At 42.6% G+C, this 72,089-nt stretch overlaps 3 protein-coding genes across 3 annotated transcripts in view; 1 reads left to right on the top strand and 2 right to left on the bottom strand.

The window, feature by feature from the left end:
• Positions 1 to 22,674, bottom strand: part of LOC135216777 (uncharacterized) — a 323,230-nt gene extending 300,556 nt beyond the window's left edge. The window contains exon 1 of the mRNA XM_064252261.1: positions 22,500 to 22,674. Coding sequence (XP_064108331.1) covers positions 22,500 to 22,529 — 30 coding nt within the window. The 5' untranslated portion in view covers positions 22,530 to 22,674. The remainder of the gene's footprint in view (positions 1 to 22,499) is intronic.
• Positions 22,675 to 32,214: 9,540 nt separating this feature from the next.
• Positions 32,215 to 37,293, top strand: LOC135216518 (WAS/WASL-interacting protein family member 1-like). Its single transcript, XM_064251891.1, has 4 exons — positions 32,215 to 32,317; positions 32,483 to 32,995; positions 34,475 to 34,540; positions 37,187 to 37,293. The coding sequence occupies exons 1-4, from the start codon at positions 32,215 to 32,217 to the stop codon at positions 37,291 to 37,293; spliced, it is 789 nt and encodes a 262-aa protein (XP_064107961.1).
• Positions 37,294 to 47,274: 9,981 nt separating this feature from the next.
• On the bottom strand, positions 47,275 to 63,307 carry LOC135216885 (dorsal-ventral patterning tolloid-like protein 1). The gene is made up of 10 exons (XM_064252408.1): positions 63,141 to 63,307; positions 62,238 to 62,298; positions 59,976 to 60,010; positions 55,653 to 55,751; positions 54,282 to 54,375; positions 53,954 to 54,166; positions 52,932 to 53,031; positions 50,944 to 51,074; positions 50,405 to 50,494; positions 47,275 to 48,370 (listed from the first exon to the last, which is right to left on the bottom strand). Exons 1-10 carry the CDS (start codon positions 63,192 to 63,194, stop codon positions 48,219 to 48,221), a joined length of 1,029 nt encoding a protein of 342 aa, XP_064108478.1. The 5' UTR covers positions 63,195 to 63,307; the 3' UTR covers positions 47,275 to 48,218.
• Between the last annotated feature and the right edge of the window lie 8,782 nt (positions 63,308 to 72,089).

Here is a 72,089-nt window from a genome sequence, read left to right as displayed (position 1 = left end):
ACGTAGTCTTGGCGGACAGAGGGCGGAACGACGAGCAGCATCCACTAATGAAGAGAAGTCCGAGTCCGCAGACGAAGGAGAGCGAGGCCTAAAGGTTCTCCCTCCCGATTCGTACCAGAATCCCAATCTTGCCGGGGTCAGTTTAGACGGGAGGGAAAGAAAAACCAAGTCTTCCCTTTCTCTTCCTTAGAAAGGAGCCATTCCCCAAAACCTCTCAGCGCCTTCTTCATGGAAACAGTGGGAGGTTTCATCCTTACACAAGACGAAACCTTCGACGGTCTTCGAAGTGGAGAATCAACGAAAAAAAAAAAAAAGAGGAGAAGGGGAGCCACAGGAGAAAGGATATCTCCAAACTCTTGCAGGAGTAACTCTGTTAGTTTCTTATAGGAGGAAACTGAGGCGTCTTTTGGTCCTTCTTCTTCTGAGGGGTCCTGTTCCTCCTGAGCTGAAGAGCCCTCCTGATCTTAGAGGCGCGACTATTCTTAAAGGAGTCTCTAGAGAAGTTAGACGTACACGTCTTGGAGACAATGCTTCAGGCAAGTGTCTACTTGCAACATCCTTCTTGTCTGGAGTAGTGCGTTCCCCAGATCCTTGAAGCCTAATAGGAGTCAGGCGGCAGTCAGGTGCAGAGCGCCTGTTTGAAGAAGAACTTCTATCAGGCTCTTGGCGCCTATCCAAAGGAGAGCGGCTACCAGGCGAACGGCGCCTGCCATACGAAAAGCGCCTACCAGGCCCTTGGCGCCTGAACCGAGGCGAGAGAATCTCTGGCGACGAGCGCCTACTAGGTGAGCGCCTACCAGGGGAGAAGCGCCTGCTAGGCTCTCGGCGCCTGACTCGAGGCGAGTAAAAGTCAGGAGAAGAGCGCCTGCCAGGCGAACGCGCCTAACAAGCTCTTGACGCCTGTCCCAGCGAAGGACGCCGCCTGTCCCGATTTTAGGGGCGCTTGTCAACCGGAGAGTGGAGGCGAGACGAGGAGCGGTCTACGAGGTGAGTAGTGCCTACTAGGATCTTGGCGCCTGTCAAGGGGAGCGATCCTGTCTCGAGAAGAGCGTCTGTAGGGTGAGATCTCCTACGCGCAGTTTGCTCCTTGTCCGAAGGAGAAACTTGTCTGTCAGGCGAATGTCGCTTAGACGCAGATGTGATCTTGTCCGAAGCAGAAAGCCTCCTGCGAGAATCCGAACGCACAGTGTGAGCGCGCCTCTTCCGTCGAATAGCGAGAGTCAGGAGAGGGGAGCCTGGACTTCTTTACAGGAAGCGAGAACGTCCTTCCTGCGACGAGAAGACACGCAAAGAGCCAGCCAGCCAGCCGAAATCTGCGCCTGAAGGTTAGCCAACACCCTTGCAGGAGAATTCACAAACTCGTGAACAGGAGACGAGGCTCGATCTCCGCTCGGTGGGAACGATACTCCTGAGATCTCTTACGCTTCTTCGCTTCCACCTCAGTCTCTTCCGAAAAAAACTTCAGGGCTGAAGGGCGGGCGCAGGGAGCGTTCCAGGCTCTCTTCGAAGGGCGCGAGCTTCCGAAGAGCTCCATCCTCTTTTAGGAGAAGCGAAGGCGACGACGAGAAGCACTGGCGCAAAATTTCTCTCTTGGAGCGATCCAGGTAGCCTGGGAACGATCAACAGGATCTACCGAGGGGACGCCTGACCGTTGGGGATGCTCCCTAACCTTCCTGCGGCTTTCGACTTTCCTCCTCCACTGGGACTGGGAGTCTGGAAGAGGTCTAGGCCTGGAAGCATTAGGGAGCCGATCAGACGCACCCCTCCATGCACTGGGTTTCACTGCACAAATCACTATTGGAATCACTCTTACCTTCTAGTTGCTTGATTTTTCCTCTCCATACTGCGAATGGTGGCTTTCATTGAGGCCACTTCCGAAGGCGCATCTTCGGCTTCGGTGCAGGGAGCAGGAGCTGAAACTGACAAAGGAGCTACTTCTAAAATAGGATTATCTACATCCAACTCGCTAATACGAGATCTACTACTGCTCCTGGAAGAAGCTTTCCTAACTTTATCCTTTTCAAGCTTCCTCAAGTAGGAAGACAAAGACTTCCATTCATCTCATTCAGCTTTTCACATTCATTAACAAGGGTTATTAAAGGTGCATTCATTCCCTCTACACTTCAAACATACCGTGTGAGGGTCTACCGCAGCTTTCGGTAGCCTCACCTTACACTCAGTCATACAACAAACTCTAAACATAGCAAGTTTTCTTAGTATCAACATCAGACATCATGAATCCAAGAAAAAACCAAAGAAAATCCAAAGAAAAGTCCAATAACTGTCCACAAATCGCGAATGCCAGGCCAAAGATCGGGTACTTCACCAAAAGTCCATAGAAACAATCCAGGGCGAAAACGAGAAAAGAATCCAACTGTCAAGAGGTACCGACACAGGTGTGGTCGACACCGACGACAGAAAAAATCTGGCAAGAAAGGTATGATGGTTCTTACACCCGCCTCCCAGCGGCGGGTAAGGTAGATCACCTGACCTACCTGTCGCGTTAGCCGCGAGTTTTGAATTCTGTCGTGACGTCAGAGGACGTAAGCTAAGTATATGTCTGACAGGAAAAGTTCATGTACAAAAATGAAGTTTTATTGTATACTTACCGAACAATTATGACTATACCCACCCTCCTCCCTTAGGTGGACGACGGGCAGAAAGAATTGGATTCACCTGGGCAGTTGTACCTGGTTCTCCCGCGAGTGGAGGGAGATGACGTCATCACCACCAGTGTTGGCGACGCCTACGCGCTAAATTTGAATTTAGTATCCTGCCGCTCGTGGAAATCACGGCTGTATAATTGTTCGGTAAGTATACATAAAAACTTCATTTTAATAATGAAAATTTCATATCTGCCAGGTAAGTATGTATAAAACTTATTGTATCTTAACAATATCATTTTTATACATGCAACTTACCCGGCAGATATATACTTAGCTGATTGGCACCTTGGTGGAGGGTAAGAGACAGCTAAATACACACAATAATTAAAAAAAATAACAATGGGAAACAACTATTGTTGTAGGGTATCCATCCTTGGTTCTCACCTGTTTGGGCAGAAGACTTCATGATTACTGTCATTGAGCCTGCATGCCTCAAGAGCTTCAGCGAGGTAGAGACCTATAACTGAATAGCCCTTCTGGATCATGTCAATGGGGGCTAGCCCGCTTACGCGACAGAGCCTATATGGATCGTGTCAATGGGGGCTTACCCGCTTACATGACAGAGCCTGACCTGTATCATATCAATGGGGGCTAGCCCTCTTACATGACAGAGCTTTAGGTTTTACACAATACACAACAAGGAGACCACAAGTTAATCCCGACCACCTGACCATCCTAACCATGTTAGATCTCGGAATTGAAAGGGGTTACTTCCTATACCCTCTTCCAAACGACCATAAAAACCAAACACCATAACGCTAAAAAGACATTAACTAAACTAATTAGGATTAACCTCAGCTCCTCCCAGCACTGAATCCGCGGAAACGTACGCTCCGAGTGAGATGCACTTCTAATAAGTAACTCTAACATCTCTTAGGTAGTGAGAAGCGAATACCGAGTTACACTTCCAATACGTGGACTCTATTAGAGCTTGAAGAGACCACGTCTTGTGAAACGCCATTGAGGTTGCTATGGCCCTCACTTCATGCGCCTTCACTCTGAGGAGCTTAAACTGTTCATCACCACAAGCAAGGTGCGCTTCCTTAATAACGTCTTTTATGAAAAATGTCAGAGCGTTTTTTGAAATAGGTCTTGTCGGATCCTTGACCGAGCACCAAAGACTTTCTTCCATACCTCCTAGTAGAGACTTTCTTTGCAAATAAAACTTGAGGGCTCTTACCGGACTTAAAGTCCTCTCCTGTTCTTCCCCCGTAAGAGAAGAAAGCCCTTTCACTTCAAAGCTTCTTGGCCATGGTTTTGATGGATTCTCGCTTTTTGCTAAGAAGAGAGGCTTAAAAGAGCAAATTGCAGCATCCTTCTTAAAACCCACTGCATTCTAACGCTTGAAGTTCACTTACCCTTTTTGCCGTTGCTAGGGCGAAAAGGAACAGAGACTTTCTTGTCAAGTCTCTAAAGGAGGCCTTATTAGCAGGTACGAACCTGTCTGACATAAGAAAATGAAGGACCACATCCAAATTCCAACTAGGATTCCTGCTGGTCTGGCTTTTTGAGGTCTCGAAAGACCTAATAAGATCCTGTAGGTCCTTATTCTCCGACACATCCAGCCCCCTGTGCCTGAAAACAGATCCCAGCATGCTTCTGTACCCCTTGATCGTTGAGACAGCTAGGTTATACTTTCTTCTAAGATAAAGAAGAAAATCCGCAATGTCAGTTACAGAGGTACTGGAAGAGGATACGTCGTGAGACTTGCTCCATCTTCTAAACACCTCCCACTTCGACTGGTACACTCGTAATGTGGAAGGTTTCCTGGCTCTTGCGATTGCTTTCAAAGCTTCGCGAGAAAACCCCCTCGCTCTAATAAGTCCTTCGATAGTCTGAAGGCAGTTAGACTTAGAGCGGGGAGGTTTTTGTGATACCTGTCGAAGTGGGGCTTTTTGAGAAGATCGCTCCTTAGTGGGAGCGATCTGGGAAGATCCACCATCCACTGCAGCACCTCTGTAACCCAATCTAGGGCTGGCCAATAGGGGGCGATCAAAGTCAGCTTCGCTCCTTCTGAGGAAGCAAACTTCTTTATTACTTCCCTACTAGTTTGAAGGGGGGAAAAGCGTACCCGTCTACGCCCTTCATATCCATCAGGAGGCCGTCTATGGCTATTGCTCTTGGATCTGCAATCGGGGAGCAATAATTCTCCAGTCTTTTGTTCCAGTTGGTTGCGAACAAGTCTATGTTCGGCCTTCCCCATAACCCCCATAACTGCTCGCACACTTGCGGATTGAGGGTCCATTCGGTGGGGAGAACTTGGTTTTTTCTGCTTAGCAGATCCGCCCGAACGTTTCTCTCTCCCTGTATAAACCTGGTGAGGAGAGAGATTTCTTTCTCCTGAGCCCAAAGCAGCAACTCCCTCGCTGTCTCGTAAAGGGAGAATGAATGGGTTCCCCCTTGTTTCCTGATATATGCGAGGGCTATCGTGTTGTCTGAATTGACCTGAATAATCGACCCTGAGATCTACTTTTGAAAGTGGATGAGGGCTAAGTGAATGGCTTTCAACTCCTTTTGGTTTATGTGCCAGGACACCTGCGCTCCTTCCCAGGTGCCTGACACTTCTTCCGAGCCCAACATTGCTCCCCATCTTGAATCCGACGCATCTGCAAACAACGCTCGGAGAGGGCTCTGAATGTGCAGATACTCCTTGGCTTAGTTTCTTTGGGTCCAGCCACCATAGTAGATCTTGCTTGATTTTGTCCGTGATTACAAAAGTCTTCTAGGTCCTGGGAACTCTGATCCCAGTTCTCCTTCAGATAATACTGAAGGGGTCTTAGGTGCAGTCTTCCTAAGGAAACAAACTGCTCCAACGAGGAGAGGGTTCCCAGCAAACTCATCCATTCCCTCGCGGAGCAATGTTCTTTCCCTAGAAAGACTGAAACCTTCGACAGGCAGCATTCTATCCTTTCTATTGATGGAGACGCTAGAAAACCCCGAGAATCCATCTGAATCCCCAGATAGACTATGCTCTGCTGGGGATCCAGCTGGGATTTCTCGAGGTTGACTAGGAGTCCCAGCGACTGTGTCATTCTTAGTGTTACAGAAAGGTCCTCCAGACACTGATCCTTTGATTTTGCTCTTATGAGCCAGTCATCCAAGTACATTGAGATCCTGATTCCTTTCAAATGTAGCCAATGTGCCACATTCCTTAGGATGCCCGTGAAGACTTGAGGGGCCGTCGACAGTCCGAAGCACAATGCTCGAAACTGGAAGACTCTTCCCTGTGACATGAATCTGAGATATTTCCTTGATGCTGGGTGAATTGGCACATGGAAATATGCATCTTGAAGGTCCAGGGATACCATTCAGTCCCCTGGACGAAGAGCAGAAAGCACAGAGGAAGAAGTCTCCATCGAGAACTTCTTGATCATGAAGAAGTTCAGTGCACTTACGTCTAAAACCGGCCTCCACCCGCCCGAGGCTTTGGGTACCAGGAACAGTCGGTTGTAGAAACCTGGTAAATGGAGATCTCGAACCAGTTCTATTGCCCTCTTCTGCAGCATAAGGTCCACTGCTTGCAGGAGAGCTTGACTCTTGACAGGATCTTTGTATCTTGCTGTCAACTCCCTTGGAGTTTTCGTTAGGGGGGGATTTTCCCTGAAGGGGATCAGGTATCCTCTCTCGAGGATTGAGAGGGTCCAGCTGTCCGCCCCTCTCTGCGCCCAGACTCTGGCAAAGTTCGAAAGTCTGGCACCTACAGATATCTGGAGGACTTCTTTGTCATTTTGCCTTCCCGACAGGTCTCCTGGAAGGTCTTCCTCTGTGGCCAGGTCTCCTACCTCTGAAAGGGGTTCTCGAAGAAGAAGAGACTCCTCGAAAGGGCTGTTGAAGAGGTGCTCTCTCCTTCTTTGTAAAGGGAACAGCGGGCTTGAACCTCTTCGCTGATTGTGTAAGGAGGTCCTGAGTAGCCTTGCCAGCTAAGGATTTAGCTATATCCCTCAACGTGTCCTGTGGGAAGAGGTGGCTAGAAAGCGGTGAATATAATGAGGCCGACCTCTGAAGAGGAGAGACTGACTTGGTCAGGAATGAGCTATAAACTGACCTCTTCTTTAAGATTCCCGAGCCAAATAGGGAAGCAACTTCCACCAAACCGTCCATCACTGCTCTATCCAAACATGCTAAAACGCTCGAGAGCTCTTCCATGCTCACGAATTCCGGATCTTGGGCTCTTTTCGCAAGGGCTCCCAGAGACCAGTCCATAAAACTGAACACCTCCAGTCTCCTGAAGAGGCCCTTAAGGAGATGATCGAGCTCGCACATCCCCCACGTAGCCTTAGCTGAGAGGAGAGCGCGCCACCTTGCAGAATCAACCAGTGAAGCATAGTCTGTATCTGCGGACGAGGGAAGCCCTAAGCCCATAGGCTCCTTGGTATCATACCATCTTCCAGGTTTTCCCGTCAGCCTGGAAGGAGGGCATGAGAACACTGTCTTGCCCGCTTCTCTTTTAGTATGAAGCCACTCTCCAAATCCTTTGAATGCCTTCTTCATGCTAAGGGTAGGACGCATTTTCACGAATGAGGAGGCTTTCGGAGACTTCGTGCTCGAAAGCAAAGATCCTGGTGAGGGAGGATCAGCTGGTTGAAGCGTGTCACCAAACTCCTTCAGCAAAAGCAAAGAAAGCCTTTTATAGTCGGAGACTACTACGTCGACTGGAAATTCTTCATCCGAGACTTCCTCTAACCCTCCGGCTGCAAGAGAGCCCTTCGAAGGGGAGCGGCTTTTAGAAGGAGCGGGACTTCTGTCATAAGAAGGAGATCGCCTTCCATGCGACCTATGCTTGCTACTGCAAGGTGCGAGGGAGCTCTTAAAAGTAGAAGATCTCTTATCAGGATCCTGTGTCTTGCAAGGCGAAGGGCTCCTACTCTCTGAAGAGCTCATAACGTGTGAAGGGGTCCTATTCAAACCTAGGCGCCTGCTGGGCTCCTGGCGCCTGCTAGGCTCCTGACGCCTGCTGGGCTCCTGGCGCCTGAATATGCTCTTGACGCCTGAAAGGCTCCTGCGCTCCACTCGACTCCTGGTGCCTGGCAGGTTCCTGGCGCCTACTAGGTTTCTTGGCGCCTACTAGTCCCCTCCCTGGCGCCTGATGTGCTCTTGACAAGCCTGAAAGGCTCCTGGCATTCACTCGACTCCTTGCGCCTGACAAGATCCTGGCTCTTGATAGGCTCTTGACGCTGCCATGGTCATCAGTAGAGGGGAGTCCAACTCCTGATCTCTCTGTGAAACAGTAGCTGAGCGTCTCCTCTGAGAGCGGCTACTGCTGGGAACTTTACTGCGAAGAGAAAAGCTCCTAAGGGGTTCAAGCTGTCTGCGCGGAGCATTCTTGTACGGAGGTGAGGAGCGCTTAAAGGGAGATCGAGAGTGTCTCTCAGGAGAAGAGCGCCTGCTAGACTCAGATACGTCTCCTCTACAAGGAGAAGAGCGCTTACTAGTAGAGGAAAACTTCGATCTCTTCTCGGAAGGGAGGCGTCTTTCCTTCGCGAAGAATCCTTATGGAGAGCGCCTACCAGGGAGGACAACTGATCTTGCAGGTTAAGCAGGAAGAGCTTAGTAGGATCTTGAGCAGCTGGAGACGGTCTTCTCGCCTTCTTACTACTAGGAAGGAAAAATCCTCAGGGAAGTGCTCGGGGGGCTCGAATCAAGAGCGTCTCCTTTCGGCGAAACCCACGATCTCTTCAAAGGACGAGACTTAGAGGCAGAGCTCCATCCACGCCTAGACGAGGAGGAGTCCGAAGCAGAAAAGCACTCCTTCAGGATGCCTTTTCTACGGCTATCCAAGGCAGCCTGGGTCGCTACTTCAGGATCTGCCGAAGGGACGCCTGATCGTTGGGGATGCCTCCCACATCCTCCTGCAGCTTTTGACATTCCTCCTCCCCTGGTCCTGGGAGTTTGAAAGAGGTCTAGGCTAGGAGCAATGCGGAGCCAATCAGACGCCCCTCCAATGCACTGGGGTCACTGCACTCACTGACACTCTTACTTTTAGCCTCCATAGCTTTTTAGCTGTTCCTGTAGCTCCCTGATCGAGGATCTCATGATTTCCCTTTCTGAAAACGAATCCTTAGATTCAACACAGGGAGAAGGGGCTGAGGTTATGGGAGAAAAGTTATCATCTACCTTGTTAGTTTCTAACTCCAGTTCAAAAGAACATGATCTACTAGAGCTTCTTGCTGAAGCTTTCCTAGCTCTATCCTTCTCTCTTTTCTTGATATAAGCAGATAAATCCTTCCACTCTTGTTCTGTCAGTCCCTCACATTCAGCACAAGTCTTATCAAAAGAACATTCAGAACCTCTACATCTAACACAAATTGTATGGGGATCTATCTCTGCTTTCAGCAGTCTAGTCCTACATTCGTCCCTTGCACACACCCTAAACTTAGGTGTTATCTTAACGTCAGCCATCGTGAGAGAAAATGCCTAATCCAATTCCTAAAACAGTCCACAACAAGCGTATGCCAAGCCAGAGATAAAAAGAGTACTACTTCACCAAAATCAATCCAACAAATTTTCGGCGAACGAGCAGAATTCCAAGCAGGAGGAACCAACAACAGTTGTTGCCGGCCCCGCCGACAGAGAAAATCTGTCAGAAAATGGGAATGGTTCCGGATACCGCCACCCAGCGGCGGGAATGGTAGATCACCTGACCTACCTGTAGCGTGTGCCGCGAGTTTTGAATTCTGTCGGGACGACGGAGTCTATAGCTAAGTATATATCTGCCGGGTAAGTTGCATGTATAAAAAGAATACTGCACTTGCAATTTCACTTTCACACAAAATAAGGGGCTCGTGCCGAGAGCATTCGCGCCCTCGGCACCGAGCGCACAGGGCAAAAATATAAATGAAAAATGAAAAAGAGTAGTGCACTTACAATTTTCACTTTCACACTTTCACCCAAGAATACACAGCTCGGCGCGAGCGCGCTCTCGCCCTCGGCACCGAGCACAAAGGACTTGGGGATCGATCTCAGGAAAACTCTCAATTTTCCACATTTACGGACCACAACCCCGGAATAGTCATCGGGTAATAGGAGGCGCGGAGATTACATTGATCCTTGATCCATAATCATAAATAAACAAAGTCTATATGAAAAATGAATATGCGTACTTACAGTTCACTTTTACACACACACAAAGGGAAAACGCAAAAAAAAAAAAAAAAAAAAAAAAAATCCTGAAAGCAAACGATAAAGCGGGCAAGAGAGCGATGGCGAACAACGTCCTGACACCACACGGCCGAAAGCAAATGTGATTCTTCACCTCCCAGCCGCGCTGCGCGCGCACTGTTGGACAAGCAGTTAACTACCGAACTCCCTTGTTCGAAGCTTACGACCGTTCCAGCTGCCGCTAGTTACCTTCCTATTGTTAAAGGACCGATGGTTTGTATAACATATCAGAACAACTGAAGTTTCCTGCTGTGTCGGGTGGCAAACAGATCCACTACTGGACGCCCCCACAGGATGCAGAGCCCTTCCGCCACGTCTGGGTGTAGGGACCATTCGGTCCCTATCACCTGATCCTGACGGCTGAGCTTGGTCTGCTACTACATTCCTCTTGCCTGGAATGTAGCGGGCTGACAGCTCCACCGAGTGGGCCATGGCCCACTCGTGCACCTGCAGCGTCAACTGGTGCAACGGGAGGGACACTAGGCCCCCGTTTGTTGATGTATGCCACTACCGTGGTGTTGTCGCACATCAACATCACCGAGTGTCCCACCAATCGGTCCTGGAACTCTTGGAGAGCGAGGAACGCTGCCTTGAGCTCCAGGACGTTGATATGAAGGTGCTTGTCTTGATGATCCCACACTCCTGCAGCCAGCAACTCCTACAGGTGTGCGCCCCATCCCTCGGTAGACGCGTCTGAAAACAGCAACAGCTCCGGGGGGGGGGGGGGGGGGGGTGGGGGGGGGGGGGGAGTGCGGAGAGGCACTCCTCTTAAGAGGTTCCTGTCGTCCAGCCACCAGGCTAGGTCCTGCCTCACCTCCTCCGTGAGGGACACGGGGATGTATGGTGGGTCTCTTGCCTGTGACCAACTCTCCTTTACTCTCCAGTGGAGAGACCGCAGGTGAAGACGCCCGTGAGGGACTAACTTCTAGAGTGATGACAGGTGGCCGATCACGACCTGCCACTGCTGAGCTGACTGTTCCTGCTGAGACAGGAACTGGTCGGCTGCCTCCCTGAATCTGCTGATCCGCGAGTCCGCGGGGAAGACTCGCCCTGCTACCGTGTCGATCAGCATACCCAGGTACTTCATCCTCTGCTTGGGCTCGAGATCAGACTTCTCGAAGTTCACCACGATCCCCAGATTGCGGCACAACTCAAGGAGTCGATCCCTGTCCTGTAGCAACTGCGAGCGGGAGCTCGCCAGGACCAACCAGTCGTCGAGATACCTCAGAAGACGTATCCCTGACGAGTGGGCCCAAGCAGACACCAGAGTGAACACTCGCGTGAACACCTGTGGAGCGGCTGAGAGACCGAAGCAAAGTACCCTGTATTGGTATCTGGAAATACGCTTCCTTCAAGTCCACCGAAAGCATGAAGTCGTTCTCCCTGATAGTCTCTCCAGGAACGTAGATCTGAAGATGGACCGGGTTGGAGGTGAGGGGTGGCCGAGACTCGAAGGGTAGTAGATACCCCTCCCGAAGGACGTCTACTATCCAGGTCTCTGCTCCGTAGCACTGCCATGTTGCCCAATGGTCTTGCTAGGAAACCCCCCCCCAAAACCCCCCCTTCCGGCAGCAGGTGAGGGGGAACGCCGTCCCTATTGCGTTTTCCCGCCTCTCTCGACTTCTTCCCAGCTCCCTGGCAGAAGTCGAAGGCAGAGTCTTTCCCCTGGGCTTCGACGATGCAATCGTCTTAGCCACCGAGGAAGCGCTAACCAAGCTCTTGGGCTTGGCCGCAGTCGATCGAGGCTGCCCAGACGCCTTCGAGACTGCCTGGTGGACCAGACAGTCACTGTCATCAGTGCGCTCGACTGAGAACGTCGACCCCGGTCCCGTGCGTCAGACGAGCTGCTGCTGGTCGCCCTATCCGCCCGGTCCCTGTGGGAGCGGCGGTCAGGTGACCTGCAGAGCTCGCTTTCGCGGTGAGAGGCCGTGAGCGTCCTCATGGCGCATCAAACCGCTGGTACCAGCCGAGGCTGGTACCGTCGGTCGGGGGGACCTCTTCCCAGCCTCAACCCGTGGCCGGTCAGAGACCGTCACGTCAACCCGAGGTACCGGCTGGTCGCTGCGAGAGCGGCCGCTGGCCTGGCGAGAGTCACCTGAGCGGCTCTCGCCAGTCTTCTGCTCCGTGCCTCGGTCTTGACGCCAAGCGAACTCGGGCGTCTCAACTTTGGCTGCACGGTTTCCCGAAGGAGACCGTACACTCGGAACTTCTTGCGGACGAGAAGCCGAGCCGGTACCTGGCTTAGCGGCAGAGCTGCTAAGACCAGGCAAGGAGGTACCAGCCGTAGCCGGTACCCCCCTGTCCCCGTCTTCTTCTTCTTCTCAGAAGAGGAGACGGGCCCCGTTCCCGAGGGAACAGGAGGACCAACAGAAGAACCCCCCGTCACACCGAAGTGAGAAAGGCCCTTCGAAGGTCCCGAAGGAGCCTTCTTAGGGGGGGAGGAGGCAGCCTTCTTCTTCTTCGGCTTGGAAGCCTTAGAAGTCGAAGAGGGAGAGTCGGCAGCAGACGACGAAGAAGACGACAACGACACCTTCCTCTTCTTCGTCAGCTCTCTCAGGACAGACGTCAAATCCTCCATCCAGGCCGGAGCCGGGGCAATTGCCGAAGCAACACGGCCCGACTGCACCTGTCCGGAAGGACCTGAGTCTGGGGCAGCACAACCATGATGAGACACGACGTGGGCAGGGGCAGGCACAGCAGGAGCGTCACGAGCAGCTGGCACAACAGGAGCGGCGAGAGCGGCTGGGCCAGCATCACTAACAGCAACAGGTACAGCAGGTACAGCAGCAAGGTCAGGCGTCCCAGGCGGCTTGCTCTCAGCCACCGTCATCCTGGGAATGGGCAGCAGGTCCAGGGGAGAACTCTTTGGGCAGTGGAAGTCCGGGGTCGGCAGCACAAAGAAGCCAGGTGGAGGTGGCACGCCCCTCCTCGGTACGGCAGCAATCGGCATTTGTATGGCAGCTGTCGGAGTCACCGAGGCAATGTGTGGGGTATACACCAGGTGCGGAGGGGCGGCGTGCCCTGTAGTAGTCAATGTAGTAGTGGTTGTGGTCACCACTCCATGAGTGACCACTGCCGACCCCGCCAATCGCTGAATCAAACCCTGGATACTGGGGGCGCCCTGCAGTCCCAAAGCGATGCCCACACCTGCCATGTTTCGTCACTCACGGAAGGCACACCTGAGGGAGGAACAGTTGGGTCAATTAGAGGGGCACCCTCACGCTTGGGGGAGGACGAACCCCACCCAGAGCGGAGCAGGACTCCGAAACCCCCCGCAGGGGAAGGCGTGAAACGTGGGGGCTGAGCATGGGGGTTGGAAGGATGACAAGGTATCCGTCACCAAAGGAGTCGCTGGAGAGCTTTCTGACGACTCCTTGGCGGGCCTACGCCTCTTCCTACCCTCATACAGCACCCACTGCGCCTCAGACCAATCCACACATACATTACATGGTTCGGTCCGAGAGCACTCTGCCCTCGGCACCGAGAACACAATTCATGAGGATCGATGTCGGGAAATGAGCGGAAGCTGCCGCATTTACGCCCCTCCAGCCCGGGACACACTCTACGGGCGACCGGGGGGCGCGGCGAAAGCTCCATTTCAAGATCTATAATCAATTCACTTCAATAATATGAAAAATGAACAAAGAATACTAACAATTTCACATTCACTACTCAAACAAACCAGTAAAGAGGATATTGTAAACAAATATCAAAGCACACGACGAAGTAAAAGCGGGCAGAGAGCGATGACTAGCACGTCTTCACACACCACGGCCGAAAGCAAAAATGACAATTTGTCCAAAATTGCATTTTTCCTAACTATACAAACCTGAGGTCTTTTCCCTTTTACAATAGGAAGGTACTAGCGGCAGCTGGATAGGTCGTAAGCTTTCGAACAAGGGGTTCGGTAGTTAACTGCTTGTCCGACAGGCGCGCGTTTCGCGCGACTGGGAGGTAAACAAATCACTTTTGCTTTTGGCCCAAGCAAAAACTGCAGAGTGAGGGGTGGCATGAGGTGGGACTATGTGTAAAAGGACCTCAGGTTTGTATAGTTAGGAAAAATGCAATTTTGGACAAATTGTCATTTGTTCCGACACGGCATACAAACCTTCGGTCCTTTTACAATAGGAAGACTCACTTCTTGGTGGGAGGAATCTGAGTCTTTTGTGAACAGAATGGTGTTCGCCCAACCTTGGAATGCCTCCCTGGTCGTAAGAGCGAGGGAGGGATCCAAGCCTCTGTCCGATTGATCGGGGTGTGCACCGCAGGATCAATGGTCAGACCTCTGGACCAAGTACTAAGAGAGAGGCAAGCGTATCTCTTCGTACCAGCAAACAAGAACAAGTTCCTATTTGCAAGAGGCAACATAAAGTTATGGTTTGTCTCTTGTTGGCATCCACTTCCCCCCCCCTGTAGGAGGAAGTGGTGGATTTTCGCTTCTCCCATCCCTAGTGAAAGGGATAGGATGGGCTCTGTCGAGTAGCTCACCCGGCATCTCGTCCTTATCCAGCAAGGTGATGACGTTATCCCTCTACCCACAGGGTAGAGGGGGAGAAAAAGAGATAGGAAGAGAAGCCAGTCACTTTCTCATTCACTTATCTATTCTTACAGTCACACCAGGACTCGATGCTGTTCAGCCTGCTAGGGTCTGGGTTAGCTACACAACGTGTTGAGCAGCCACCACGGGTCCCAAGGAAACGATCCAAGGACCTGTGGGCAATATCCAAAAGGTAGAAGGAGGTGCCAGTGGTCTGGTTGTACCAGACCCCTGCCTTCAGTACCTGCGCCACGGAGAAGTTCTTGTGTAACTCGAGGGAGTGTACTTCTAGGTCATCTTGGTGCTGACGAAGAGTCTTCAACACTCAGCCTGGGATGTCGAGTTTCTTCCGAAGCGCGGTCGCGCTTTCACAGGACAAAGCAGCATCTCCTTCCACATCGAAGGCGGTGAAGTCCATTAGGGAGGGGATTGTGAAGGACTCTAACCGATCATCAGGCAACCGAAGGGTCTGAGTCTTCGCTACGAAGTCGGTACAAAATCGAGCGTCACGAATCCCCATCCCCTGGGATGCTTGACTTCGCAGGAAAGTCATGCAATTACCTCAGAAGAAAAGAAGGGAATGGTCGTATGACCTATCCCTCTTCTCGACTTCGGTGATGTCCTGTACCCATACTGGTCTATCCGTCTGCAGCGAAGTGTCTCAACATTCTCCTATCCCCATGCAGTGAAGTTCTTCTCGGTAGTGGGATAGGACACCGACACTTAATGGTGGGTGTCGATGGTATGGGTACTGTGACAAGCCGTTAGGACGAAGAAAAGACTGTTATGGAACAACCGAACTAAGTCCACAGCGAAGTTCGTAACTGACTTGGGCGCTCTGACAGCTGCCGACTGACTGCGTTCGGTAGGAGGCAAGTTGTCCAAGCACCCGAGCAAGTCACGTGACCTTCGCCTTAAAAGGGTTATGCCAAGAGGGACTAAACAAATAATTTGTTCGTCACGATGCCAGAAGGCGAGGTGATGATTCTCTTAAGGCATGTGCCCAACAGGCGAAAGTCAATGCCTTCTACAGACCGAGGTCCCTGATGGCAAGATATCTCTCATAGTATAGTTGATTCTCAGCTAAGGAGAAACAACACTATGTGTCGTTGAAGACGAAGGTGTACAGAAAATGCAACCTACGTCTTCACAGCTGAACCGAGAGAAGGATTCTCAAGATTCTGAACCTGTGCTACAAACACTGAGAACGCTAACCGCTATTCATTGCTGTCCGGTGAGGATCGTAGTTGCAATGAATGCGGAGCGCTTTTCAGTAATGAGACACAGGGAAATACTGCCTAGAAGAACTGCTTCTCATGGGCTGAACATTTGGAAGTAGAGCTGTCAGGTCGGAGAGTAGGCTTTTATGTCTTCTGACACATCTGTTAATTCGGGGTGACAATGAATAATTGCACTCCTACGAATACGAGATATTTTGAAGACAAAACTCAGATGTCTGCAAAATCATTCGCATTATCGCGGTGCGATGCAGCGGAAGACTAGTACAGACTTCTGGGTTACCGTGCGGTAAACAGAAAGATGAAGAGTACAATGAGATATCTCTGTTGAAAATTCTCGCAATGTCGAAGGCGATGAAATCGAGCGTCACAGCAGTAGATGGTCCTTCATTATTGCGAGAATCCCCGTTAATCAGAGACCTAAGTCCATGATTGTTGGGCAGAGATACGGTTCGGTAGTCAATCAAACCAGGGGAGAGAGAGACGTAACCGACAGTGCATCTCCGAGACCTAGCTGATACTGAGCTGCTATCAGGCAGTTCAATACGCAGTAGCTCTCGGTGACTCGTCATCCTGAGTTGCCAGGTAATCCATATTCCACGAAGGAATGTGTTTCGGCTAGAACCATCGAGCATAAAGAATACGCTCGAGCAATTATATTTAAACGAAAACGGATTTCGGTAAATACAAAAGCTGATTTGGTGTTGTCATGACAATACCAAGTATCTAAAATCAAAACTGATAACTGCTGGTAGGTGCAGGCAACCCGAGTTGCAGTTCAATTAAGATACAATTCGTCTCGGTCACAAACCGTAGAGTTAACTACGGTATGCGCCTACCCCCCGGACAATTCAACTGTTAAAAGAATCATGTCGCGAGGGTAATATACGTAGTATATTTGTAGGTTCTGTACCAAGACCTCCATCCAAATAAATTCTTTTCCTCTCGAGAATGAGAATAAGGATTGGAGATCGACCGCCTTCGTTCTCTAGTCAAGAGAGTGAAGGAGAAGTCTTTCCCAAAGGAAAGCTTCACTGGTGAACAGAATACCAAAGACGATAGTTCAAGTCAAGCCAAACTGGAAGTTCCCGTCCGTTCTTCTCTATTCCAGGTTAATCGCCTACTGTGAGATACTCTTCTTCCAAATGCTAGAAATTACAGGAATTCGAGTACGAGGTTCCCGATTATCGTGTAACAATTATCGGGGATTCTCGCTCACTTTGGACCGTGGTCTCGCCTAAGTGTTTGGAGATCGTAAAAAACTCGAACACTCTGAGTGCGCTAGAAAATTCCGTAGAATTCTAAGCACTCTGCGAACCCCCACCGAATTCGTCAAACGATATCGGCTGGTGGTCTCTCGATTCCCGTAGAAATCGCAGAAAGGGGGCAGGATCCCTCCTCAACGACCGGGGCTTACGTCAGGTAGGACCCGAAGTCCCCCCCGGTAGCGCACCCCTAACGTGGGATCTTACAGAGAAATCTCTGTAGGATCCCTCCCCTTTCCCTCGTAGCGTAAGGAGAGAGGGAATGGGGGAGGAATTGGATACTGGCTCGCCTTCCCAGCGGAACTAGCAGTTGGAGAAGAAAAGGAGCAGCCATCGCCTTACGGCGATGGCCCTCTCCGAGCCTGGGAAAACGTATCGTCAGGAGAAAACGTTTTCCCGAGGAGGGTTACGAACTCATACTGTAGGTAAGGGTCTGCCGCCACTGTGAACGTCGTCTGGGTGGGGCTGATCGACACCTGACAGGAGAGAGCCGATACCGTCCTCCTCCGACTCATTCCAGTCCTCGTCGAGGTCGAAACCTCTCAGGAGGACCGAAGGGGTATTCAAATACGGTGTCCGAAGACACGTAGAAACGCCTCTGTCGCAGTAGAGGAGGTGAAGTAGCTTGTTCGACCGGCCAGAACTGAGAGAGCCTTCTTGTCCGGAGACGAGAGACTACCTGTTCAACACAGTCGGCAAGCTCCGATCGCGGCGCAGACCCACCGTCGATTTGGGTTCCCTCTCGGGCCCCAACAAAACGACTCGAGCCGAGACGTGGCTCTGCTGGTGGGAGCGGCGATCCTTCAACGAGGTCGTTGTGCTGACGAATCAGCGCCATAACCTCGGCAAAGTTCCTCTGGATCTCGGAAGTCACAGCATCTTGCAGAGTAGGACCGTTAAGCCCTTCGAACAAGAGCATATTCCGAGAACCTTCCTCCTAAGAAGGGGGAACAGCGACAGCCCTCTGTCGGTTCTTCTCCTCCACTTGCGCATACGTCCTGGCCGGTCCAAGAACCGTGGCCTGGCACGTAGGGGCGTCGTGGTGGGATCATGAGGGGCGCACCCCTCACGATCACTCCTCAATACCTCGCTCCTCCGGTTGTAACCCCAGGAGGTTTGAAGGTACGGGAGAGGCAGACCTGACGCTCCCTCCTCTCTCGCTGGCAGAACCAGCAGGCTTGGAGGGCTGCAGGCGATCGTCAACCCGCGGTGGCGATCGAGCTGCAGGCCTGGTCGAACCGTCTCGCTGTGGAGAACGGCTGGACTGAGCACAGCGGCCCCCCCCGATCTCGAGTGTCAGAAGAGCTGGTGCTGGTTGCCGTACCCGATCGCTCTCTGTGAGAGCGACGGTCAGGCGACCTGCAGGCTCCACTGTCACAGTGAGACCGGTGCTTGTCCTCACGGCACGTCACGTCGCTGGTTCCAGCCGTGGCTGGCACGGCGAACGGGCGGACCTCTTCCCAGCCTCAGCCCGTGGCCGGTCGTGGACCGTCACGTCCCCGGGTAGCCAGCTGTTCGCCGCGAGAGTGAGAGCTGGTCTGGTGAGAGTCGCGTGAGCGGCTGTCACCAGTCTTCCGCCCCGTGCCGTGAACCTGACGCTGAGCGGACTCAGAGGTCTGGTTCCTGGCTGCACGGTCGCTGGTAGGCGACCGTACACTCGGTACCTCCCGCGAACGAGAGGCCGAGACGGACCCTGATGCAGTGGCAGAACCACTGACACCAGGCGAGGAAGTACGGTGTTAGCGGTACCCCTCTGGTCCCGTAGTCTTCTTCTTTGCGGAAGAAGAGACGGGCCCCGCTCCCGAAGGAGCAGGAGGACCTGCGGAAGGAACCATCCCGTCCCACCGAGGTGAGCGGGTCCCGAGAAGCTCCCGAGGGAGACTTCTTAGGAGGGAGGCGGCAACCTTCTTCTTCCCTCGGCTGTGAAGCCTTAGAAGTCGAAGGGGAAGAGGCGGCAGCCGACGACGATGAAGAAGATGAAGACGATGACGACGACACCTTCCTCCTCTTCTTCGTCAGCTTCCTCAGGACAGACGTAAGATCTGCTATCCAGGGCGGAGCCGGGGCTGCTGTAGCCGAAGCCCAGCCCCGGCCCGGACGCACCTGTACAGACAGACCAAAGTCTGGGGTAGTACCACCACGAACAGGGACGACATCAGCAGGTATGGGCATCTCAGGAACAGCAGGCACAGCCAGCACAGCATCGGTAGGGACAGCCAGCGCAGCAACGGCAGGGACAGCCAGCGCAGCAACGGCAGGGACAGCCAGCGCAGCAACTGCATGGACAGTCAGCCCAGAATCGGCAGGTACGGCAGGCAGCACCGGAAACACAGGAAGTGGAGCAGCAGCCAGCAACATCCTGGTACCGGCGGCAGGTCCAGGGGCGAGCTCTAGGGCCAGCGGAAGTGTGGTCGCTGCAGCGCGGGCAACCACGAGCGGCGGCGGCACACCCCCCCTCTCGGTACGGCGAACGGCACTTCACAGCGCTGTAGGCAAGACTGTTACCACGTGAGGCGAGTACACCAGGTGAGGAGGGACGTTGTCACCTGGAGCGTGGTCACCACTCCATGGGTGACCGCAGTAGGGCCAGACATAGAACCGCAGCCCTGGACACTAGCACGCCCTGCAAATGGAAGACGCCCATACCTCACCAAGGTCCACCCTCGTGGCAGTAGCACCTGCGGAAATACAGTAGTAGCGATTATGTGGGGGGGAAGTCCCCTCGCGCGGGGGGGTGAGCCCCCTCCGAACGAGTGGAAGACCCCGAATACAATTGTACAATCGGGCACCGAGCGCCCTCCCCGCGTCGACGGATGGGCGAGGAGAAAGAACGCCGATAAACCTCCCCCCCCCAAGGGGAAGGGCCATCTGTGGGAGCTGAGCGGGGGGGTGGGGTTCTCGTTCCCCACCCCCGCACAGCACCCATGTACCCAACAACATATAAGAGCCCGAGAGCAATCGTGCCATCGGCCCGAATGCAAGGGCATAAGGATCAAATCCCTGACTGAGCGGAACTTGAACCAAATAAATATTGATGCAATCAATAATAAGGAATAAAATGAAAAAGCATCTTGCATTACGATTCACTTCACAATGAAATAAGGGCTCGGATCGAGCGCATTTGCGCCCTCGGTACCGAGCGCAAGGGTAAAGGATCCATTCCTTACCTTTATGGATCAAGGTTTATGGAACCTTGATCCATAATGAATTGATGCAATCAAAAAAAAAATATGAAAATGAAAAAGAATACTGCGCTTGCGATTTCACTTCATACAAATAAAAGGGGAAGGATCAATTCCCGGAAATAGCGGAAACATTGATCCCAATAAACAATGCAATCTCAATAAAATATGAAAATGAAAAAGAACTGCACTTGCGATTTCACTTCATTCAAATAAAAAGGGGAAAGGATCAATTTCCGGGTAAGCTCGGAAACTGATCCAAAATGAGTATTGCTACAATCAAATAAATATATGAAAATGAAAAAGAAATACTGTACTTGCGATTCCACTTCCATACAGAATAAGTTTCCGTGCAGAGCGCATTCGCTCGGCAACGGGCATACAGGTCAAAAAAATATAAATGAAAAGAGCACTTACTTACGATTTTCATCTACACATTTCCAACCCAAATATACGCTCGGAGCGAGCGCTCCCGCCCTCGGCACCGAGCATACACAATACGAGGATCATTTCTGGGAAAATGAATTCCCGCACTTACGCCCTTCAGTCCCGGCACTCGGGTAATCGGAGGGCGTGGTGAAACCAAGATCCTTTAATTCACACTTGAATTCAATGGAAATAAATATGAAATGATTGTACTTACAATTCAGTTTCACTAGCTAAATAGAAAAAAAGAAAACACCAACCATGCGAAAGCAACGACGATGAGCGGGCAGAGAGCGATGATACACGTCCACACGCCAGCAGGCCGAAAGCAAAAGTGATTTGTTTACCTACCAGTCGCGCGCGCGCGCCTGTCGGACAAGCAGTTAACTACCGAACCCCTTGTTCGAAAGCTTACGACCTATCCAGCTGCCACTAGTACCTTCCTATTGTAAAAGGACCGAAGGTTTGTATGCCGTGTCGGAACAAATGAGTATTGCTACAATCAAAATAAATATATGAAAATGAAAAGAATACTGTACTTGCGATTCCACTTCCATACAGAATAAGTTTTTGTGCCGAGCGCATTCGCTCGGCAAAGAGCATACAGGTCAAAAAAAAATAAATAAATAATGAAAGGGGCACTTACTTACGTTTTAACGATTTTCTCACACATTTCCAACCAAAATATAAGCTCGGAGCGAGCGCAGTCGTCCCGCCCTCCCGTCGGCACCGGAGCATAACACAATACTAAGGATCATTTCTGGGGAAAATGAATTCCCGGCACTTCATGCCCTTCAGACCCGGCACTACGGGTAATCGGTAGGGCGTGGAAAAGAAACCCAAGATCCTTTAAGTTCACAATCGAATTCATGGAAATAAATATGAAATGATTGTTACTTACAATTCCAGTTTCATTCTAGAATAAATAGAAAAAAGGAAAAAACACAACCACATGCGAAAGCAACGACGATGAAGCGGGCAGATAGAGCGATGAATACACGTCTACACGCCAGCAGGCCGAAAGCAAAAGTGATTTTGTTTACCTCCCAGTCCGCGCAGCGAGCGGCAGCCCTGTCCGGACAAGCAGTTAACTACCGAACCCCTTGTTCGAAAGCTTACGACCTATCCAGCTGCCGCTAGTACCTTCCTATTGTAAAATGACCGAAGGTTTGTATGCCGTGTCGGAACAAGTGATTCTTCACCTCTCGGGCGCGCGAGCGGACAAGCAGTTAACTACCGTTCTCCCCTTGTTCGAAGCTTACGACCGTCCCAGCTGCCGCTAGTTACCTTCCTATTGTTAAAGGACCGAGGGTTTGTATTAGCCTACGTATCGGAACAATTTCGAAAGCGTTCTGGGATTGTGGGCACTGCATTGGCCACCCTTTTCATTACCCTCTGTTTAAATCTTAAAATATGGTCTTAATTTCTAACTTTGGAAAAAATAGTACTTACTTCGAAAGGAGAGTAGAGGTCTTGAGCTCCTTCTCTCACCACCAACAACTCGTGACTGATGACCATCTCCGGTGTCAGGACATGTTAAAAGTACTTTTTCGGAGGGTGGCCTAGACGCGGTAGTCAGTGAGTTGGCCAGTCCACGTGGTTGTTTACCCTACATCACATCATGTTGACGAAACTTCAATCTTTAGAATGGTACCTATGCTTAAAGATGTAAATGTATTCTTGTTTCACCAATTAAATATCGAGTGAATAAGGCTGATCCACGCGATGACGACGGATCCACTGCGGTGTTTCCCCCTGGGTAACTCAATTAGACAAGGCTGAATGGCAACCGTATGGCATAGCCTAGTAACACTAATATAGACGGGAATACTTATTGGGTAACTTTTGTCCAACCTAGCTAGGTACTATGGTTGATGTATACGTACCTAGAAATAGCTAGGCTAGGTGAGTAAGCAGGTAGCTAGGTACCTACCAAAAACCTAGTGCTCTTTATAGCCACCTAAGAACAACCCTCATATTTCACAACTCTAAAGGGGGTTTAAATACAATATTTTTCATCCTCTTACCTTTAGGAAATCTATGTGCCTCACAGACATCTTGCAAACTTAAGAAAAATTGTTGATATGCAGGTTTCTTCGAAATTTCGGATACATCCAAATCAAATTTGCGGGTAAAGTCGTATCCTGAAGCAGTAGTAGCAGTGAGAATAATTTTATAGAACGGCTCCTTCCTTCGTCAGTTCTCATGTGTTTTTGGTTCCACTTGTTGAGGGTTATTTTCTCTATTGTACCATATGCTTTTAATAAATTCCTTCCTATTCCCAATGTCCTTTCTAATCAAATCTGTTAAAGGTAATATATTAGGTATAATTTCCTCTTTATCGCCTATATATGAATGAAGAATTAAAGTAAATAAGTTCTTAATTGTGTATACTGAACAATAAAGTAAAAGTACTCAAAATTTTCATTTGCCACTTCACAATATACACACTCAGTTTCTTCCCTCATTTTTTAAAGCTCAGAGCTTCACTGCTATAGGTAGGTACCAGTGGAATAGGAGTTCATCGCTGGACGAGTGGTTTTCGCACTCGGCTGCCAATCCGGTGGTCCAAAGTTCGAATCCCAATTTAAACAGAATTCACCTGCATTTTATCTGCCTCATTTTGTATTGCATCATACACTCAATGAGGTTTCCTGAATCTGCAGAATCGGAACCCTTTTTTAAAAATCAATAGTTATTGTTAACATGGAGTCGTTTTCATTCCCATGCAGTCTAATGAGAGATATAAAGTCTGATTGTCCTTTGTGCGCTTTCCTATTTCGTATTTCATTATTCCCACAAGAACTTTGTCGCGAAAACACTGGATCCGTTTTTTTGCGACAATCCTTCGCGACATTTAGCTCTCTATATCTATGGGGGAAAATCTTGTCAGTCCGTGTCGTCACTTCCACAGTCAAGTAGCAGTAATATTGCAGCCAGGCCCAAGAGCCTGTGCAGTGTTCATATCTAATCCATTTGTATTTTCGCCATCCGCGGGTTTAAGAAGTCAGAGCTCAGTTATTCACTTGTTTGAGCATTCAGATGTAACGTAAATGTAAAATTGTGGTTATTTTTTGCTAGATGTGAGTTTTTCTTCCATGTGTATTGTGTATTTGGTTGTAGACCTTGTGTTACTCAGAAGTTTTCATTTGATTCAGTATGTCTTTTAAATTTATATAGTTTATTTTCATAACAAAACTGTATAAAAACCAACAGGATCTTTGCTTTGAGTTTGTCGATATTGCCATTCAGGCCCATTGATATAGAGAGGAGAGATTGGCAGAGGCGTCGTGAGGGTTGCTGGCGAACCGGGGGCAAAGTCTTTTATGGCACCCCGAGGATGTGTGTCGTGGGCCGGGGGAGGGGGGGGGGAATATTTTCATTTGAGCGTGCTAATCTTGGCAGGAAATGGTTGCCTTCATTATTTTAGATATATTGTGTTGAAAACAAAACATTCTAATTTGCATAATCATATTCTGGAATGATAGAACACAAACCGAATTTGCAAACTGAAATAGCTTATTTTACATATAAACGATATTCTGTAATTGATTAGTCATTAGCCCTCATAAATAAATTCCAAAAAGTTGATAAGATAACTTAAATGTTGATTATAGTAAAGCATCACAGTAACCAGTAACTCTTAATAACCAAAGACAAATGACAAATTAAATTAATTTGACAAAAAAAAAAAAGTTAAACATTAGGGAATACAAGGGCTAAGAAAATCATGAAAATGCACAATTTGTTGCCAGTATAGAGGTTACTACTTAAAAAAAATTGTGGCAGACTGAATACTTATAATGCCTGAAAAGAAAACTGATAAGAACGAAGATGAATTAATTCACTAACTATAAACCTTACTTTTCTTTAAAGAATGTTTAACATGAGTCAAAATAATGAAAACAAACAGATTAAAGTGATGGATGCTTAATATCAACAATATGCAAGGAAATAAAACGGAATAAAGGTATAATAATGTAAAGATGATTAGACCGATATTGATAAGTGGAAACCTAAACAACGAAACGGATTGACAATGAATTGTAGGACATTTACAGCCGCAAATTTGTCTATCACGTCATGAAAGTTTATTTTGTTTGCGATCTCTTGCTCTACACTTTGAAGAGTTAAAGCTGACAATCTCTCTTGTTTCCTTAGATGTTCGCAGATGCGACAAGATAAGTTTCAACTTACTAAATGATCACTCACAACTATAGAGTAATTGATACTGCAATGGTCAGCAGTATCTGAAGTTTCATCCCCATATCGTACAATGAAACAAAGTAATTCTTGTGGGTTAGTGATCAGAACATCATCTCGTGTTTTAAACAGCATTCTGCAATCTACAATTTCACTGAACAGTTCCAAGCCATTTAAGTCAGTGTCATAGAAACTTGCCACATTAATATGCACCTTTCTTTGACGCATTCTTCATCGGCTGTAGATAGCGACTCCTTAAGATGATGAACCGTTCGCCAATTTCATTATGCATTCTGTCAATAGTACCTTTTAGCAGAAGTTGCATCTCATTTTCTGCTGGGAGACCTACATCATCTCCAATTTCACCAGGCATTTTTTTCTTTACTCTACATCGTCTCGCAATTCTCACATTCCAAGCATGACAGCGCTCCTTTGCTTCTTTGATGGATGTCTGGCAGATATCCTCCCGATTAGCAAGGACATAAACTTGCAACGCCTGGATATCACATGCTGCCTCATGGAATTTCATGTTTGGATCCTGCAGCCGCTTCTGGACTCTGTCATTCTTGGTACGTAAAATGTTCCAAAAACTTAGCGCAGCAAAGAAATCAAATGTCAAAATTGTGCTCAAAATCTTTATTGCTTCACTTCTGGTATCTGTTGTCTCATTCAAATCTCTTTCGATGGTCTCTATAAAAGTTAGACCAAATCCCCCTCATTCTCGTGTATGGGTCGAACTGCATCAGCTCTAGCACTCCGGCGTGTTTCAGATTCAGCTTTCACAGATATAGGCAAAGTCTTCTTTAATCTCTCCCATCTATAGGTCGACCTTGGAAAGAAAACACACACTGCCTGGACTGCTCCAAAAAATGTGACCATCACCACCTCATGACTAGCGGAATGAACCCCAGCCAAATTTAGTGAGTGGTTGATACAGTTCACATATACTGCTCTAGGTTTCACTGTAGCAAGTCTTTATTGTACTCCTGATTTGTGTGCAGGCATGGCAGCAGCATTATCGTAAAACTGAAAACGACAGTCCAGCTGCTGCATTTACTACATTTACCGTACTCGTTGTACTGCCGGTTGGGATGAGCAATGAAACAAGCTCATCTTAGGTAAGGTTACAATTCGGGTTTCCAGTTTGAGCCCGATATTGGATCCCGGGATTTCGAGACAATCAGAAAACAATCCATGGATTTCCCGGTAAATACAATTATTTTCTAGATATATTTTCATTGTTAACCATTCAAATTCCCTCCAAAATGTCCCCACAGAATTTTTTTTCGGAAGGTAAGATTAATTGGCCAAGACAAAAAGACCATTGGACTATTAGAGAAATTTAAAGTAATTAATCCCACACATCTCTACTTTTATGGTCTTCCCAAAACTCACAAAGACAATCTTCCATTCAGACCCATCGTCTCATGTGCTGGAGCCTTCAATTACAAAATTTCTAAATGGTTAACTGGCCTCCTTCCCCACCCCTTTTTAGGCACCTTTTCTCCCAGTCACATCAAACATTCGGAAGGTTTTTTTTTCACAAATTCAGAGAAGCACATATACCACTTCACAACATAAATCTTTTAAGCCTTGACATAGACTCCCTATTCACAAAAGTACCAGTATAGGACGTTCTTCAATTTTTGAGGGAAAAATTAGCCCCCTATTCAGATAATTTTCCATTGGCGCTTGACAAAATAATAAAGTTGGTTGAACTGTGTGTATCTAATAACGTATTTTCATTCAGGGAATCATTCTATAAGCAAAAATTTGGGTGTGGTATGGATAGTCCTGTAAGTCCTGTTTTAGTCAATCTATACATGGAATACTTTGAAACTACAGTAATAAATGCAATAAAACTCAAAGCATGCTGTGGATGAGATTATGTAGATGATATTCTAACATTTTGGGATATTAGATGGGGCAATTTGAACGAATTCCTTTCAAAATTAAACGTATTAGTGCCCAGCATCAAATTTAAAGTTGAATGGGAAACAGACAACAAAATTCTTTTTCTTGATGTTTTAATAATCAGAGACACGACAGAATACAAATTTACCCTATACAGAAAACCAACGTTCTCCCTTTCATACATTCACTACTTTAGCTATCAACATTCCTATCAAGATAGGCATAGCCAACAACCTATTCTTAAGAGCCTTACGAATTTGTTCCCCAGATTTCCTGGAAAAAGAATTTGAACTAATTTGTAAGCAGCTTTCGTCTTCAAGGTATCCTGACCATATAATTGAGAAAGCAATTCACAAAGCAAACGTAATTTTTTACCGACCCCCTCAAAACAAGACCAGAGTGACACCCAACAATAAAATAAAAATTCCACACCTGGACAGTGAACCAGACTCTTGGAAAATCTAACCCTTTTGCATTTACTTACCCAAACACCTTAGCCAAATCTCTGATTAACGTCCAACAAAAACCATCCCCTAAGGACACAGGAGTTTACGAAATCCCATGCCTGGACTGTGACAAATCTTACATTGGTTTTACAGGAAAATCACTTCCCCAGAGATTAATACAACATAAATGGTCAGTTAGGTATGGACAACAGAACTCAGTTATTTTCAACCATATAAATGAACATAACCACAAAATAAACTGGAATTTGTCACACATAATTTATAATAGCAACTGTCGGTACAAGAGTCAGATGATAGAATCGGCCTTGATCAAACAGAGACAGGTAATGAGCATCTCAAAGGGTGCATCGGATTCAGATGAAATTGATGAAGATTTCATTCAACCAACGCTGAAGAGGATTAAAGGATTATCAGTGGGAGTGACCTAAACTGGCTTACCTGTGGATGGATCTCTTCGTATAAATACCACCTTTTCTGTAACTTTTCTCATTCATCTACCTGAAAAGAGAGACAGCAGTCTTCAAAATATAGGATTTTCTCTCTATATTTTGGCGTTTTTATGGGCTCCTTTTATTAGATGGAATTCTGGGGTAACAGAACATTTCTACCAGTCATACTATAGTATATATATAATATAATATAATATATATATATATATATATATATATATAATTATATTATATATCTACACATATATATATGCTTAAAAAATCACAGTCGATGCAAGTGACTTCATTAAATAAGCGAATAACATTGGAAAATGATAGTCAGAAATCCAAGCGCTTTCATCTTTACCAAGATATTGTCAAGGAACGAATAATTCGCTCCTTGACAATGTCTTAGTAAAGACGAAAGCGCTTGGATTTCTGACTATCATTTTCCTGATGGTATTTGCTTATATATATATACGTATATATATATATCTATATATATATATATATATATATATATATATATATATTATATATGTTCAAGATTTTAAGCCAGAACCAAGGAAAATAAAGTATTTTGACCAAGTTTCATGCATCTATGTCTATATGCAAGTTGCCCCTTCCAATTGGAAGAATCCATTCTCTCCATTCTCTTGAAAAAGCTATCTCTTCTCCCATTGGTTGTTGGAATTACCCCCTACAGAGCCAACCGTTCAAAAGGATTGGGAATCAGCGGCCAGCCCTCAGAAGAACGCCAGACCTGCGACAGGTCAGATCCCTACTGCACCCAAGACGAGACGCCGCTTCCCCCCCCCCCCCCTTGTCTGCTTTCCCATGCTCTCTGGGAAGCAAGTATATTTTTTAAGTTCATAGTGCAGGGAGACATCAAGGAAAGACTACCAGCCCTCAATATCCAGGTACTGTAAGAGGAGTTCCATTTCAGCAAGGGAATTGTTTTACCCTTTGTCTGTATTTCATTTCCTTTTCCAAGGCAACTTGTGTAGTTTCTCATTCCCCCATCTGGGTTCAATTCCGTAATTGCTCCCCTGTGATACTAGTAACATCCCCCTAGTGAATTCAAGCCAGGAAATAGTTCTCTTTGTGTAAATTTCCCAGTCATTTCATTCCCCCCATGAGTGGCCTTTTTGATTGAAAGAAAGTAGTGTGTAACGTTTGCCCTCGTGTGACCCCCGCCTTATGCCTGTGTCCTCTATTTACGGACAAACCTGGGCCTGATTGTGGTAGGAGTTGGAAATCCTTGAAACGAGCTTGCATTTTTGATCCGTTGCGCAAAATCTCCGAACGCCATGACTGGATTGCTCCAGCCACATGTCCCGGTGGATCGACAAAGCGATCCCCCCTTTTTTCAGTCTCCTGGATCTCTGTAAATTATGTAAATACAGTGCTTTTAAAATTAGAGTCCAGCTTTTATGTAACTTCCTTCCTCCTCAATAATATCGGCCTTATGCCTGAGTAGTTTAGTTTTTTTCTCTTTGTTCTGATCCCTCCTCCTCCAGTCAAGGCCAAATTTTCAAGTGTTAATTACATTTCCTAGGAGTGATCGAGCTGGATTCAGAATAATAGCGACCCAAACCAGAATTTTGTAGTAGTGATTGTTAAGCTAAAATTTCGAAAGAAACGAATCTGAATTTCTTAACATTTTCATGAGCAAGCTAAAGCAAGGTTTCCAAATTCTCCACAACAGGAATAAGGTAAATTTTATTCTATTTTCTAGTATTTGTGTAGAACTAGGTATTCTAGTTAGGGATATAAATTTGTCTGCCTTTATAGCGATAGGAAATAGATCACAGCTCGAGAGAGAAATTTTAATGTTATGTGCCATTGCATAAAGAATAGAGGTTAGGGAGTAAGTTTCAAAACAAAAATAAGTACCATATTTCGTGAATTGCTAGTTAAACACGAACCCCGCGTTGTAAAGATATTTCGTGTTTTATTTTTTTATATGAATCAATGCGTGCTATCTCTCTCTCTCTCTCTCTCCCTCTCCCTCGCTGGCGCTCGTGGCGCTCGCAGGTCTAAAGAGGATAGGATTTTTAAATCCTCTGGCCACGTGGCTCAAACCTATCCCTTGCCCTGTCCATTAACAAAGGAATAGATGAGTCAATAAGTAAGAAAAGAAAAAACAGTGTTAGCGTAAAAAATTCTTAAACTTAGGATAAACAAAATCAAAGGTAAACATTTTCTTTTTGTTATTTTCTGTGCAGAGAGTAATAATATAAGGGCAAATACTTTTGCATTTCGAACAAGGGCATATGTTACCCTTAGCGTAGTTTCCAACACGGCCTTGAAAACATTTGTGATTCATTCATCGCTGTCTAAATGACCCGTGTACAGCTTAATTCTCCAGGGTTTTAAATTTGCGGACGCGACGTTCTTAGTTTTGCGAGAGCTAGGGAAAAGAAAGGGGTTGTGAAGAGGAGGTATATTAATATAGGGTGAGAGATCTTGATCATGGGTTTTCCTCTTCCCTTTTAATGTATACGAGCTAGTGTTACGAATTCTAAGCAAAGCTAGGTTCAAGGGTAAGACAGACCAGGGATTTGCATTGGTAGAAAAGGAAAAAATATATTTTATCAACTTCCCGTCTCCATCCTCGAGACGATATACATAAAAGACAAAACATTTTTTATTATCAACTGTATTTGCCACGATTTTCACATTGAAGTCCCGTGAATTCGTGACCAGATTTTTTTCCCCCTTGTATTTACAAACCTGTACTGGCGTTGAATTTCCTCCTTTACGACATTCATTTGCTATGTTTTCACGTGAGGATTCCGTGAATTTCGTGACTAGATTTTTTTTCTCTCTTTTTACCTTACAAACCCGTACTGGCGTTGAATTTCCGCCTTTACGACATTCATTCGCTACGTTTTCACGTGAAGATTCCATGAATTTCGTGACTAGATTTTTTTTTCCTTTTTCCCTTACAAACTCATACTGGCATTGAATTTCTGCCTTTACGACATTCATTTGCTATATTTTCACGTGAAGATTCTGTGAATTTCGTGACTAGATTTTTTTTCTCTCTTTTTACCTTACAAACCCGTACTGGCGTTGAATTTCTGCCTTTACGACATTCATTTGCTACGTTTTCACGTGAGGATCCCGTGAATTTCGTGACTAGATTTTTTTTTCCTTTTTACCTTACAAACCCGTACTGGCGTTGAATTTCCGCCTTTACGACATTCATTTGCCACGTTTTCACGTTTGAATTTCCGTGAATTTCGTGGCCAGATTCTTTCATTTTATTTTATGAAATTTATTACCAAATCCATTACCGGCGTCGAGTTCTCTGCCAAACTGTAAATTACAGAGATTCTACGGCGTGAGGGTTCCGCCATGCTACGCACCAGTAGTAACTGTATTTGCAGGGATTTACGGTCATCTTGCCAAGCCTGCGTAGAGGATTTCCACATACCTCTGGCGACATTTGCAGTTTTGCAACTGCTTTCCATCCTATTATTCTCAGGCTAGTCTACTAGCGTTTTATGGTTGAGGAGATGGCCAGTAACGCAGCACTGGAGGAGGCTAAGGCCTTTACAGAAGCTGGAAGAGCCCTGGGGCTGGAGGGCGCAAAGCTGATCAATTGGGTGAATGATAAGCTGAAGGAAGCAGCCCAAGAGAGAGCAGCCGAACTGGAGAAGGAGAGGGAAGCACAAGAGAAAAGAGAAGCACAAGAGAAAAGAGAAGCAGTTGAAAGAGAAGCACAAGAGAGAAGAGAAGCAGCTGAAAGAGCATTCCAAGCAGCTGAAAGGGAGAAAGTAAGAGCACATGAACTGGCTATGGCAGTCCAGAGTGCCACTCTGGCACCCCCGAGTCCTATGCCCCCTCTCTCTCTCACCTCCACAGCATGGGCGGCCTCATTAGGGCTTGGGACGATAACGAACCCGACACCTGGCTCGATCATGTCGAGCAGGTGTTTGGGAACTTCAATCCAACCCCTCAGGAAGTGGCCCTCCTCCTTGGCAAGCATCTCGCTGGCAAAGGGCGGACTGCATTCGAGGCCCTTCCCCTGAATGAGCGACAAGATCTCGCCCTCGTCCGAAAGGCAATCCTTGGGGCTTACGAATTGACCCTAGACTGGTGGAGGCAGAAATGGAGGACTATGCCAAAGGAGGCTAACCAGACATGGACAAAGTGGGCTGCCAAGAAGACACCGGCACTCTGTAGGTGGACGAAGTCCTCCAACGCAACATCTGTTGAGGAGGTCTTAGAACTCTTTCAATTAGAGGACTTTATTGCCTATGCCCCCCACTGATCTTGCCACCCACTTGGTGGACAAGGCCCCTAAGACTATTTTGGAGTGCTGTAAATGGGCAGATGCCTATGACACCCACTATCCATTGCAGAGTCCTTTAAAGAAGAAAATATGTCCTGCTCTCCCCCTCACTCCTGCTGCCACCTCTCAGCCTACCCAGTGCCCCAATAACCTTCCTCGGAAACCTGTGTGTGGGCATTGCAACCAACCAGGGCACACCACGGAGCAGTGCCTTTCAAAGTTGGATCCTCCTCAGCAAGCTGCTGCCACTCCCCCGAATGGACTACCCAATCATAAAAACAAAAACAATAGCCACTGAAAAAGAAACAACAGGCCCAGGCCGGATTTTAGCAAGAGTTTCTGTGATACATGCAATGTGCATGGGCACACTGCTACCTGGGTGGAATGCCCCAAGAAAGCTCCTGTTTCTGCCATTGCTATAGCTGTGATGAATCCATCCCCTCTAGGCCCCCCTGCTCAGGGCCTCATATTTGTTGCACCTCCCAGAGGTCGCTATCCTGCCCACCAGGTCCGAGCTTTCGACGACACTGGTGCGCAAGTCTCCATCATGCGAGAGGATAAAATTCCTCACGCAGCTAAGGTTGATAGGCACCAGTTCATAACGATAGAGAGCCTCAACCATGTCAAGATGTTCCTACCTACTGTCCGGTTGAGAGTCACACGACCTCACCATTCTAAGATATGTACCATGGCAGTAGCAACCTATATACCAGGAGGTTATGATGTCCTGCTAGGACAAGATTTTAGGTCTCTTCCAAACTTTATACCGTATCAGGGCCCCCGCCCTCACATTGCTCCAGACCCGTTCCACAGGCCTCCAAGGACTACCTCTGCACAGCCAATGCCACTTGAAGGTGCCAGGCAGTGCCAGACTCCACCTCTCATGAATGTTGAGCCACGTTCGAGTCCTTCCACTAAGTCAGGAATGGCCGTAGTGCCAGTGCCAAGGCCAGACTTGAGTCTTCCTCCTGGAGCCCTAAGTCCCGGTCACTCTCCCTCCGCTGGCTTGGCCCAACTACCCATGCTGGCAGTCAAGGAAGAGCCAATTCCAATAGGAATCCTCCAGGACACCCATGACCATAGTGGACACTCCACCAATGGTGTGGCCTCGCAGACCGCCCCAGAGTTGGTCCTCCCCACGGGTAAGCCCATCCCGAATACCATTACCTCATCCAATCCCCCTCCATCAGCAGCTAACCGGTCCCGGAGTAATGACTCTGCCGAATCCTATTTGGCCGAAGAACTCAGGGAACCGAGCCACGCAGCATTAGGCACGGGGATGAGTGCCAAGGCCCCAGTTGTCGCAGCAGCTGGAGCCGATGCCCCTGCGGAATCTTCAGAGGGCTTGGATCATCCAAGGCCTCCTTGGCATCGTCAAACCGACCTCGGAGAGGTCGAAGGAAGAAGGGAAAAGGGCGTCGAGGTTTTCCAGAGCCTTACGAGAGCCAATAGCCTCTCTGCACTAGTGCCTGGCACAGTGCCACCCTCTTATAGAGAATTCTGACCCTCTCCATCCAGAGAAGAGTGCCAGATTCTGCTACTTCTACTTCCTTCTGACCCTTTGGTAACTCTCTTTTTCCTTTTTGTACTGTCTGTATCTTCTCTTCCTTGGTTCCCTTTCCTCTTATTTACTGCCTTGAGGCATTTATTGTATATTGTATGCTCTGCTTAGGCACAGCCAAAAACCTGCCAGCCATTCTAGCCTTGTATAAATGAGTATTTCTTTAGGAACTACTGTCGTAAAAGTGCCATAATTGGCACCGTGCCCTATTCTAGGCACTTAGAATTCCATTTGACTTGGGAAAATTTCAGCCAGCAAATGTTGCTTTAGCACAGAGATAATTTCGAAGCCTGGCTCGTTTATACATTGGTTGATTAGATTTTGATTTAGTGTTATTCCCTAGTCTTTATATTTTGTGAGATTGCCATTGTCTTTGGTGAACTTTAGATTTTTCTGTGTGTGTGTGTTATCTTATTTAATCTCTACGAAGAATTACTTCATTAATTTCCCCCTTGTTAGTTGCACTAATGTTTGCTAGGATGTAATTAATACTGTTAGGCGTCGTCTTGTTACGAGACAAAGTTACTTAACGAAAACGTAGGGCCATTAACACACCTGAATGCGTCATATCGCCCCATCAGGGTAAACAGATAGTATGTTTTGCCTTGAACAATTGAGATAGTAGTATTTTATATGATGTAATTTATCTGTAGGTTAAGTCCATATATATCCAATGATTGCGGTCCATTGTTATTCTCAGTGTGATGTTATATTGTAAGAGTATTCTTTATTGGAATATGACAAGTGAATCTTTAGTCAAGTCACACTTCATTTTGCTTAATTCTCTACCTGTCGAGTAAGACTTCATGAATATTACCATTGGCCGAGTTCGAATATTGCTTATGTTATAAGTCCACTCAAGGGAGAATGGAAGGCTCTTTAAAATATATTGCTATTGGTCCTTGTTTCTGGCTTGTCTTGTCCATTCCAACCCGTCTAGGGTTGAAATGTCCTCTAGAATGGGGAGGTGTTCAAGATTTTAAGCCAGAACCAAGGAAAATAAAGTATTGTTACCAAGTTTCATGCATCTATGTCTATATGCAAGTTGCCCCTTCCAATTGGAAGAATCCATTATCTTGAAAAAGCTATCTCTTCTCCCATTGGTTGTTGGAATTACCCCCTACAGAGCCAACCCTTCAAAAGGATTGGGAATCAGCAGCCAGCCCTCAGAAGAGCGCCAGACCTGCGACAGGTCAGATCCCTCCTGCACCCAAGACGAGACGCCGCTTACCACCCCCCCCCCCCCTTGTCTGCTTTCCCATGCTCTCTGGGAAGCAAGTATATTTTTCAAGTTCATAGTGCGGGGAGACATCAAGGAAAGACTACCAGCCCTCAATATCCAGGTACTGTAAGAGGAGTTCCATTTCAGCCAGGGAATTGTTTTACTCTTTGTCTGTATTTCATTTCCTTTTCCAAGGCGACTTGTGTAGTTTCTAATTCTCCCCCTTTTATTTTAAGTCTCCTGGACCTCTGTAAATTATGCAAATACAGAGCTTTTAAAACTAGAGTCCAGCTTTTATGTAACTTCCTCAGTAATATCGGCCTTATGCCTGAGTAGTTTAGTTTTTTTTCTCTTTGTTCTGATCCCTCCTCCTCCAGTCAAGGCCAAATTTTCAAGTGTTAATTATATTTCCTAGGAGTGATCGAGGTGGATTCAGAAATATATATATATATATATATATATATATATATATATATATATACGTATATATATAATATAATATATATATATATATATATATATATATATATATATATATATGCAGCACAGTAATTATTAGTAAATGAAAAATTTGCTATGTTATTCCTCTATCAACATTCATGTGCCTTTACATTAGATTCCACGTTAACTTGTGTTTTATTTTCCAATCAATAATCTATTAATGGAGACCCGCTATTCATAATATAGCTTTCAGAATTATTTAATTTTATTTATCTTTGTTGGAACAAATACTTTTACGCACAGTATTGTTTAGTTTTTTGCTTAAGAAATAATTACATATCTCCTTATCAAGAAAATTATATTTGAAATTTTGAAAAAATCTGGGTTTTGAATACTTTATCTTTTTCTATACAATCGTAATTCTTAACTGAAAATTGAAACTTACGTTTCTGTATTGACTGTTGGGTTGCAATTTTGGAAATAAGTTAAAAAAAAAATCACCCACACATTATATATATATATATATATATATATATATATATATATATATATATAATATATATATATATATATATATATATGAACGCCTAAGTTATTCTCACAGGCTACCCTAACTTAGACTGTACATTGTAGATATGTTGAATTACAGGTTAGTATGATTGTGACATGTTACATAGCTTTATATATGGTCACTGTTTATTTTGAAATTCAAAACTTACAAATATATATATATATATATATATATATATATATATATATATATATATATATATATATATAAAACCCACAAAGTGTTTGCGAGTAAGTCGGCTCTCTGGTCTCGTACAGTAAAGTCCTGTCATCAAGACATCGTCTCATTGTAAACCCAACACAAACTTTTCCCCTTGAGTATCCGTGGTGCGCGGAGATTTTTTTCCTTTGAAAATTGACGGACCGCGGATATTCATTCTCTCCTAGACCACTTGTTCCTCAAGGGAATACTGGCCTAATCAACAATTACACAATGCACATTTAATAAGAAAGGCAATGACATAGGTCGGGGAACGCGAAAGAAATACACCTCAGTAGACTTACGGCCTCAACCAATCGCAACTTAATGAATCCTAAATGCTAACATGTTAACTTACAATGTCCGTTGTGTAAGAATCTGGCGGCGAACGAGAACCCAATAAAAAACATGTCGCACCTCTATTGTCTCTGTAATAGGAAGGATGCATTTTTTGGGCCTGGCCTGTGACCCTGCCTAGGCTACTAGTTGGCTTTCTCTCGGTGAAAGTTTTACTTATTATTATTGTTACATTGCAGCATGAAATGAAGAAGAAATTCCCACGACTCTGTCTAATTGCTAACCTCAAAGACATATACAAAATACATTAATCAGAGGACCATCGTTTCTGCTACCTGCCCTCTTCTTCCTGATTTTGGTGCTCGAGACACCACAGAGTAAAGTCGAGAGAAAATGGTGCACTCCTGTTTTCACGGAGGCCATTTCACATCAAATGAGACCACTTGGTCCCTACTGAACACATGAAAGAACTAAAAAATCTGAACAGACTTATAACCTAACATTATAGAGATAAATAACATGAACAGGTTTCCTGAAGTTACGTAACACTGTAAATGAATACCCTGACTGATTCAGACTAATGAAACTCTATACTTGAAATGAGTACACGATACTGTCTATATGAATCTGGCTATGGACCGGAGGTGATGCAGACTTCACCCAACTTCTTGAGTGTCAACAGCAGAAGGGGGAGAAACCCTCTGCTTGGTCTGGCATCACCTTGGATTGGATTCATCTTTTTGGTAATCCATGGACTCTGAAACTCATGGCCATTTCATCAGAACTGTAATAAAAGTAGCCTAAAACAAGGTTATATTACTACTAATGATACAGCCCACGTGACTGCAGTTTCAAGGACATACTTCATACAGAATGATTTATACATAAAGGAGAACCAACACCAGGGCTGTCTGACTTCTCTGGCTAAGTCGAGAAACAGGTGGAGATTTAGGTTGGGAAAAAAGGAGCCATATTTTTTGCGACATAGCTTGCAACAGCCATGTTGCTTCAGGTTACATTACTTCTGGTCAAAACAAGGAAAACGGGCAATAACAATTCAACTAAAGACCTTCTAGGCTCAAATGATATTGCTCGCCTCTTTATTACAGCCATAAATCGATTCCATACTATTTTTGCCGCTTCCTCAGCCAAGTTGCTACCCCCTAAATGCTACACGAAAAATTATCACTTGCTCGATGTTATCAATGCTTGCTAATACAGACCGTCCAGTTTGAAGGACGAAATGTCGGAAATTTCCCTTTCAACTGGGTAGGTTCTAAGCTCCCAGATGGAATACACTACCATGGTTAGGCCTGAACATAGATATAGAGGGGAGAGATTGGACAGACAAGTGAAGATCGCGTCCATGTAAGGCACCATTGTTATGCGATTGTTCTGAGAGATGGCAGGGGCAGCGACTGCAGAGACCAGCATCAACAAAGCCATTTCTGGCACCCAGTGCTGGGCCATCAACTGTGTTCCATACAGAAACAAAATCACACAAGGTCAGGGAATCATATTTTACAAGATAGTGCTATTTTTCATTCATGAAAATATTTATAACAGTGTTGAAACAACCTCAAGTAAACGTGTATGAAATCACAGTCAACTTGCAGTCAACTACACGCCTGCTTTTTGAGCTAATCAAATAATGACTGTTGTAATAAAGTTTTTATTAAAACCTATTTGACATTAAATTCATGTAGCCTTTTAATTAGCATGTAGGGTTACTGTCAGTCTATATAACCATTGTTAAGTCTGACAATTTTTTCCTGCTACTAGTACTACTGCTGCAGTTCTAAGTGATAATGAAGTGTTAGACTGTTATTTATAATGTTAGCAATAAGTTCTCAAACCTTGTATGTAGAGGATTCCACTGAATTTGATCTGCCAAAGCACTTGAAGGGTAGCAGGCTATTCTTCAATTTTACCATTATCATCTATGCTTCAAATTTGTATTACATTATAGCTTTAAAAGTAAAACTTTACTAACTAGCTAGCCAACAAGCAAACTTTACCAACTAGCGGGCACGTGCCCCCATTTGAAACTGATACCCTCCCAAGTGGCCCCCTATTTCGTACATCCCCCCCAACAAGATTATACTTATACATAACAAAAATTAAAGGGGACAATGTCACTATGAACATGGAAATGAGCTACGAAGAGAATTTTTTTTTAACTAACTTTTCAGTACAAAAACATGCAGTTACATACACTGAGTGTGTTGCTTAGTGACATTCAAATGCACGTAATACACATACACAGAAAAATTGCATATCATATGAGCAAACAACAAATAATATCAGCATTATATGAAGTCTTGGAGCCACTTGGGTCTACCGGCAGCCCTTTTGGGCCTACCAACAACGCCGGGGTCCTGCATGGAATACATTACTGGTTCTATGGGTGTAGGGCTTGCGGAGGTGTCACGCTGAGGTGCCTGGGCGCTGGGGGACGGAGCGATGACTCTCAAGTGTCGTCTGTTCCTTTTTGAGAGTCTACCGCTCCTGTTGAGCTTGACTGTGTACTGATGATGGGGCTTAGTTTCCGATACCACACCGGTTCTGTCCCACTGCTTAGTAGCCTGGTTTTGTATGCGTACATGGGTACCTAGTTTGATGGGCGGCAGTCTCCTGGTGGTGTCAAGGGTGCGCATAGCTTCCTGTGATTTTGCCACTTGTAGTTCCCTTTGGCGTATTGTCCGTCTCCAATACCTGTCTACTAACAGGTGTCTTCTAGCCGTCAGTACCCTGTCATGCAGCTGGAGACCCGTTGCAAGCTGAGATGGTGACTTGTTGATCTCCCTCAGAGGCGTGTTGAGATACTGGAGTATCACCAGGGCTGCCTTGTCTGACTCAAGGGCTCCACCTTTTGACGTGTTTTCTTGGAGTAGCCTCTTTGCCGATTTGACAGCTGCTTCTGCCCTGCTGTTGAACTGGGGATACTGGGCTGACGACAGACGGACCTTGACTCCCCATCTCCTGAAGAAGGCAACCATCTCCTCGCTGGCCAAGTTCATACCTCCGTCATTCGATATTTGCTCTGGGGCTCCCCAACATGAAAAATAGGATCGAAGGTGACTGCTTATTTTGTTGGATGTGGCACCACAGGGGAAGTGAGCTACCTCTAACCAACCGGTTAGTCTGTCTGCGTATACCATGTATACATTTCCCTCTATTTGGAACATATCTGCGACGACTTGCTGGAAGGGGTATTCTGCTGGCAGGTTGTGTATCATTTCTTCAGGAGGCAGTGAAGGGGCGTGTTCATCACATGAGGTGCATTGGGCACGGTGATGCTGAAGGTCTCCTTCTATTCCCGGCCAGTAGACTGACTGCCTGGCCCTCCTAAGCATAGAGTCGAGGCCTTGGTGTCCTGCGTGTAGGTTAGCTGCTACCTGACGGCGTAAATCTTCGGGGATAACCAAACGTATGCATCCTTGGTCCACCGAGTATGTCACCAGATCCTGGTTGATGGCTAGCCTATCCCGAACGCCGAAGAAGGGACGAAGGAAGATTTCTTGTGACTTCTGTTGGGGCCAATCGCCCGCTGCGACCCTAGCAAGCAAGAGCTGATACACTGGGTTGTTAGATGTGGCACTCCTGACGCAGTCTTCATCTAACACGATGATGTCCGGTTCCAAGGCGGCAACAGTTGCACATGCCACTGCCACTTGAATGTTGTCCTCCAAATCCACGTCAGAAGCTTCGTGGGGTGCTCGCATGGTCGGGTACCTTGAGAGAAAGTCCGCGGCAGTGTTCCTTTTTCCGGGCAGGTATTTGATATGAAACTTGAACTTCAGGTTGAACAATCTTGGGTTGATGACGTCCTTAAGAGCCCCATCACCCAGCAGCTTGACAAGTGGACGCTGGTCCGTGATGATGATGAGATTTGGGCACCCAAGTAGGAACAACCTGGCCTTCCGCAAGCACCAGGTGACTGCAAGGGCTTCACCTTCTACGGGGGCATACCCTGCTTCAGAAGGGGTGAGATGTCGACTGCCACATGGGGCAAGACGCCAGCCGCCCTTGCAACAAAAGGGGCTGTCAGCTGACTGACAAGCGCAATACTGCTGGAGGACGACGAAACCAATGTCTTCCTTGCTCCAATCCGTCATGATTATCGTAGGGCGTGTCTTGTTGTAATATGCCAAGCCATCCTTGGCTAATTGACAGATGACCTCCCGTGCCTGCTGGAGTTTATTACGTAGCTGGCTATCCATGTAGACGTTTTTCCCCGATGGTTTTCTGAGAAGGTCTCTAAAAGGCTCCATGATGGGCGCTGTTGCAAGGAAGGGGGCTAACTGATTCACGAATCCGAACCATGACCTAATATCAGTGATGGAGGGCTTCTCTGGCATCTGGAAGTTACGAATGGCGTCTAGTCGTTTGTCTGCAGGCTTATATGACTCCCATCCCAAGTGGTACCCGACGAAGGTAACCTCTCTCTTGCAGAATTTGAACTTCTCGGGCTTGAGTGTAATACCTGCAGAGGCACACATTGACAGGAATTCATATACGTGCCAAAACGCCTCTTCGATGCTGTGTTCGTATAGCAAGATGTCGTTGATGCATTTATGCTTTCTGGTGATTTTCTTGCAGGGCGTCATCGAATCTTTTCGTGTAGGTGTCGGAAGCCGAACAGTGACCCATGGGTGTCCTATGATAACGATACCGCCCCCATGGGGTGATGAAGGTCGTGAGTGGGCGGCTATCCTCATCCAGTTCCACTTGGTGGAAACCCCAATTGGCTTCATTGTCTGAGGGGGGTTAGGCTAAGAGACTGCCTCGCTACTAACCTCAGCTGATGCAATGAGAGGGGAAGGGTGAGGGAAACCAGGCGGTACTATTCCCAGCTCCTTACAAGCATTCAGAGATAAATAGAAATTCTTGGCCGTTGGCACAAAGTAGACCTCCTGCTTCGTGTGTCGCCCACCTATTTCAATGGTACATGCCGTTGATCGGAGGCATCTCACTCGGAGATTAACAAAGTCCCTCAGACCTGTTCGAGGTTGCAACTCCAGAGGTTTTATGCGCAGGCTTGAAAGAATCGTGGGCCCGGCAATGCAGATCTGTGCTCCTGCGTCTGCTACGGTGAGTGTGGACACCGACCTTCCGCTTCCATGGGAAACACAAGCCTTGATTTAGGGGTGGGGGGAGAGGTGTGTGTCGACGACAATCACCAAACTCGAGGCGAGCGGCGCTTTCTTCTTACTTCTGCAGCATTTCTGGAAGTGCCCTACCTTTTGGCACCCGTGGCATGTCATACCTTTTGCTGGGCATGATGCTTGACCAGGCAAATGACATCCCCCGCAATTCCTGCAATGCTTTGCACTTGAGATACCGCGCAACACCATGATGTCTGGCTCTACGTCATCGGCGCCAGTGACGTCATCACTCAAGGCACCAGCCGACTCCCTCGCATCAATAGCGACACGTGGGACGCTTTCAACGTCCAGGCGTGCAGCTTCAAAGGTACAACACAAAGCCTGAAGGGCATCTACACTTTTACATGTATCACATGCCTGAAATACATGCCTTTCTAACACAGGGTCACTAAGACCTACCATTATTTTCCGTAACAGCATATATTCGGCCAAGCACTCCTCGCATTTGGGACACTGAAAATCACAGTCGGTGGCCTTTTGAGCACACCTTGAGAAATAATCACTAACAGACTCTTCGCGCCCTTGTGCGAGGGCAAAAAATTCGGACCATTGCACTGCCTGATTCGATGACCGTAACACAATATTCCCGATGGCATCCAGAGCCGCGTCTGCAGTAAGGGCGTTCCATTTGGCGTCAGAGTACCGAGCGTCCAGTGCATGTTGCAGTGGCGGCACACAGTTGAGTCTAATATGCAGGACAACATCCTGCGGTGGGAAATTGTTGAGGTGGATCCAACACGTCATTGAACGTCTCCAGGACCTAAACTCTGGTGAGGACATCACAACATTACATTTCTCAGGGGCAGCAGAGACAGGGACTGCCGGCATGTGATCCAGTACCGGGAAGAGCATCCTGAAGGGCACGGATGGCATGTTGCTGGTATGCAATTAACGTCTGTGCTTGCATCACGGCCCGTGACAAGGCCCTTGGCAATGCAGGAGAGGCACACCTTGGCATGGCCTGGGCTGGTCGACGCATCAGGGGCATGACTTGGTTCGAAAACTCACTGCGCCATGTTTTGACATATGGTTTTGACTAATTGTAAGGGTAGATATGAGATTATTTATTTTTGTAATAAAACTGTAAAAATCTTGCTGCCATATTCATTAGTGCTCTGAGTTGTAGATTGAAGTCTGTGCCATAGGCTAGGCTATCCTGCTAATTCCATCTGGCGAACCAGTAATCCCCATTGCGAGGGTATAATTTGCAACATTTGGTCCTTCTGAACTGGACAGCCTAGGAATTCAGTTCCCAACCACACGACCAGTTGATACAGTTTTTGTAGTCTTGTAGAGTATATTCTGCGTAAATCCAGCAGACCACAGAGCGAGATTAAAGGGTTTTGATGCATGCACCTAAAGCTACTGTTTGAAGCGAACCAGATACAGGGTGCAACATTTGCCCATGAACCCCCTAACCTATAGGTTAGGCCGAATGCCTGATGGGGTGCATTTCAATGCCCATATAAGAGGAGTTCCTGAGTCATATTATGCGGCTGATTTGCTTGTAAGTGTTGTCAATGTCTTTCTTCAGGACATAGCAGTAAACAATGTAGCAGCAAGCGCAGCTGCAAATTCTGTGGTGGAAGTCACCACAACCTTATCCGTGATAATGATCACCACAAATCTCTGGCAAATTCTGCTTCTGCATCAAATTCCAGTTTTCAACCTCTCAGTCATCCATCTACTCACATCGTACCTAAACCAGTGAAACACCAGAATCAGAATCAATAAAAAATGAGTCATAACATAATTCAAAAGAAACAGTCCAAGGGGAATAGGGAAAAAACCTTGCATCAATGTGAAAATTGTCCAGGATAAGCCTTCAACTGAACTCCCGGCAACCCTACTTCCTACTGCGACAGCCATCTGGTAGTACGGGAGTGACCAGCCATTTTAGGCTAGAATGCTCTTAGACACAGGGAGCCAACGCAGTTTCATATCCAGTTGGCTGGCACGAAAACCCAATCTACCTGTAATTAAATGCATTTCACTCAATATCGCACCTTTTGGCTCACAAGCAGTCGAGGTAGTTTTTGATATTGTATCTTGCAAGTTGCATATGGGTCAGAGGGTTGTGAGAGCAAAGCTCGTTGTTCACAATGAAGTAAATACGTCAATACATAACAGGTTTAATGAATGTAAAAAGACTAGATAGACAAAGGGTGTGAAATGGCTGATGTGGATATTAACAATGACATGTTGAAGAACATTAACCTATTGATAAGGGCTGATTATTTCAACAATTTCATTACTGGGATAAATGAAATTGATGGTGTTAGTTTTACTCATGTTGGGGTCGCCCCTTGCAGGAGGGTACCACAGTGGGCCTTACAGGGGGTAGAAACAACGAATGTTCAAACACTCTTGAGTTTGTAGATTAGTGGAGTCAGATTACGATATAGACGTATGATGGAGACTGGATACGATCGGTATTAACCCACATGAGCAGTTCACTACCTTAGAGAATGAAGTGTCGGAAAAAGTAAAAAAGTGTCACAAAAACTGATCAGGGTTATCACGTAAGTTTGCCATTCCGTGGATCAGAACGTCCAAACAACAACTACTGAATGCCATCACACAGCTGAACTCACTCAAAAAAGACAGTTTCAAAAGGACCCTGAGTATAGAGCTGCTCATCAGAACGTTCCTTCAGACGTATCTGGAAGCAGACTTTATAGAAGTTCATGATGCGCAGATAGAGGGATATTCTATGCCACACTTCGGAGTAAGGAAACAGTGATTGACTAATCTCCACATAGTTTTCAATGCGTAGTCAAAGACAAAAGGCAATTGTCTTTGAATGACTGCTCGTACCTGGGTCCCAATCTGGTGGAGATGCTTCATGATCTATTGCTAAAGTTTAGAAAAAACCTCCATGCAATAACATCAGACACATAGATGTAGAGAGGAGAGATTGGACACCGTATAACAGCCAAAGCAGTTGTGATGTGCACTATCTGGCGCCATTGCTATGTGATCTCTTATGTAAACGACGGTGCAAACCCATACAATCTTATGGGAAACCCTGTACTCTTTAAAACGTATTTTCTCGGATGTCCTCAAAACTGTCAAATGGTTTATGCACCATTTACTATATACAGTATGTACTGTATGTAGAAATGTACATATCCAATTTGTGGAAGTGATATGCGGTCCCACTGCTGTTTTCCAAATACGTTTAATTGTTGAATATCAGTGTTTTCTCCTGACCGTTGTGTCAGTCTGTATTTATATTTTGAGCATGCCAGTAGTGTAGCCCAGTGTGCGAATTTATGGAACTGCATTGCATTTGTGTTGTGATGGTCACCTCAGAAATTATTGCAGGTATTTATGTATGTTAACAGTGTCCCCCATTTCTTGGGATGGTTTAGTAAGATTCCCCATTCATTTGGATGATTTATAAGATTATTGTTACCTACTATTTCGAGAATTGAACTTTATTAGAATTCTCTGATGCATTCTTAGTAATTTGAATATTTCATTTTGATTAACCATTAATGAAAATTATGCTGTTTTGTGTTTTATTTACATTATATTATTTCTTAATTATCCATGGTATTTAATTACCCAGTGCATAAAGTCTACTGAGAATATCTCAGGACTAGAGGTATAAGGGTGGTTGAACTACAATGGCGACACAAACTTCTGTTTACAATCATATCCTCAATGTCCAGATTTCATACAAACAAAGCAAAGATCGAGCATAGGCACAAGATTTCGTCTTCCCTCAAAAGTTAGATATTCAGTGCAATACTTAGAGTTGTGATTTTTATTACAAAACACACAAGGCGGGTAAAGGTTTACACCTGATGGGATACTTGCAGCCACTGAACTTGTGAAGTGACCAGCGTTTGGTGACTTAGTACTTTGAAACCCTTTGTGTTTTAGCATAGGTTTGCTTGCTATACATCATGGTGATGAAGAAGCAGACTACTGCAACACGACTCCTTTTAACAATATTCTCCTTTTCCTGTGATTTTCTGCAAACCATACTTTCAATTGATAACATGGCAAGATTACTTAATTGTCTTTGCCCATTGCATTTCTGGGAGTACTCTTAAATAATTTCAGAGCAGAGAAGCTTCTCTGTGCTGAGGGCTGACGATCCAGGTAACATTACAGAAATTTTAGCCAGTCTGCAGAATTCAGGAAATGCCTCCTCATCTGGCGTAAGAATTTTCAGTAAGTCTAACAATGATTTAGGTCTTTCAGTGTCACTTACGTCCTTGTAGCGTCTTTTTATCATGTGTTTGGCATCAGATAAAACACATTAGTTTTCAGCTTCCATTACCTGAATGTAAGGAGGATGGCTGTGTGAGATTGCTGTGCTGTGAGGTACAATAGTCTGGGCAATAAGTCCGTGACTCCGTGTGCAGTATGCATTTCGTGTACAGGATATAATAATGAAAACTAAAAAGAGATGGAATAGGAGTAACTGGTCTACTTTGGTTATGAAGAGTTGTGAAGTTGGTTTAAGAGTGTTACTAAATTAAATGAGCATGCATTTAAGAGACATATGATGTTGATTCCAAGCTGAGGGAAAACATCTATTATGTTTGAAAGTTTTCAGTCAATCGATATGCCTTAGTGGGCACAGGATTCTCGTGGCTGGGCACATGCCCACCCATGCCCACCCTTAGCTACGCCACTGCAAGCTATAGCGTAGTGTGAATTTGAAGTTTCCTCTTAGGTAAAAAGGATAATGGTAACATTGAAAAATATGTGTTCTGACAGATCAAATCCAGCAGAGTCCTCTCCATACCAGGTTTGAGAACTTAGGTTGGTAAAATGTAAATAACACTACCATAACATTTCAATAACATTTAAAATTGCAGCAGGCCTGAATCTAGGCCTCATGATACTAACCTATGTACATTGTTGTACAATAGCAGGAAAAATTGTCAGGCATAACCATGGTTACATGGACTGATGGCAACTCTATATGCCAGTGACTTTTCAGGTAGATTTCAGCACACTGGACAACTTTTGTTCTATACAATTATTCATTTAGAGTAATATTTCAGGAGCTGTAGGTGTGTGCCACGGATAAACAACCCCCCCCCCCCCCACCCCCCCCCCCCCCGCTTTAATAACAAGCTTATTACAACATTCATTACGTATTTTATAAGATATAAAAGTAGTTGACTGCGATCTAAGACACGTTTACTTGAGGTTATTTCAACACAGTCATAAAGATTTTCGTGAATGAAAATAAGTCTCTTACTTGAGAAATGTGATCTCCTGTTCTTTTGTGAATTTGTTCCTGTAATTGACACAGTTGATGCCCCAGCATTGGGTGACAGAAGATGTTTTTATGCCGCTGGTCTCCACAGCTGATACCAATGCCCTTTCTGAAAGCCAACTCTTAATAATGGCGCCTTACGTGCACGCGGTCTTCACTTGTCTGTCCAAGCTCTCCCTTCTATATCTATTGTCAGATATATCTAAGGTGTTCCACCATGTCTTGCTCAATCCCTGCTGATACCAAGTGCACATGGTTACTTTGGCATAAGACGTTGACACGAACAGCTACCTTCGCCTTTAGAGTCATGGTCTTCGGTATTACTACTAGCCTAGCCCTTAACTATTGCAGCAAGTTCTTAGACTGCATCTTAAGGGGAAGGGGTGGGAAGAGCTTATTAGATCATTTTATGTGGACAACTTTCTGCAAACCTACCCCTCCGAAGAGGAAATGCGAAAAGATTACGTTGAAGTAAAGTCATTGTTAGATGAAGCACAGGGTGGGCCTGCACAAATCTCAGTTTTGGGTATGATTTAGGCTAGAGAAAATGATTGTTTGAGTTTAAAACCATGTAAGGGGATAAGTACGAATGGAAAGGGCATTAGTCTTACTAAACGTAAATTGTTGTCTGTACCCATATCCAATTTAGATCCACTGGGACTTGTCAATCCAGTTTTTGTCAGGGGTAAGATTTTTTTTGCAAGGTTTGTGGGAAGTAAGGATAGGATGGGATGATGTGCTAAGTAGAGAAAGACAAGAGCAGGCAAATCAAATCTTAGAAGAATTTACTTACATTCATATACTCCATTTATTTATTTGCTACCAGTAAAGGGTTTTCACAGGAAGTATTACTTGAGAAGAACAATCGAGTCTCACATTTTAACATTTTTTTTTTATTTTATGCGCATTGAAAGGCAATATATTTAGGAACCATAATAAAAGAGTCAAATACTACAAAAATATGTGTAAGCTTGCTGTTATCTCCACTTAAAAGAATGAACAAGGACCCAATATGAGTGAATTGCAGGGACGGATTTAGGGTGTGCGGGTCCCTAGGCCAGTGACCATAGGGGCCACTCTCATTTATGGGCAAGCAAAGAGGGCCCTTACAGCTTTGGGGCGGGTGTTAGATTTCCGTGATTTATTTTGTAATTGAGCACCTTTAGATTATTATTGTTAAGTAATTAATTTTTATACCCTTTTAATCATTATTAATTTTTTTTGGCTGAGATTTGCGTCCCTAGGCCATGGCCTGCTTTGCTCCCCCCTAAATCCGCCACTGGTGAATTGGTTTCTACGTCTCCAAAATGATGGTCTGACAGGACATTGTAAAAAGTCAGAGATGGTTGATATGTGCCTCAGTTTTCCTAATCCAGTATTTATCTTCATTCGATAGTCGCATCTTGAATTCTAAATAGATATTGCAAAAATAGGAGTGTATGGCTTTTTTAAATTTAAATAAAATCAATTGCTAGAGCTGTTGCGAAGGCTTATAACTTCCACTATTTCTGCTTCTGCATACATTATATCATCAAATGCCTATATGTATACACTTATACATAAACAATAATGACTATAGAATGTGGTGAATAACTGACTAGGATATAACATTATTGTTTTCTGCTGCGCAGGAGAATGAAAAGGGGTGGGTAATTAGTACATCAGTAACTTTGAAATTTGATCATGAATTATACCTTACGGTTAAACTAGAATATCTGTAAGCAGAGGTCACTTTGCACAGTTTGCTACGGATGGGTAATCGCAATACTTTTTCTCCTCACTGAAGTGAAGTTTAACAGGACACTCCATCACAACCGCTTGGCCGTGGGCGCATTGGTAGTATTTTTCGCAGTTTCCAGGGTAGCGGAACAGGAGCCCATCTGTAGGTAGACAAAACGTTAGCTAATGCACTTTTATAGAATAGAGCCGTGGGTGTAACCCATTGAGGCACAAGGATATTTTGGTGTGGAAAATAACTGTGAGAGCATAAAATTAAAGAATGTTACCGATGCATCACAATCCACAAAAGAATCTGAAACAAATGTATTTTTTTTTTCTTTGCGTCCCCATTCCCCACCGAACTCCTGCCGACTTCCATGTCTTTGCTAAAATCTATAAAGCTTAATAGCTTATATATTTAGATGTTACATTTTTACTTCCTGTAACTTTATTTCAAGAACTAATTTTAGTTTATTGTTAAAGAAACCAGTATTATTTTGTCTATATTTTGCCATTTTTTTTACGAGAGCAGGCAGTCATTGAATATGGTAAAAAAAAAACTTTGAATATCTAACTTGAAATTTGCCGAGATCAGTGAGCGTTCCTCTTGACAATCAATGAAAAAGGGTCAGTGAATTGTAAGGATTCACTTCAGAATGCTATTCTTACTATTACATATCTAATAGCTAAATAAAGTTGTTGCTGTCGTGTCTATTTATAGAAAAAATCTGTCATTATAATCAGGTAGGCGTATACCAGAGAGTTATATACATATGAAGCAATCCATATCATGATGTTTGTTGAGGCTCAAAGCTTTTATCATCATAACTGTGCTCAAGTTAACTTTTTCCTCTACAGGGTTAAACGTGAAATGAATAACTTTTTCTACTTGTTTCCGTGGAAAGGAATTATGCCTTCTTTCCCAGCTGCTCTAGATCTCAAACTTTGCCCTTCTCTGTGATTTCTGGGACCTTCCAACAGGTCTCCGCCCTACTTCTATTTCAACTCTTTACAGCTTCTTATCCCCTCCATTGCATTGGAATTTCCCACGTTCCCATGGTAACAGAAATGTTTTAATTTTCTTAAGATCTGCCTCTCTGCCACAACATTGTTCTCTAATTTTGCTTTTCTTATGCATTTCAGCTATAGTATACATCAAGAGCCAGCAGGAAATAATGAAAAGCTGCAGTACCTAGCGTTTTCGTGTATTCTTACTGGCTCTTGAGATATCACGTGTTACTTGTGATCGTATAATATATATAATATAATATATATATATATATATATATATATATATATATATATATATATATATATATATATGTTTTTTTTTTTTTTAGATAGATACACGCATACACACACACACACACACACACACACACACATATATATATATATATATATATATATGTATATATGTATATATATATATATATATATATATATATATATATATATATATATATATATATATATATAAACACACACACACACACACACACACACATATATATATATATATATATATATATATATATATATATATGTATGTATATATAATATATATATGTGTGTGTGTGTCAGTGTCTACACTCGAGAACTTGTGTTATGGTACAACAACAACACTAGTTAGGAAGTCTTTTTGGTGGGTGCGCCCTGCCTTCATAATGGCCAACTAATTGCTTGACTTCGTACCCCATCGAATTTCATCTCGAGATTTACTAATATGTGATATAATCTCAAAGGTTTTATGATTAATCGAAATGATTGCTGCGGTTTCAGCCGAGACGCATGATTTAGTGTTACAAAGATCTGCCTTTTGTATCAAATGAATTTAAAAAGTTATTAAGTGCCCTATTTGCAAGGTTCTCTAAATAAACTATCATTATGAGTGTTCACGTATTTTAAATAAAGATGATTAAAGAAACAGCAAATTGACCCTATGCATGATTCAGCAGTTAATACAAAACATTGAAATAGACAATACGCGAGATCATTTCATTATTATACCTCATTCTTTTCAATTCTGAAGAGTAAAAGCAATCTCTTATTAACCATATCTTCATGTTCATCATAACCTGGGTTTAATCCTGACTTCTAGCCGGCACTGCATCGGCAAATAGCTTTTGAAGTACGTCATTCGATTAAGTATTCTTACAGACGCAAGTAAATATTAAAGCAAAACGCACAACTACCTGGTAGACTGTTGCTGCAGATACCACATCTGTAGGTTTTCTTTATCCGTTCCTTGTCCAGTTCAGTAAGGTAAGCCCTTTGACCCACATCTGGAATGAAAAAATTTATTCAGTAATGAAAAAGTACACTTCAAACCTTTCTCTGTCTGGCTGCATGTAACTACTACACAGTTCAATATTACGTTTTAGAGATTAATGTTGAAGTAGTACCTATAATCTAGTTAACTATCTTTCTGACTTATGCAAAATTCTAAAAAATTATTTCATAGTTTATCAGTCTCAGTAACATTTTGTGTCATTCTGGATACTTTGGGCAAACGGTCAAAATCAAGAAAATGCCTTACAATTAAGAAGTCAGAATCAATAATTAATTGAGAAATTCGCAGAAAAATTTAACGGAAATTACAATATATTATTTTTCGTCATTGGAGGTTTATTTACCATTTTTATTTATTTATTTATTTATTTATTTTTTATTTATTCATTTATTTGTTTATTTCATAAGTGACCAACAGCAGAGTAATTAATACATGACTCACCCAAGGCTCCATTGATTCTAGTCATGATAGGTTTAGTGACGTCGAGAAAAATATCTGGATTTTGCTGATTAGTTGCATGCATAATGCTCTTGTAATCATACTCCAGACTGTTATCTGTGAAGTTACCATACCTGTGAGTCAGAAGCAAAGGTTCGGTCTTGAAAATATCAGGATAACCTAAGCTAAGACAAAGGTATTAAGGACAAAAAGTATCCGATTACATAAATGTACCTGAGGTAACTCATGACAATATATTCTGAATATTGATAAAAACGTTGAGGTATTTCATGGAAGAAAAACTGTATTCTACATGTTGACAAAAACATTAAAATAACGAGTGAAAGAAAAAAACTGTACTTTTCTACCATTACAGCGTACTATGTGGTCAAAAAAGGATATGGTTTTAGGTTACAATGTTGAAGAAGTGAACTAAGATGCGCCCTGCATGTAGCATAATATTCAGCGATGCAATGGTTATTCACATTAGCCTACCCAGAGATACTTTCTGTATATCTTCTGTATTATACTCTTGCTTACGTAGAAAAGATTTTCATTCGCTGGTTAGCCAAAACTTTGCCTTCAAAGATTTACATGGATATAAATTCATGAGGTTTTTAAATACTAAATCACCCACAGGCATGGCAACTGTTGCCTAACAGAATCTGTGACATGATTAACTAACAGATAAAGTATTTGCAGGCTAATCTCTCATACTCATGTTTTGCCGCAATGTTAAAATAAGATTGCACAATTTTTGTCTGATGAACGATTTAAGTTTGTTTTTAATAATTCAATTATTTGCTTATTAATTTATTTGTTAATCTCTTGTGCTTTTGCCTTTTGTTATCATGGGCGCCCCCAGCATATTTTCCAAGGGGGCCGGGGGCGGGGCACATCTTAATACATACATCGATAGTTTCTGGTATCAGGCAGACGATAAACTATTGTGACCCTTTGAAGTAGTAGGTTATTTCCAAATACAGTATCAGCGCCTGCATTTCATTAATGAATAAAGTATGTATGTATGTATGTACACACACACACACACACACACACACACACACACATATATATATATATATATATATATATATATATGTGTGTGTGTGTGTGTGTGTGTGTGTGTGTACATACATACTATATTCATTAATGTAATGCAGGTGCTGATACTGTATTTGGAAATAACCTGCTACTTCAGGTTATATATATATATATATATATATATATATATATATATATATATATATATATATATATATATATATATATATATATATATATATATGTATATATATATATATATGAATAACTTGATCACGAAGTATATAAAACGTGATGCTATGTATAGATAAAGGTTTTTGCCACGAAGGAAAAAAATGAAAACGTGAGATAGCCAAGTACTTTTTTTCCTTCGTGGCAAAAAACCTTTATATATATATATATATATATATATATATATATATATATGTATATGTATATATATATATATATATATATATATATATTATGCAGTGGAATTACGATGCCAATAATTTAAGTGAAACAAGATGCGATAAAGAAAACAAATACAGTAAGTTTCAACGACTATTGTTCAAGTCTCAGATACTGTTCATCTGAAATCAAACATTTCTTGAAAGAATAATGCAGTTATATACTGCATACAAATATCATACAATGTAATAAGGATACCATTAATTTACTTGAACTGAAAAAATATACTGTGGAATGGAAGGAGAACAAAGTGATGTGGTTTAATGTAATGATTTTTTTTTTAAAGGTAGTCACTGTTCATTTGAAAAGGAAAAATATTCCAGGAGGGGGCAAGTGCCCCCCTTACCCCTGCGTGCGGTCGCCCATGTCTGTTATTCTATTCTTTACATAGCACACTGGTTTATCTTTCGCATAAATCGAACTTTGAATATTAAAGGGATATTTGACCTGAGCCACTTTGCTGATTAGCTCTGAAGCGAATATGGGAAAATCCTTACGTGTATTTCTGGAAGTAAGGTTTTGCTCTCTCCTGAATGTTATCCCATAGAATGATGATGTAATCGTCTCTGTCTGGACGGTTGTGTTCATGACCGAAACCTGCAGGGGTTGAAAATCATGATAATTGTCTCCAGACGTAGAATATAAGAATGTTTTAATATTAAAATGAGTTTAAAGAAAAATGCAATGGCGGATTGATTCAATTTACCTCTATTCTTTTTAGTTTTGTGGGTAAGGAGGCTATGGTAATTCAGGGAGAATACACACTGACATTTGGAGTCTATCAACTGTCCCGATGAAACAGGATGATATGCAAGGAATTAGATAAAAAAGACTAAATTATGTTCGTTTGAGTTTTTCTGATTGCTTTTGACTTGAGATAGCTAGGTCTGAGTAAATTGTCAAGCTATTATGAAAAGGATAAGAAAAAAGGAGAACATGGCCAATAAAAAAGAATAACGGGAGTAATCAAATAAATCAGATTAATATAGTTATTATCGATTTAGAAATATTCTTCACATTATGTATCCGAGAAAGTTTACTGCTGAAAAGACCTAGGCTGATCGGGTGAGAAAGTCAGAAGTCAAATTTAGGCCCACTAAATGTGTCATGCAAGTTATTTTATAGATAAAGGACAAAGTTAGTTTAATTACACATTACTATGAAAGAATGTATCATTTGTTGGCTGTAAGAATACAGTACGATACGAAACTTGAGAATAAAATTAGTATTCGTGGACTCATTGGTATATATTTTCCTTACTTTGCAAAATAATTATCTTTGATATGTTGAATAAATCTACTCAATTATAATTTAATTTATTTCAAGTATAATATCTCTAAAAGGAAATATTTATTGATAAGTAAATAATCTGGCACCACCTGCATAGAGCAATGTTTCCATAACTAACAATGAATTAAGAGATGACGCCAATAGTTCGAGGGTCGACTGGATGGATCGAAGTGTATGAAAGAATGAGGATCAGAGATGAAGACCACAGATAAGGGAACAAGGATGTTACCTAATGTATGCATGAGTTCATGCAAGATGGTTCCTATGTTACTGTTATCACTTGAAACTGTGAGGTCCTGGACGCCTCCCTGTCTTCCACAGTGCGATGAATAATCGGGACCAAGGATAATCCTGACAGCATCCATCTCAGAGTTGGACTCGTAGAATTCGACGCAGTTTAGTTCATTGATTATACCGATGGCTGTCATGATGTTGTCATACACTGCCAATAAGAGGTAACAGTTGAAAAAGCTCAATGTGGTGAACATGTTATTGAATAATTACAAGAATCGATCATTGTAGTATAATGATTATGGAAGTTTAGAAATTTAGTTTACCATAAAGATTGTCCTCTCGGTTGAAACCTACGATGTAGGGGACTTTCCCACCATCCCACAACTTGATGTTTTTTGTAACCGCCATTCTTAAAGGCTGAAGAGTAAGAAAATGTAAATTGTCTTAGAAAATCTGAGTAGGAAGGTAAAGTACATTCTATATCTAAATTACAAATTCCGAATGAATGCACAAACTTAAAGAGAGCTGGATCGTTCTGTTGTGTATTTATGGGTTCTTTGGGCTTCCTTTACCATATACTACATGTATTATTAATGCAGATCCAAGAAACATCTGTAAGTTCATTGAAGATCAATAATTATATTTTCTAATGTAAACGTTAAGGAGGATCGAAAGTCTTTGCTTAGAATGTTTAACTTTTATCAGTCATACAATGTATTAATTGTGGATTTATAATGAACAATTAAATCACATTGTAATTTTTAAAAGCTAACATCTGTATTTGAAGCACATTAGTAGTAGTCAAGACGAAATATACAAAGGAGCCAAAGGCTTTTTGGAGACAAGTATTTTTTTAACAGTGTAAATACAGTGTAAATACAGAACGATGCAGCGGAGCAATCGAAAATAAATAGGATAATTGAAACTTTGATATTGAATCTTCACCGCATCTATGACTTTCGTTCATCTATCGATCGTCACACTGAGCTTCTCCAGTTTTATTTCGTGATGGCAGATTGACTTGTGATTATCTGATACTTTAGCAATAGAAACTTAATTATATTCTCATTGATGCACCTTAATTCTAACTTGCAGTTTTCTTCACGTCTCGTAAAAATTTGACAGAGCAAACGATTCCAAAGGTTAAAATTCCAAAAGGGTTCATCCACTTAGAAAAGTATTAAATACATTAGCTAACCAGCATTGTAACTAAGCCCAAATTTGTGTGAATGTCAGCTAGTGCATTGCATGGATGAATGCGCTTTGCATTTACATAGCATTAAGTACGAACCAGAGTACAGATATAAAAAAATGAATTTTTTTGTTTTTTTGTTTTTACAAAAACGTTCATCTCATTATAATGACATTGGTGACTAGCTAATATAAATCGGTTCAAGTAATCATTTCATCTTGTGTAATATCTAGCATTATTTAGGATTACAAATAACATTAATAGCAGGTTTTTGGTGCCCATCACTGAACTGGTTTGCAATTTTCTTGGACCGACAAAAATATAATAATCAAAGCCTAACTGGGTTTTAGATATACGGGGTTATTAAGAAAAAATGAGATCATATCAGCAGCCAAAGCTTGCAGTACTGCGCGAACAATGCAGTTTATATCATTGCCCCATTTCATAAGAGTATACAATTACAACAGAAAGTGAACTGAAAATGACTCTCCACTTTCCTTACCTCAGGATAAAATTGTGAAGTTGGCTTCTTATGTTTGGGGCATCCTGTCTTATTACACAGAGTTTTCTGCTTGGCAAACGTGGGTATATTAGGACTGGTCTGAAAAATAAGAATAAATATGTACTACACAAACACCTAATATGTATATATATATATATATATATATATATATAGATATATATATATATATATATATATATATATAGATATATATATATCTATATATATATATATATACCTATATATATATATATATATATATATATATATATACATATATATATACTATATATATACATATATATATATATATATATATATATATATATATATATATATATCGAACTACAAATGTCCAATGTCCTTTAATATCTAATTCGCTCTACCTCGGAATGAATATATTTTCATATATGCTTAACCGAGGGGGAATTTATTAAGCGATAATAGAATTGGCGATCGATAGGCGCGAACCAGCGACCTCCCAATTCTATCATCGCTTAATAAATTCCCCCTCGGTTAAGCATATATGAAAATATATTAATTCCGAGTAGAGCGAATTAGATATTAAAGGACATTTGTAGTTCGATATATGTATATGAATCACGGTAATGTGATAGACCTATTATATATATATATATATAATATAATATATTATATATCATATATCTAAAATTCTCTATATATATATACTATATATAGAATATAATGACCCTAAGCATATCATAAGTTATAATCTAACTATCTATATATATTAGTATCTCTGTATTATATTATCTCTCTATCGCGATTCTCTCGAGAGGAGAGAGAGAGAGAGAGAGCAGAGAGCGAGAGAGAGAGAGAGAGAGAGGAAGAGGAATGAAAGAGAAAACAACCAAATCTCTTTTCTAAGCAAGACACGTGGAAAACAAGAAATGGGAAAAGACACGGTTTATGAACTCTTGTATTCTTCATAGATAAGTGTGAGACACATCATGATAAGAATAGTAAAAAGTGCCAAAAGCTCAAACTGGGACAGGACAGGTAAAGAGTATTTCTTACATATAGGGTTCTAATTCTTTTCCCCATGGAATGCTAATATCATCAGAAAAACTCACTTACTTTATAATAAAAGCTCAACCCAGAATTGCGACACGAAAGATCGAAAGTAGATTAGAAGAATAAAACTCTTTCAAAATACGCAAATTGAAATTTATGTAGTGGTAAGGTAATGAGTACATCGATACTGTACCGGTGAAATATACTAAAGTAAACACTGCACCCAGGTTTTTTTGGCACATTCGCGTTTTCTGTACAGCGTATAAAACCGCAGTGTCACGCTCTTGCTGTAACTGTCTTTGATTGACATCATTACCAGCCTCTCGATGTGCTGCAGTATGAAACTCTCAGCTACGACCGGTTAGGGCTTAGTTGCTCCCCAGATACTTCCGGAATTGGGCTCGGGAGTGCCAGATGCACGATCCATGGCTAAACTACTGAGGCTAGAGGGCTGCAATTTGGTAAGTTTGATGATGATTGGAGGGTGATGCTTAACATACCAATTTGCTGCCATCTAGCCTTAGGTTTTAAGATCTGAAGGCGGAGAGACAAAGCCATCTCAATAGTTTTCTTTCGCGGAAAACTCAGAATTAGACAAGAGAGAACTGCGCACTGACTCGTTTACCTTACTTATCCATAATCCACATTTATTTTTATTTGCAGTTTTTTTAAAAGGCTCATATCCTTCTAAATCTAAGCCATTTAATCTCACTTTCCTCTATTCCGGGCAGTGCTTTTATTGTACGTAATATTTCTGATGATCTTATAATCGGAAAAGAATTAGGAGCCGATGTAGGAAATACCGCCACATTTTTCCAAAGAATTAACTTTGTTTCTTTGGTAGCGCATTTTGATAACAACGGAACCTGAGAAGTTTTTCCACATCACTTCTCTTTATCAGTGAAAAGTCAGCACTCCTGTCTCTTTCCGGGGGTTATCATTACTTTTGCTATTGAAAATTCTATTGATATTTCTGCCAATGTTACAGGAGGTGTGAATATAAACGTTTACGAATATTTGGTATTCTGCACAAACGCACATTTCCAGATATTTATAAAAGAAAACACTTGGGTATTATAAACAGCTCAACAAATTGTGGCACTTAACACTTCTTTTTTTATTCTGTTCATTTCTTTATTTTTATTTTGATCAAAGGCAAAGAAAAGTAGCATCTGACCTGGACTGAACGAAAGCATTTTTTGATTATCATCATAGATTCGATTCGATGATTCTTGCGATAGAGGTCTCTTCAATTTCCAATAGATGTTTGGATGGATGGGTTTTGTTTAGTACTTTTAATAGAAGTGATAGACGGAATATGTAATGTTTCTGTTCCTTTCTCAGGAAATACACGTTTATCATCATCATATTCCCATCTTTTTCTTTATCTATGTATGGATAAAAGATTTTCAGATAATATAGATTGAGCAATTTTCTTAGATTCGAAGGAGAGTAACTCGTTGGAATGGACTTTAAACGTAGATCATCTAACACCTTGTAAAGTTATTCTGTTAGTTTCCAACACTAACCATCTTGTTCTAAAAATATCAGAATTATTCTTGGTACTCCTCAGTTATGTGAAGATAACGCCAGCTTTCAGATTCTCAAGATACTTTTGGACCATTTTATTCGAAGGAAGAAATGCAAGCCACCCTCCCAGCACTGAAACACCTACGGAGCCTGATTTTTCATGACAGTGACCCCAAAAACCAAGTGCGGAACTCCAATCAGAGGAAGACCAACCGTGCATGACCCTATCACACGACTAGTACTGCTGCTGTAATTGACAGAAACAGTTTTGGTGGTAATAATTTGTTACAAAAGAAAATTTTTTGATATCTCAAGTTATTATTGACGAATTCCTTTTGCTTCTTTGGAATTAAATAGCAAGTTGTTCGTTCTGCTTTACACAACCAACTATCCCTAAGGGATCGTGGAATTTCCTGCCATAAACGTGAAGTGAAGTTGATTTAAATCCTATAAATCTCTTAGATAACAGCAGTTGTTTATCTCTTCAGCAATATTTCAAACAACTGCTTTTTGATAAGAGAATAAAACTTGTACTGATGAGAAATAAAATAAAGCAAGATGACGTAAGAAGGTATAGTTTTATTATGCAAAGAGAAGAAGATCTCCTAGCCGACTCCTGAATAATCAACCAGTGACTATGGGTGCAAGCTGCCTTTTTCATTTGGGTAACAATGAACACATCCTAAGCTAGGAAAGATCTTGTGAGACAGAAACAGCGACCATCATAAAACCGGGAAGCAAGCAAATAGGAATTTCGGAGAGCAAATTTCAGCCCTAAATGGGACCAAGATGCCTAGAGTTACAAGCACATGGCCTTACCGACCATATCGATGATAAAAAAAGAAAAGAAAAGAAAACACACACACCTTTGATGCATTCTGGAAGTCCACGGTGGGTAGGCACAAACGAGGAACTGACTTCCGAGCAAGAGAAAAAGTTTTCCCGCTGCGATGTGGCTGCTAAAGCTGTGAGTTTGCAGCTCCTAAGCATCTTGGATGCGGAAAGATACCGCTTTAGACAAAAACTCATTCACCCATTAATTGCCAGTTACATTAACAATCATTTGTACCACACGAAAAATAATTCAAAATGCCAAGGAAAGGGCGACAGTAGTGTCTACCATCACGCCATTACTCGTGCTCAAACTTGGCCATTTTCCCAGGTTGATCAACATTCTTCGCAATACAGAGATCACATATTGATCATCATTGCCTTGATTGAATTTTGGATGGCCTCCTTTTGGTTGTCCTTTGGTTCATCAGGCGAACCCCTTTTATTTGTCAGTTATAGTTTACAGTTTTCTCGAATATTTACGTAGTTCCTGTAGGTCATTTTTTAAAATAAATCTTATTTATTATTAAAAGTCTAAAATTTTCGCATGTTTTAGTTTTTTGTAAAAGCAAACTATTGAGATGGCTATTTGTCTCTCCGTCCACACTTTTCCTGTCCGCCCTCAGATCTTAAAAACTGGGGCTGCAAATGGGTATGTTGATCACCCACCCTCCACTCATCAAGCATATCAAATTGCAGGCCTCTAGCATCAGTAGCTTTTATTGTATTTTACTTTATTTAAGGTTATATTTAGCCATGATCCGTTTGACACAGCTGTAGGTGCCTACAACACAGGCTACCACCGGCATTATTGGGACGACATACGGACGAACTGATTCGAACAGTCCAACACATAAGATGTCTACATGATCTGCGTCTGAAATAGTTTCTGATGTACAAAAAAAAAGTGACAATATTCCAGCTTACCTGTGCATCTCCCAAAATATCAGCTTCCAGATATGCTGAAAAAGTGAAAAAAGTAACCAGTGAATATAAGTGTAGAAATTGAATTATTTAAATTCATTACATTTGCTTGATTTGATAATTTGGTCTTCCAAACGATCAAACCATCTTTAGAACTGAAGACAAGATAATGGATTTCTCCGCAGCCTTAAGAATGAGAACACCATTACCGAGATAACTTACCATGATCGTTTTGTTACAGGCTCCTCTTTTGGAATTTTGTATGGTCTAACCAAAGTCCACAAACCCAAAGTGCTCTTTCACCCTACGTTGGCCTCCTGCAGAACTCCAAATTACAAATTGGCAAAATTTCTTGTTCCCGTATCGGAGCCCCTGACCACAAACAAGCAGCTATACCGTAGCTAACTCTGAACAGTTTAAACAACGCATTCTTCCACAAGATTCTGACCTTTTCATGGCTAGCTTTGATGTGCAGTCGTTATTCACCAATATACCGGTCAGAGAAACCACAGATATAATTTTGAACAAACTTTTTTCCACGCCCGATTCATTGTATCATAATTCTAGTTGCTCCCATTTCAAGATGTTTTTAGAACTGGCCTTGCTGGACACGGCCTTTATTTCTGATGGTGCTTTTCAGAGAAATGGAAGGACTGGGCACGTGTTCCCGGACCTACGTTCGCCATCTTCATGTACTCCCTGGAGGAGCACATACTCGATCAGTGCCCCTTGGCCTATCGTCCCCTTTTCTATGCCAGATATGTTAATGACACTTTATTTTATTCAAACAAGACAACGATGCTGCTGAACGCTTCAAAGAATTTTCCTACTCCGATTATCACAACATCACTTTTATCAAGGAAAAAGAGTACGACTCCAAACTAGTTTAGATATACCTCTGTATTCAGAAAGTGAATTTTTTACTGGTCTGGCGCCCAATTTCTATAGTTTTTGTTTTATAAATTTGAAGCTAACTCTATTTACATCCTAATACATCGTGCTTTATCTCTAACATCTGAATGGGCCCTCTTTCTTCGAGAAATCTTCTTCTTACAGCAATACTTCAATAATTGTTTCCCTAATCATATTTCTCACAGGATTCTCAGAAAACTTCTAAATGAAAAATTCTCCAATAGGCCAAAATGTTTTGACGTGCCAAACTCCCATTTTATGCAAAGTTTCCTTTCTCATATGAAGAGAACTTTCGGCGAGATTTCATAAAAATCACCCAAAAATTTAAATTGAGGCCATCGATCTCCAACTAATACCTAAGAACTCAAAAAGTATCGGATCTCTTATCAGATTTAAGGATCGGCTACCGCCTTTGATGTCGTCTGGTGTTGTCTATGAGCACAATTGTCCTAAATGTAATTTGGGAAAATATATTGGATCCACCAGGCGACTTCTCAGGGTGAGGGCCAATTCCCACAGGGGGATAAGTTAGAGAACCAGGTGCCGAAAAAATAACCTAGAATCCTTTGATATACGCAGTCCTACCATTAAATGGAAAACTGAAATCATCTATGATTATTCAAACAATCCAGAAGAACTGCTTATTCTTGAAACACTAAATATTAATCATCGAGTTCCCTTGCTGACCTGTCAAACAAAGATTGTATCCTGCATTTGTCTTAATTCTCTGCCTTTCTCTGAATTTTTCTTTTCTTAGTCTGTTTATTCTTAGTTTGTCCTTAGCCTCTAGAATGGCAGGTTAGCTTCCAGTATTTTTTTTTTTTAAGTGCGTCTGTGTTTAAGTATGTTGTTTGGTTTTTACTATTTTGTTTCTAACTGCGTCAGTATTTAAGTATGTGGTCTGTTCTTAACAATTTTATTTTTTTGTATTCTGTTTTTATCAGTTTTCTTCGTTTGCTGTTTATGTTTTTAAAATAAAGTCTTGTATATGGCTCTTTTAATTAATGTACAGTAATAATTAATGTACAGTAATATACTGTATTTTATCGTCGTAGATCTTCCTGATGATGTGATTACGAATCATGAAACGTGGAATATATGGTTACTGTGTCATATGCTTCTGTATTCCTTCCTACCCTTGATCTGGATGAGACTATATATATATATATATATATATATATATATATATATATATATATATATATACACACACACACACACACACACACACACACACATATATATATATATATATATATATATATGTGTGTGTGTGTGTGTGTGTGTGTGTGTCTGTGTGTGTGTGTGTGTATAAAGATAAGACTCCAACGTGTTGTTTAGCTCATTACTCACATGAATATTCGTCGAAGGCCTCTTCAGACTTCTGGACATGGTTTGGGAATACCCCTCTGGCCTGCAGAGAAAAAGTGCAAAGCAATGCATAAATGTTTAATTTTTTAGTTGAAGATAATGAATGACCTATCATTTCAAAATTTAGATACACGGTAATTTATACATCTCATCGCAGTCTTTATACTGAAAGAATGTATTCAATCAAGTTCACTGCTAAACTTCCAGTTCTTCAGTGGAAGAACTGTATACTGTCCTACTACGTAAATGAGGTGCTTATTGTGAGAAGTCGTTAATTTTGGTTTATTTAAATCCAATCATCATACACGCCGCGCAGACGCAGATGAAAATTAAGGAAAAGGAATTTCCGGCCAAACTCGTTAGAAGGAAGGTATAATAACACAACTAACATCAAGCAGGGAGACCATTGTCTTTTTGATGTTTTGTGAACTCATGAGGTAAAGCCATTATATATAATTCAAATTCTTCACTAACGGTCCAATTTTCTTTCTTTTTTTCATCAGACACAACACAACACAACAATTTAAGATAATTATAACACTTTTCAACTTTCTGCCGTTTCCCTTATTATGAGGGAGCTTTAGAGAAAAATTATCAAGATAGTGGTCGTTGCCGCATTCATACTGTAATTGCCAAATCAGGATGAAGCCCTCGTGCAGTAAACTCATACAACATCAAACAGACCATACATCTGAAAAGTGCGTGGAATCACTAATTCATTCACCTGTACCTCGCGCACACTAGCTTCATGGACACTGAGCACGGCCACCTATTTAGGTGGCCGTGCACTGACACTCTTCCGTTGAAATACCTACACGAATGTATTAGCATGACATGGAAAAGGTGAAAAAGCACATTCACTCTTGAAAAAATATTATGACTAACTTTTATATGACAAAAGACCGTCGAAAAGACCAGAAAATGCTGCAGAAACTTCATAACTAACGAACTGTTGACTGCAGTCAAGTCCTGACCAAGATCCAGCGGCCTGTTGGGGTCGAGGGAGCGAGTGAGTGCAGACGAAACTCAGCGATGGATAGCACCTCACTAAATATTTTTTTATGAATTCTTCTGTCCCTGTTACGGCATTGCACCTGATAGCTTGTCCTTAATTCTCAAGATAACGCCTTCCTAATACCTGTCCTAAGCCCCGGTAACAACACAATCTTCTCTTAGTACAATTTTGCGTCATGATGACGTTTCTGTTGCTGTGAAACATTTTCTTTATACTTCCAACAGCTACATTGTCTATAAGCCTCACAGTAACATCAGTACGTCATTTAAACAAAAGATTGCTTCATCTTTTTAACAAGTCTTAGTTACGTTTCTTTCTAATCCCCAAAAAAGATAACTGATTCATTATGTAGTATTATATATAATATTATATAAAAATGCCTATACTTCCACTGTATGTTCAGTTAAAATACAGAAGATTGTATTTCGTCTTCAGTGTATAGTTCCATGATAGTCTCAACATGATTTCCACAGAATAAAGATTTTTGAAAGATAGTGACTGTCTTTGCACATCTGATAATGTCTGCGTTTTTTTTTTCATCCATTCCATTTCTGTTCGCGGAAGGAAAGCGTATTTTCCTTTGATGGAACTATAATGGAGACTAATTCAAGTGGAAATTAACGTCACACTGTTGGTCATACTTCTTCCGTCTGGATTCTTGTTAAAAACTTAATTATAGTAGGACACTATTCAATTTAATATTCCTAATAAGTTTTGTGACTGCGGTACTCTGAATTTTCTGATAGACTGAAATTTACCTGCTAGTCAAAATGTCAGCCAAGAAGTCGACAATACCTACTCTAGTACGAACACAACGAAACTTTATGTAATTCTACACTAAGTAGTCTTATTTTATGTTATGTAAGTGAAAATAATTTCTTTCTAACAAGGCAATTTAATTTTTTCTAAGCTACCGGGAACATTCATAATAATGAAGTCTTCCGTGTTACGACACCAGTTAATGCTATACAATCAAAGTGCGCATGACTGATGCACCTTGGAATTCGTTCTTGATAACTTAAAGCAAGGCTTAACATTTTATGACGGTGTCTGGTTTTTGTACATGCTGCTACACCTCTTTAACCTAGAACCTTCAAATCCAACTTCAAGATAAACTTAGCCCTCTGTAAGTCAGGAATTTATATGAATAATTCCGACGCTCCGTCAGTTATATAAACATGCCATCTCAACTCGGCTACTCCACGGCTGATAGCATCAAGGACTTTGCAAAGATTTTATCGTTTATCCAAGCTTAAAATCCTACAGACCCTTGAATTCCGAAAAAAAAAACAATAAAGTCTATTCTCAAGGTCGGAATCGAACCAGGTTGAGGAAATAAACATATACTTTTCATCTTCATTTCCGTGCATTGTTCAATGTTCACTCCACTCATAAATAAATGAAAGCAAAGAAAATGTATATGAATTACATCTGCAACTAATATTTCTGTAAATACACATACATGCATTCATATATACATACAGAAACATTCACACACATACACACACATTTATATATATATATACATATATATATATATATATATATATATATATATATATATATATATATATATATGTTGTTCAGGATTTAAGCCAGAACCAAGCCAAAATAACTTATATTAGAAAGAAATTCAGACATTTATAAGTCTACTGTTTTCTTTGTGTCCCGTGATTCACATTTTGTCTGTCCCAAACTCGCTGACCTTAAAATTATCTCCACGGGCACCAACTGGATCTTGGGCGAACACATGTTAGACAGAGGAACAGGCATGGACAAAGGACCACTGGAACGGGGGTGATAAAACGAGAAGACAACAGACTAGCATCCTTAGAATTTCTCCAGCTGTCCCAGCATTCACACCTCTCACCTGGGAACAACCCCACCCTTTTGCTCTCCCACTCCTCTGGAGACCACCACATGTGTCGCAAATAACTCAACGACAATATGCACCAGTAATTGCTGGATGTTATTGGCTTATAGGCCCACCTGAAGGAACAGCTCCCAGCCCTTGCACAAGGGTGACTGAATTAGGTTCAACTGTGTTTTTACAATTTTATTAAAGAAAATATATCCTACTCTCATGACTACACTTAAATACTGCACATAAACTTACAAAGGGTCCCTTATCGCCCTTACGGTAACACAAGATTGCCATGTGGTCGCGTGGCCACAAAAAGCCTCTAGAACATCTACCAAACTCGAAAAAAGTCACAGAAACCTCCCAACACTATCCCGAATTGAGATCATTAACACTGGTAACCACAACACGAACATTACTCTATCAATGACTATGATAAATACAGATCAAATCAGTTAAACACACATCAACTCACAGTTGCCTCATGGTGGAAACGAAATTGTACGCTGTTGCTAGAGCTCACTGTTTCGACATCTGCTTAGCTTGGAGTCTCTTGAGGGAAGGACGCGTCAAGGTCTCATCGGCATCCAGCTCCTACCGAGTTAGTCATTATTGCATCCTTTTATTTTCATAATAAGGACTTGATAATCTAGACAAATTAAGGTGTACATAATTATTCCGCAGGCTTTTGAAACTACTACTTGATAACATCAACACAGATAATATATTTCGATACAGAACCATTATGTCTTTGCCACCAACTGGATTACGTGGAGGTTTTTATGTAGGGCCACGACAACATGTTCACTTATTTTCCATAGTGCAAGCTCACTCCATCTGCTCCGCCATCCAGAAGAAGTCAAGAGCAGCCCAGCTAACCAGGTACTGTAATGGAGTGATTTCAAGTGCAGTCAGTTACCGTTTTTGCCTCTTGTCTGAGATTAGGTATGCACATAATCATATGCAATGATTTAGGCCATGCCCACATTTGGCAGTTGTGACAGGATGGCTGATGTATGACGTTTTAATTGCACTAGTTATGTCACATAGTGACATATAAAGCACCAAGTATTGTTATAAAGTAACATTCAGTTATTAGTGTTTCTAGGAAAATTTAATACATGCAAAATATAAACACTGTACACTTTTCATAAGAGTAAGAAAAGATAAATATACAATTTACAGTACTCAGACAAAAAATAGCACCATTTAAAAAATATTATTCTAAAAAATATATCTTCAAAATTATAAAAAAGTTACAAGAACAACACAATATCAAAAAGAAATAAACAATGGAACAAAAATACACTAAATTTGAGAAGTAGGAGGCATCGTCTTTTTCCAGCACTACAGTCGAAGTGGCACTCGAAGTAGTTGGTATTAAGGAGTCTAAAATACTGGTACTGGAGAGGCTGACATTACGGAGAATGACCGCAGGTGATGGAGGCATGGTAGTTGTATGTATCGGCGTAGATGCCCCACCACCACAAGTAGTGATTGGCTAAATAGACATGTGCTGACCTTGGGCATACATAGCCAGTTGGTGCCCTGTCATCTGGTAAACTTGTTCAGGTTGTGCAAAGGATGTTGCAGGCACAGGTGTAGAAGGCTGAGAAAGAAAAGATCTGGTGGATGAATCTTGCTCCATTTCCAAAAATGCTTGTCTGGTGTTTGGGAACAAATCATAACTGGCTTTCAATCTCCTTTCGTGGCCTTCTGCAGTTTCTGCACCAGAAAGCCAATCTCTGACTGTTGGTACAGACAGAAGACAGGGTCAATCTCAATGTAATCCTTAGCAACCTTCTTCAGGTGGAGGTTCCAGTAAGCCTCCTTTAAGTTGATATGATCTTCTCCAAAGTCGTTTTATTTTGGGCTGCCTCTGCGTTTTCAATCACCTAAAGAAAATGAAAAAAAATTAGGCATTATAGAATGGTGATTTAATACATTTTATTTCATACAATGAAAACCAGAAACAAATTGTAGACACGCTAAAAAGATCTATACAGTTTAATGGAAAGAAAATTAAATATTTTATAAATGTTAATCAGCATGTTTGTAAATGCAATGTTTTGTTTCAAGATAAATTTCTTCTTAGGCTTCTGTTCATCGATGGTTGGGATGACTGTCACTTCATCTTTATCCCCACCAGCAAACACAAGTAGTTTGGCAGGGTCCTCAGGAGTGGCGGTGGCAGCGGCAGCAGCAGCGGACTGACTGAAGGAAAATAAAGAGGAAAATGGATTATCAATTTTGGAAGCAGTATATATTACTGTGGTTGATATGTGTATGATTAGTGAACCCTGAAAACATATATTATGAAATTTAATAATAACAAAAAACAAATTGACCATAACATGACACCAATACAGGAAGAACAATTTTCTGACATACCTCTTTCAATCCAAGAGTTCATGAGCTTCTTCTGTCAGACAATGCTTTCTGAAGAAATTGAATTTAGAGAGAATTCACTTCTTCCTCTCCATCAGGTCCCTCACTGCTGCCTGGTCTCTTTTTCCTTTCATCAGCCACCCATACCTGATGCGAATCGACTTCAACCAGGTACTTTGCTGAGGTTCTGTCAGAGGCAGGCTGAGGGACTTGTCTTCTCAGCAAGGAGCCGGATCTTCTTGGCCACTTCCTTGAAGTCAATGAGCCCCCTGTTAAACAAAATGGGGTGCTCCTGCAACCATTCCCCAACATCCTTTTTTGTTTGTCTATTAGGAGGACACATAGACATTTTTCCCTCCGGTTCTGCAATCCTGACCCCTCATTATCCTTCTCTGCATCCATCATAGACATGTTCTCAACATCACCTCCAAGTTGGTACCTGTCATCCTCAGTTCTTCATCACGCTCAGTTGGGATCACTGATGTTGACAGAGGCCAGTAGCCTTCTTTGGCGGCTTGATAAAGAGCCTGCTGACAGGGACCACAGTCACAAGCAGAATCAGAAGGCAAAGAGTCCTGGTGCTGGGCAGCTATTGCAGAAGAGGATGGAGGAGACTTGTCTTCCTGATGAGGGGAGCCCTTGTAGGGCACAAGCTTTTCTTCTTTATCTGCCTGCCTTGTAGATGTTTGCCTACAGGGGTACGTGGCGTCCTGATGCAGTTAATCAAATCCAACAAAGAGCACAGCGAGGAGAGCAGCAGAGGTCACCAAGAAGTTGCTTATGAAAGACTGGTGACCTCTCGTGTTGGCTGCTGTCTTCTATGCTTGGCGACATACACAAGGCAGCATTGCCATATCGCAACCCATGTGGTGCACTAAGCCAACTACCACATCACCATGGCTATTCATGACACATTACGTAATGGATGGTGCATGTGGCAATTGCGGGTTACGATTTGTGCTATTTAATGACGACAAATGGCGACGTCATTGCATCAGTGTTGCGTATTGTGCAAGGACATGGTGACAAATGACAATTGGCATGACCCGACCGTGTATATGTTAGGTGGTGTCACGGATCCACCATCACTTGGTGCACATCGCCAAACTCGGCAAGGCAGTAACGATTCATGGTAATTGTTGGTGATTTGGTCATAATTGCATTGTAATTAACAAAATTTCGGGAGTTATGACATGCGCGGCCTTGAATCGCCAATGTGTGATTCGGCCATAAGTGTGTTACGCCCGTGATTTGCTCACAGCCTATTGCTTACCGGTTCACCCAGTTGCAACAGGTTACAAGTGCAAATAAGGGCCAATAAAAAGGGCGTGGAGAGAATAACATCATCCCTAAATACTTGCTGAGAAATCAGGAAGTTGTATAGCTCTGTGGCTACCAAAATAAAAAAATGACGAATAGGGAAAAGAAAGTATATTATATATGTAATAGAATTACATACAAAAATGGAATGCATCTTATTCCCATTACAAAAATATCGTTATGCTCTGTATAATAGGTTGAGGAGGAAAGAACTCCCAAAATTATCGTGTCCACTTAGAATGTGTGCAAATACTGAATCATCATGTTTCTTATAAACAGATGTCTCATTAGTTCACTGGGTCTACGCGACCAAACTCCCATGAGAATCTAGATCAAACCTTGAATCATTTTCTTTCTCATAACCTCAAAAGTCATGTGTATATGTTAGTTTGTACATATGTCACTTTTTCCTAAGATCAGATTGAGAACTTTGTACTCACTCTCTTTTGATCTCCCATCTACTCAAGAATCCTTCAAAGAGCTCGTACCTCTAAGATGAGTCTCGACTTGTAAATACTTAGATAGAATAGAGTATTCTTTGTACTTTGATGTGTTTTAAAGAACCTTGAAGAATTCCAACTATGAACGGAAGTGAGAAGACAAACCGAGTCCCCCACTAGACACGGCCATCAGAGAGAGAGAGAGAGAGAGAGAGAGAGAGAGAGAATACCAACTGCTATTCACGAATGTGAATCAGAAGTACCTTTGGCGGACTGCTTTCCTGTATATCGTAAAAAGCTGGTCAAAGCCAATATATATATATATATATATATATATATATATATATATATATATAGTATATGTATATGATATATATATATATATATATATATATATATATATATATATATATATTGCTGCAAAATATCTATGTCTCTAACTATGAGTTATGTAAGTTAATCAATGTATTCAGAACCATTAGCTGAATTAGAAGATATTGACCCGCTCATACAATCCATTAAAATGGCGTTTGGATATGATAATTTATTGACCCAAACAATCGAGAACATGAATACATTGGTACAGACTAAACAACAGAAATCCTAAAGAAAAGGAATTTGTAAAATATTCGCGACAAAATTTCATAATCAAAGATAATATTCTGTGTAGATCCGTGACTACGAACACCCGAAGTGCACCGCAGTCGACTAACGACCAGGTGGTAGTACCAATCTCTCTCATATCGACTGTCCAAAACTGGTTGCATTCCAATCCCTTACACGGTCATCCTGGGTTTTCTATCATGTCACAAAAAGGCCAAGCCACTATTCTACTGCTCTACGATGACTACAGATATTAGGAAACATATAAACAATTGCAACTTTTGTCACAAACACAAAGGACACACTAAGACACCCGTCAGTCTTGGAACTTACCCCGTGCCAAACAAACCTTTTGAACGGGTACAACTAGATTTGTAAACAGGTTTTCATGAGTCTGACAGGGGAAACCGGCACCTCTCAGTGTTAATTGACGCTTTAACCAGATACACAGAGTTGATACCTTTAAGGATAAAACAGCTATTGAATGTGCAAGAAGGTTCTACGAATGTTATATTTGTAGACACGGAATTCCTCACACAATCGTCTTCGACTCTGGTGGAGAATTCAACAATCTCTTTCTTAATTCCTAGTGTGTATTCTTAGGTATAAAGAAAATCAGTACCATGATTTATCATCCTGAATCCAATGGTTTGGTAGAATGTGTGAATCGAAAGGTGTTAGACATTCCATGGGTTACACTAGGACTAGGTGGTATGGATCCAAATTGGGATATAGCCATCCCTGCTGTAACAAGCACATTCAATCACAGCTATCACCACTTCATAGATGTGTCGCCTCACGAAGCAATCTATGGTATGCCCGCTAGGACACCTTTTCATATCCTCACACTTACAACCAATTTGTCAGATCCTCTCAAGGACATGGTGGATACCAGTGTAAACAGGTTTAATACACTTCGTAGGAATCTTGAAGAAGCTCAAATCATAATGAAGAATACACACGACAAAAACACAAAACAAACAAAACACTATGCAGTAGGCAATATAATATATAAACAAGTTTACGTACGGAAAGGACTGAACTACAAACTAACTCCGAAATTTGAAGGACCTTTCGTGATCCTTGAAATTTTGGTAGCGAATAGGCTGAAAGTTCAGAACCTAACCAAACCTACTGACATTCGCACAGTTTCCATGGCGCACGTAAGGGCTTAACCCGTTATGGGTTTGTGTGAAAAAATGTCCTTTCTGTGTTATAAAAAGGAAAAAAATTTTCTCTTTGTATTATATTTTATTTCATGTGTTGGTTATTTTTAAAACGTGTAATTACGTATATTTTTGTTATTGCAGGCTCCAATATGAAGCTTGTCTTGTACTTGATTGTTCAAGTATTTTTCTCGTGTGGGATTAATCCTCAGAGTTCCTTATTATGCTTTAATCATAGCTCAATCATTGAGAGAAATGAAGACCTTTTCGTTATGTACAGCAACATCATATTAGAAATAGATATGAAAGCTATTTTCTTACAAGAGAATGACGTAATCAATTTGAAATCTGAACTGACTCTTTTTGCTGAATCCTTAATTCAATTGCACAGAACCCACTTCACTCCAAGCAACGAACAGTCACTCGCTCACACCTTGGGTATGGCTGAGTTAATGTTCTTTGAATTGCAATATAAGACGTCTGACACGGAATGTTTAGTTCGTGACCTCCTTATGTGGTCAGTGCCGCATAACACTGTTGAGAGACGTAACCCGATCATCTTTGCCGCGCTTAATTTGTTTGGTTCTGTTGCAGGGTTAGATTTGGGTACCTCTAATCGTCTTAAAATTAACGATCAGAATAAGAAAATAGAAGGATTACAGCATGAACAAGAAATAATCCTTTCTGAACTCAATAAACAATTTAAATCAATTAACGAACTCATTACAGTAGTAAACAGACATTCAAGTAACTTAAATCACGTTCAGGATGTTCAATCTTTGCTCGCGACATTATCATACTATAATACGAAGATGGATCATATATACAATAAAGTTTCTCATTTCATTGAAAAATCCAAAGATTACGTTGAAACAATCACACTCGCTACTAAAGGTGTTCTGTCACTCCACTTATTGCCCATCAAGGATTTAACAAGGATTATAGATAACGCTCGTGATAGAGTCGGTTACACTCCATTGATCGAATCACACAAGCTTGAATTTTATTACGCTTTAATCTCAGTGAGTGTAGAGCAAAGCA

Source organism: Macrobrachium nipponense, chromosome 6, assembly GCF_015104395.2.
Source record: "Macrobrachium nipponense isolate FS-2020 chromosome 6, ASM1510439v2, whole genome shotgun sequence".
In the NCBI taxonomy this organism is placed as follows: Eukaryota; Metazoa; Arthropoda; class Malacostraca; order Decapoda; family Palaemonidae; genus Macrobrachium; species Macrobrachium nipponense.
The sequence above is the reverse complement of the archived record's forward strand: the minus strand, read 5'-3'. Positions and strand labels throughout refer to the sequence as shown.

Bases quoted from the DNA above. Each gene is read 5' to 3' on its own strand.
- LOC135216518 (XM_064251891.1), top strand. From the start codon at position 32,215: ATGAATCCATCCCCTCTAGGCCCCCCTGCTCAGGGCCTCATATTTGTT. The intron at 32,996-34,474 runs GTAATGACTCTG...TACCCCCTACAG, and splicing joins AGCAGCTAACCGGTCCCGGA to AGCCAACCCTTCAAAAGGAT. The intron at 34,541-37,186 runs GTCAGATCCCTC...TCTTTATTACAG, and splicing joins GAGCGCCAGACCTGCGACAG to CCATAAATCGATTCCATACT.
- LOC135216885 (XM_064252408.1), bottom strand. From the start codon at position 63,194: ATGAAGTTTCTGCAGCATTTTCTGGTCTTTTCGACGGTCTTTTGTCAT. The intron at 54,376-55,652 runs GTAAGGAAAGTG...CTTACTCTTCAG, and splicing joins CTTCACAATTTTATCCTGAG to CCTTTAAGAATGGCGGTTAC. The intron at 53,032-53,953 runs GTAACATCCTTG...CAACCCCTGCAG, and splicing joins TGAACTCATGCATACATTAG to GTTTCGGTCATGAACACAAC.